This window comes from Dendropsophus ebraccatus, chromosome 5, assembly GCF_027789765.1.
Source record: "Dendropsophus ebraccatus isolate aDenEbr1 chromosome 5, aDenEbr1.pat, whole genome shotgun sequence".
NCBI classification, from domain to species: domain Eukaryota; kingdom Metazoa; phylum Chordata; class Amphibia; order Anura; family Hylidae; genus Dendropsophus; species Dendropsophus ebraccatus.
In genome coordinates this window covers 53,330,910-53,396,183 of record NC_091458.1, presented here as the reverse complement: position 1 = coordinate 53,396,183, position 65,274 = coordinate 53,330,910, and the positions used below count along the sequence as shown (strand labels likewise).

The 65,274-nt window shown below is 42.6% G+C and overlaps 3 protein-coding genes across 3 annotated transcripts; all 3 read right to left on the bottom strand.

Moving 5' to 3' along the window:
• Positions 1 to 1,778: 1,778 nt before the first annotated feature.
• On the bottom strand, positions 1,779 to 7,445 carry PFDN5 (prefoldin subunit 5). Its single transcript, XM_069972182.1, has 6 exons — positions 7,298 to 7,445; positions 4,673 to 4,775; positions 4,554 to 4,585; positions 4,097 to 4,171; positions 3,881 to 3,986; positions 1,779 to 2,118 (listed from the first exon to the last, which is right to left on the bottom strand). Exons 1-6 carry the CDS (start codon positions 7,367 to 7,369, stop codon positions 2,048 to 2,050), a joined length of 459 nt encoding a protein of 152 aa, XP_069828283.1. The 5' UTR covers positions 7,370 to 7,445; the 3' UTR covers positions 1,779 to 2,047.
• A 3,131-nt stretch (positions 7,446 to 10,576) lies between these two features.
• On the bottom strand, positions 10,577 to 37,215 carry ESPL1 (extra spindle pole bodies like 1, separase). Its single transcript, XM_069970203.1, has 31 exons — positions 36,928 to 37,215; positions 36,140 to 36,239; positions 32,807 to 33,886; positions 31,397 to 31,501; positions 30,200 to 30,320; positions 29,694 to 29,830; positions 27,448 to 27,641; positions 26,729 to 26,971; positions 26,381 to 26,525; positions 25,848 to 26,001; positions 25,611 to 25,750; positions 24,912 to 25,046; positions 23,755 to 23,874; positions 23,449 to 23,620; positions 23,164 to 23,292; positions 22,899 to 23,055; positions 22,115 to 22,224; positions 21,011 to 21,990; positions 20,514 to 20,892; positions 19,724 to 19,894; positions 19,206 to 19,419; positions 17,749 to 17,924; positions 17,545 to 17,672; positions 16,832 to 16,954; positions 15,822 to 15,977; positions 14,708 to 14,878; positions 13,754 to 13,858; positions 13,376 to 13,491; positions 12,495 to 12,578; positions 12,238 to 12,402; positions 10,577 to 11,188 (listed from the first exon to the last, which is right to left on the bottom strand). Exons 2-31 carry the CDS (start codon positions 36,218 to 36,220, stop codon positions 10,987 to 10,989), a joined length of 6,393 nt encoding a protein of 2,130 aa, XP_069826304.1. The 5' UTR covers positions 36,221 to 36,239; positions 36,928 to 37,215; the 3' UTR covers positions 10,577 to 10,986.
• Positions 37,216 to 55,098: 17,883 nt separating this feature from the next.
• Positions 55,099 to 62,761, bottom strand: MFSD5 (major facilitator superfamily domain containing 5). Its single transcript, XM_069970202.1, has 2 exons — positions 62,675 to 62,761; positions 55,099 to 60,267 (listed from the first exon to the last, which is right to left on the bottom strand). Exon 2 carries the CDS (start codon positions 60,230 to 60,232, stop codon positions 58,874 to 58,876), a length of 1,359 nt encoding a protein of 452 aa, XP_069826303.1. The 5' UTR covers positions 60,233 to 60,267; positions 62,675 to 62,761; the 3' UTR covers positions 55,099 to 58,873.
• Positions 62,762 to 65,274: the final 2,513 nt, after the last annotated feature.

The following is a 65,274-nucleotide window of genomic DNA, read 5'->3' as shown; positions in this document are numbered from 1 at the left end:
TTTGTGTGTGGTAGGTGTTCTAACAGTAACACCACATTGTTGGTATAAAGGAAAACTACATCCTGTCTGTGTTATCAGTAGGTAACAGGTGATTGCTGGAGAATCCTTGCTATCCCTCTTCCCTTGCACTGAGCCTATCAAAAACAGGGATGATTATGGACTTTTAGGCCATACTGCATAAATGGGGGAGTGTTTCAATTTTCACCACAGTATTGGAAATAGACCTCTGCCTTCTCTGATGTGGGACCTTTTCTTCATTGAATTGATGGACGTTGCTGTGTCAGGCAAGAAACATCATAAACGAACACCCTGCAAGTTCCTATTGCTGGAAGAACACAATCCGGTGGTGGCAGTGTTAGGGTATGTGCACACTACAGAATCCAGGCAGATAAACCGTCACTCGCCCGCATCTCCGCCCATGTTATAGACTCCAGTCTATGCACAGCCAGATTCCACCGTCCATCCAAAGAATGAACCTGTTCATTCTTTGGGCAGATGGTGGAATCTGCTTGACCATAGAATGGAGTCTATGGGACCGGTGGAGAAGCGAGTGGCAGGTTATCCACCCCAATTCCGTAGTATGCACGTACCCTTGTGGTGTGGGGAATGTTCACTGGGCCACTCAACCATGTGAAAGGTAACCTCAACCCACCTGTGTACGAGTCCATCCTTTCAGATCACATACACCCATACATGTGGATTGTCTTTTCTGGGGCAGATGGGATTTCTCAGCAAGACAATGTGACATGTCACATGGCTAGAAATGTAATTAAAAAAAGTAACGTCAGCTCACCGCCCTTGTTCCTCCTGGTCTGCATGGGTCCTCACTTGCAACGGAGCGTCTATTCAGCAGTAGGGATCATATTAACTGACCCAGCAAACTTCCTGAGTCTGTTGGGTCCATTTGTTTGATCCCTACATGGCTAGAAATGTATGATGTTGGTTGGAAGAGCATGATCAAGAATCCCAAGTACTGCCCTGGGCCTCCTAACATTGCAGATCTGCTGGGGATTTTCTGTAACTGAATGTATATTAATTTGTTTTGTTGCAGACACACCGCACATTATCTGCAGTGTATGAACACACCTCTAGGCCGGTGTCACACAAGTGTATAACATATGCATTTTAGTATCTGTATTATGGATGCAAGTCCCAGGCTATCTAGAAGTATGATGATCCAAACGAATAGCTGTGACTTCAGGATATCAAAGCAAACCAATGATACTAGGTGGGCATACCGTGGAGTGAAAAATCTTGTGTAGTATTTTATTAAAATGTTTGAAATATATGTTTTTAATGTGCAGCCAACTTATTTGCATGTACTTTTTGTTCCACTTCAGGCCATCAGACAGGCTGCGACTTGTATCTCTGATATGGATGCAAAAAATGTGCATGTGATGCACTCATATGAAACCAGCCTAAGGCTGTGCTCACATGTAATCTGCACATGACTGACAGCCCAGAGGCTGTCAATCGAATGTAGGACGAAGAGGAAACAGGTGGTAATAGCTAATAGAAATGCTGCGGCATCTGATCAGGCCTTACCCTTTAGGCACTTGCCACCCATTCATATATTGAAGAAACTGCAATTTTCTCAGCTCTCCACAAAGCTAAAAAGGGATGACTGTGAATGTGAATTCAACACCTACATACTGCTGCGATTGGTTACACTATTTGAACCCATCTAATAGATGTTAGATATGTTACATTTGTAGTTGTGCCAGCTGTATGACCAGGACATCAGGTATGTCTAAAGCCAGAAGAAAGACATGAATCGCTTTGCTCAGTTTAGATGCCTTTATATCTTTCAAATACAAAATAAAAAAAAACACAAAAAAAATCTGAATAAATTAACCCCTTGGCTGAAGAAGCAGTAGAACTGTCACACACAGTCTCTGAGGCGTCGCTCGGCTGGTGTCGGCTGTAGTGAAGGGGTTTACTGCATTGGCAGATATGGCCAGGGATACTAGTGATCACCCTTCACTGCAGGAAGATGTCGCAGGATCTGCTGTGAAGAGAATCTGTAAGGGCCGCTCTGTAGAGTGGGCTAGGCCTTGGATGTCCCTGCCTGACCCGCTGACAACTGCTGGAGTTTTATACTCATCATTTCTATCACCGCTGTGGAGAGAAACAAATGGGTGGTCAAAAACTGCACTGCAAATAATGAGCATAGTAACAGTACAGACTGTGGTAACTCCCCACACACCCTGCATTTACTATTAACTTTTTTTCAGCTCTGAATTATAAGCACTGGGCCTGCACCCCTGTGAAAGGAGTCAAATCTGTAGATATGCAGGTTCCTATTAAATAGCTATTATAGCTATGGCTATAGTGCTGAAGAATCCATTGGATGATGGATTCCAAAAGATAATCTGACTGACTGATATTCTGATACACTGCTCCAAATCCTCTGTTTCCTTTCGCGAATGAAAAGATGCAAGTAATAAATGGTTCAAGGGGTATTCCAACTTGTAATTTTATTTTTTTAAATTTTGCTTAAATTGGTGCGGAGCATAGAAAAAAACCCTATACTCGCCTTCTTAACTCCCCTTCACCAGTTGTCTTCTGGAGCAGGTCTCGCTGCTTGTCGCTTCTTGTTCCTGGTCAGTGTGCGATAACATGTACTAACCCTAAACACAACAGGTGTCGAGCAATGGGACAGGAGGAAAGTTGTGACGGAGTGAGGAAGGCAAGTATATATTTTTTTCTTTATGTTTCGCACTAATCGGAGCAAAGTTTTAAAAGTTATAAGTTGGAATACCCCTTTAAAAATCAGAGTCTCTGTCACTAGTTTATGCTGCCCTCAGGACTGCACAGACTTGGTAACAGATGCCCTTGAAAGGGGACCTTTAAAGTGACTCTGTACCCACAATCTGTCCCCCCCAAACCGCTTGTACCTTCGGATAGCTGCTTTTAATCCAAGATCTGTCCTGGGGTCCGTTCGGCAGGTGATGCAGTTATTGTCCTAAAAAAACAACTTTTAAACTGGCAGCCCCGTGCCCAACAGCCGGGACTTAGATTGTGTATGCATTAGGCTGGCACAACCTCTCTGTCCCTCCTCCCCTAATCATTAGGAATGTTCCAGGCAGATTGTCTCCTATTCCTCAGCCGTGTTAGCACGGTATATGGGCTGGATCGTTAAGGCACCTGTGCAATGTTCAGACAGGAGAAAATGTTCCAGTGGCATTCCTAATGATAAGGAGGGTGTGGAGGAGGGACAGAGGGGTGGTGCAAAGTTAGGGCACAGATAGTCCCGTTGGGCACAGGGCTGCAAGTTTAAGAGTTGTTTTTTAGGACAATAACTGCATCACCTGCCAAACGGACCCCAGGACAGATCTTGGATTAAAAGCAGCTATCTGAAGGTGCAAGGGGTCTGGGGGGGTCAGATTGTGGGTACAAAGTCGCTTTAATCATTTTCATGCTGCCTGAAGCATGAGTCATTGGGGTGGCCCCCAGCAGCTTCTCACCACCCACCAGCCTTGATTGATAGATCTTTAGGTATGGGAGAAATCTATCAATCAAGGCTGATGGGGCAGAGAGAAGCCACCTGGGACCGTCCTGATGAGTCATGGTTCAGACAGTATGAAAGCAATGACAGGTTCTCTTTAGGGGCCTCTTAGTGTTTAGGGGCTAGCTTTAGTGTATCATACAGACGCCCTAAGGCCGGGATGTCAAACTTGCAGCCCTCCAGCTGTGTAGGTAAGATGTGAATGGTAGTTTTGTAACAGCTGGAGGCTGTGAGTTTGACACCTGTACCCTACGGGATCAGACTTTTAATACACTGGCTTTATTGGCCAACACTTGTCTGTAGTTCACATTCTTAAACTACAATATACTTATAAACGTCGTTACCATACAGCAATGTAAAACATGGTGTTACCTTGTTTCATGGCATGTTTTTCCTGTAGGGCCGGTTGAATCTTCTCAATTTGCTTTGTTAGGAAATCAATCTTCCTCTTGAAGAAATCTTTGGCATCATCCGCAGTCTAGTCAGAGACACAAAACAGGTTAAGTTGCTGTATTCTGTTTACTGACACAGAACTAAAAATCTTCTGCTACCATAACCTGCAGTAGGTGGATAATGAAAAACACTTACCTTCTCCACATAGTACCCAGTCCCCACATCTATGAGCACATTGGATATGTCGCTGAGGGTACCAGGTACATACATCTGCAGGGAGGTGTAGTTAAGAAATGTAGATCAGAGTTCACATCATCTGTCAGGAGGAGTCAGGAGGTGCCCATACACATTAGAAAACTGTCTGGTCCTGCAGACTTTTCACCAAAGTGTATGGTAACCATTACATTGGTAGTTCAGCTGATGGATTTCAATGTTAATCTTAGGATTTTTTTTTTTAATGAAGGCTATTTAGAAAGTTGCTTCATTTTGCATTCAGGAAAGAAAAATAAAAAAGCAAAAAACAAAAAAAACGTATCCATAGCCTATAAGTGCATATACAAATGAGCTCATCTACACCCACGGTCTTTTTGAATACAGGAATGACAAAACCTCCCATTTTCCATGTGTTATAAACCACCGATCAAAAGGATACAGAACTTGTCAGAGGAACAAGCACTTGTTTCCCTGTCCAACAAGAAGATGTACAATGTTAGTGACTATAAAGGCACCCATGTAACCAATGAAAGGCTTGGCAGTGCGCCAGCATCTTACCTTCATTGCTCTTATGAAACACATTCAGACATTCCTTGGCCTCTACAAACTTGGTCTGCACCACTTTCAGCTGGGCAATGGACGAGGACAGGAACTCTACTTCCTACAATGGAAAGGATCAGTTAGAAGAAATTCTGAATTACTCACCACCCCTTTACTCCTTTTTTTCTTGATTAAAGACCGCAGTCAGATGTTATCCGACAGGCAATAGGAAAAAGGCTAGTTTTTAGAGATGAGCGAACCGGGTTCGGGTTCGAGTCCATCCGAAACAGATTGTTCGGCATTTGATTAGCTGTGGCTGCTGAACTTGGATGAAGCTCTAAGGTTGTCTGGAAAACATGGATACAGCCAATGACTATATCCATGTTTTCCACATAGCCTTAGGGCTTTATCCAACTTCAGCAGCCACCGCTAATCAAATGCCGAAAGTTCGAGTTCGGATGGACTCGAACCCGAACCCAGTTCGCTCATCTCTACTCGTTTTACAATGCTTTTTCTTCATTGTTTTTATTTCTCCTATGAGTGGCTTCTTTTGAGGTTCAGGGGCATTTATTGGCAAAAAAAGTGTTGCTGTTTTTTTTCACCCAGTTTGTGGCATTTTTCTCCCACAGAACTTTTTCTGTGCAAATGCGTATTGCTTTTTTTCACATTCTTGAAGGGGTAGTTTTCACAATAGTTTGAGTAGTTCAGCCAAAAAAATAAAAAAACAATTGTAATCAATAGGTGCCAGAGATTTGTAATTTATTCCTATTTTAAAAAAAATAAAATAAAGAATATATATCAAGCCTTCCAGTACTTTTCAGTTGCTGTATGTCCTGCAGGAAGGAGTGTATTTTTTTTCTAGTCTGACACAGTGCTTCCTGCTGCCACCTCTGACGACTTGAGAATTTTTTTTTTAAATAGAGGTTAGTTACAAATCTCTGGCACTTCCTGGCACCAGTTGATTTAAATTTTTTTTTTTTTTTTGCTCAACTACCCCTTTAAATCATAAGGAATCACATGACTTGTAATTAAAAAAGCACCACAAAAACATATGTACTATTTTCAAAAACTTCTACAAAAAGTTTATGTGATGGCGGCCTTAGGTTACATTCACATGTCTGCAAATTTGTGGACGTCACGGGCGAAGGAGGCAAGTAATGGTTTCGTTCCTCGTCCGGCCTGATGTGTCAATATCATCCCGGCAGTGAGAAAACTCCTTGAATCGCTGTGGCACTGTCACTACAGAGTTTTCTCGCTGCTGTCATGCTATTAACACATTAGGCCAGGCAGGGAACAAATCCATTACATTCCTTCCCTGTCTGTAAATTTGCGGATGTGTGAATGCCCCCTTACAGCGAGCCTTCAGTGGTAGAGTTTATGGGACACATGGGGAAGCTGTAGCCAATACCTCTGCTGGTGTCTATTATTAGAGTCCAGGCAGCACAGAATGGAATAAGGGGAAGATCCCTGTGACATATGCTATGCGCCTCTCTCGTATAAATCTCTTTCCTTATAAAGTTGGACTTCTAATGGGCTCCTATAGATCGCGACAGGACACGGTGCAGCACGATCCTCTCCCTGCTCTATCTTCTAATTGGTACGGGTGTGATCACTCAGATCCGGACCGATCCAAACTTTTGACATATCTCTATGACAACAGCGACACTTTAAAACATCAGACGCCACATGACAACCTGAAAGGTCCAGGGGTGAGTGAAGCCAGATGAGTGGTGATGAACTATTTCCTCCCCTCAGTGACATCCCCTGTATACCACCAAGGGGTTAGTGCGGTGATAGCAGACAGGCTGAGCACATGCCATCAGCAATAGGCGTCACCTGTAAATAAAATAACTAGGACCCTGGATATTTCACCACCATGGACACTTTAGACCTATCAGGAAAACAGAGGATAAGTGTCTGACTACCCGGTGATGTCTGGATGGCAGTGTGCAGGTGTGGCCGCCGCTCTGGTCACTGACTATGGGAAGGCTGGACATGGCCCTGCGCTGTACTTCTCCAACTTTGGCAGTCCCATAGACAAGTATAACCACTCAGCCCTGACCTGTGGCCGGATACGATCACCGGCTGCACATACTCCTGCGTACACAGGAGACGTAGGGGCGGTCATCATCATCAGTTTATTGGCCTCACAATCCAGTGATCACTCATCCTACTGGTGCGATTACACAGAGAGATTTATCTGACAGATCTTGGAAGCCAAAGCCAGGAATGGATTTGAAAAGAGGAACAATCTCAGTCTTTCCTTTATGACCTGATCCCTGTTTATGGTCTGTTCCTGGCTTTGGCTTCAAAAATCTGTCAGATAAATCTGCCTGTGTAAACACACCATAACACCTGCTCATTGAATAGGGCTGAACGATCTGTGAATGAGCCAGGATCACAGTGATCAGCATTACCTTACAGTGTGCAGCCTGTCTCCTCACAGCTGGACAGAACTACAACTCCCAGCATGCCAGGAGAGCCATCAGCTGCACATCACCGTTGTGGGGTATAGAGTGGGCAGGGGGCAGTCACATCTCTTACAATGAGCCGCTGTGGGGGAACTAGAAGTCTCAGCATGCAGTGCGCCATCACCCGGCCGGACTAGGACGCCATTGGCCACTGAACAGCAGCCTACTTCACCTGATCCAGCTGACTTTTCAGTCCCTCGAGCTGCTGCAGAGACAGATCCGTAATGTTCACAGTCTGCGCCATCTTGGAGGAGGAAGGGCTCCTCCTTGTGGTTCTCACGTTACGACAGTTAAGCGCGCCTCTCGCGAGATTTCCTGGCCTGGTTACCGCTCTGGTGTGCAGGCTGCTCTCTATGGTAACGCGTTCCCTTGGCGTTGTAATGCGCAGGCGCCGGGGAGTGGTCTTACTGCTCAGAGGGACGCGGGAAATGTGACCGATAACTGCTCTAGATGTCATTCTATCACAACTAGTCAGTGACGGGGAACCTCCGGCCCTCCAGCTGCTGCAAAACTACAATTCCCATCATGCATGGACAGCCAAAGCTGGAAGGCCGAAGGTCCCCCGTCCCTGGACTAGAAGCAGACCCTCCAGCCCACACAGGTCAGCCACGAGGGGACTGGATAGAAGGGTCTGCCACCTCCCTACACTGCAGCGCCACCTTGCTGCAGTGCCTGGTACTACCTATAACTGTAATCTCTTCCAAACCAATATCAGGAGTTCTCCAGCCCTATGAAATCATTGGCTTCTTCTCAATATGATATCCCAGCAGTTGTCTACAGAGCTGCAGCCTCTTGCCACAACCTCTAGGACAGGGGTGTCAAACTTCAGCCCTCCAGCTGTTGCAAAACTACAATTCCCATCATGCCTGGGCAGCTAAAGCTTTGGCATAGCTTTATGTCTCTGGTCAGATGACTTTTTGGTTGTACTTTGTGATCAGCTCACCATACTTATAAAGCACCGCTATTCCTATAAAAAAAAAAAAAAAAAAAAAAAAAAAAATTATATATATATATATATATATATATATATATATATGATATATGACACCATGCAGGTCAAACGCTTCTGTTTCATACATAGGAATGAGATCCAAAAGGTGCTTTCCCTGGAGGAATCCCCTACTCCGAGTAAGGGTGAATGCACACTAGACTGATTTACAGCAGCAAATCTGCTATAGATATCAATGTAAATTAGGTCACGTTTTGTTGCAGAAATGCTGAGAATTTGGGGCAAATTTTACCCTTTCCACAAATATACACATTTTCTGTTAGGAACATTTCCTGCGTGTGGATGCGGTTGAAAAAATAAAATGACATTTACCTTGTCGGTGCTGTAACCTGCTGTGGAGTTGTGTAAATCTGTGTGCAGAAAATCCACAGCAAATCAGACTAGTGCTTCCTCCAGGCACAGAACCTCTTGGATGTCAATATCTGCTTCCCTATATACTATATCTTCATACAGGTTTACAAGAGGAGGGTTAACTCCATGACTTAAAGTTTAAAGTAAGGCCTTATGCACACGTTCCGTAATTTTTTCGGGTCCGGAAAACAACCCGCTAAAAATTACGGGTTGGACATCCATATTGCTTCCGTATTGCATCCGGAAGCACGGAAGTCTGATGATGCCTGCAATCACCACCGAGCACGGAAGCGTCCCCAGTTGCCATGGTGATCGCAGGAGGACACTTCTGTGCTCGGTCTTTACAGGCATCATCAGACCCCTCCTGCGATCACCATGGCAACCGAGGACGCTTCCGTGCTCGTCCGGGATTGGCGGCATCAGACCCCCCCTGCGGTAAGGATGCGATCTCCTATGCGATCCCCCTGTGCCGTTCTGCCTTCAGTGCTCTTAATTGATTCATTGATACTTTCCTAACTACATTGTAAACACCCCAATTTATTGAGGTAATTGGTACTTGTACCTTTGTAGCCCAGCTGCCAATCATCATTACCAATTAGCACAATAAATTGGTGTTTACTATGTGGTTAGGAAAGTATCAATGAATCAATTAAGAGACTGTGAGCAGTGAATGAATGGCCTGTCAGCTAAATTCGGCACAATATAAAGTATGCAATGTTCCGAGCAGGCACCCTTCTGTATGGTCTTCACCTTGTGGAGTACTACAGATCCCAGCTCTCTGATATACTATCACCAACACTGCCTCCATAACATTCGTCTACTGATTCTGCTACAATCGGCATACGGTGTTCAGCAACAGAGATCCGGAGAACTATAGATCCCAGCACTTCTATATACTGCTGTGCAAATAGGAGCATGAGTTATCCATATTTTTCTACAGAAATACGGATGCCAAACATGTTGCAATCCGCAAACAATCCGTAGACAATTGATGTCAATGAGAGCATCCGTGAAAAAATCTGGGTCCGCACCAGGACATGTCCTTTTTTTTTTTACGGATTGATTTTCATCCATTTCTGCTACTGATCGTGTGAATAGCCCAATAGACTTCAATGTGCACTAACTCTGATACGGAAATACGGATCCATAAATTACGGAACGTGTGAATAAGGCCTAAGATTTTTCTTCACCCTGTGTGAACTACAAGTGGCACAAACACCTGGGATTCTTCAGCAGATCTCATATCATTGAATCATGGCCTTGGGTTAGGGAGTCTTTATTTTTGCATTTGTATCCTTGGAAAATTTATCTCTGACCGCTGATTTTGATGAATTGTGTATAAATTATGATTTAAAGTTGTCCTAATACTACTAGTTAGAGATAAGCAAATTTAAAGTAAAGTGAAGCGCTTTGTTATCTCTAAAATCTACATATCAGCCTGTTGGCATTTAACCCACTGCCGCAATGCGCTGCCCCTCCCTAGGTGCTGGGAAAAGCTAGATCCAGTCCTGGGAAACTGGGAGAAGTTTCCCAGGACTGGATCCAGCTTTTCCCAACAGTTAAATAGAAGCAGACAGAGGAGCAGATTTCACAGATAAAGCACTTCACTTTTACTGTAAATTCTCTCATCACTAATTTTGGTCAGAAGAATCTCTTTTAATTTTACACAAGGTAATGCAAACACTGATGACTTCTCTAATACTGTCTAGGTTCATTGTGCCAGGAACTAATTTAACCTGAAGCAGAATGAATAGAGAAAAACAGGGAAGACATAACTGTATAGGACTCCAGATAAGGGGCTAATAGGCATAGTTGAATAACCTTTTTGAACAACCAAGATTCAATTATATAAATTAAATATATCTATAAGGTTCGATGTTTTTAGATCTCGGAGACAACAGAGGTGCCATTTCTGGAAGAAAGCAGCCATGTTTTTCTAATCCTAGATAACTCATGTCAGACTAGTGTAGAGTGGCTTTCTACTGTATCTCACAGTTACTTTTCCACAGCAGGTTGATATGCCAAGATTGGGTTTCTTAAGAAATAAACAGAAGACATTGTCTTTATTATGCAAGTTTATATTTTTCCTTGAACATGCTCATGCATCAGAAATATCATCTTAAACTTTTATCTCTAAAATAAGCACATATAAATATGCTTGAATATATAAAACAGCCCCATTAAGACTGTGCAAAAATAGTGTACTACTTCAACTCCTGCAACGTAATAAATACCAAAACCTCAATATACACTTCATGGACCATAAGAGAACATTCACATGGCTTCTGTTAATAATATAACATTACATAAAAGCAGCAGACACAAGCCTTCAGGTTAAAGCCGAGTGTATGTCACTATGGATTTCCTAACAAATTAAATATGCAAAATGTAATTTATGTAGATATAAAAATAGCATTTACATTACATTTTTTTACACTTTGTCAACACTATAAACAGGTTTCTATACAATGTGCTGAATGCTACATAAGCCTGTGAGCATTTCATTGTAAGGCCACAGGTAAACCATAAGCCACAGGAGCTGCACCAATGATGTACTTTAGCTTGGGAGCCTGGCGAGACTCAGATAAGTATTTCAGAAGTGAAGAGGCAGGCCCTGCCCTCAACCATCCTTGCAGGAAAGCCACTGTGTAGCGGTCAATCTCTCGGTCTGTGACGTCCCACAAGTTCCCAACCACCAGGGGGCTGTGTTTAAAAAAAAAGTATGTTAAAACATACAACTGATTATGCAAGGATTATGTCTTTCACCAAAATATAACAATGGTCAAGATCTAAAACTTAATTTAAAAAGGGATTATAGTTTTATACTCCTTCTTCTGTTACCTAATGCAGTACAAAAATGTAAGTGGTTTATTCACCCAAAACCACAACATTTCAAACTCGCAATGAGTCCTTTTTCAAGCAGTGTCAAACACTGCTTGAAAAAAGGACTCATTGCGAGTTTGAAACGTTGCTGTTTTGGGCGAATAAACCACTTATTTTTTCACTACATTTTTGAGTGCCACAGTGATTCTTGTATATTATATATTTTAGCACCTATGGTCACAAGGGTGCACACTGATAGGCACCAGAACATTTTTTGATCATTAAGTGCTGCACTATCTATTATTTTTCTATATCTATATCTATATATATATATCTATATATATATATCTATATATATATATCTATATATATATATATCTATATATATATCTATATATATATATATCTATATATCTATATATATATATATATATCTATATATATATATATATATATATATATATATATATATATATATATATATATATATATATATATATATATATATATATATATTATATCTATCTATATCTATCTCTATTATATTATATATTTTATGATTGGTGGGTGTCTAACTTTGGAGAACCCTGTACTTAACTACACTCACCATCCAAGTAAGTGGAATGGTGCCCTTTGGAGCCAGGGCTTAGGTATTGTTGCAGCCCCTTTATTGTCAGGATCAGTAGAGATCCAATGCAGTCAGATCTCCAACAATTAAGACGTGATGGCAATAGTCCATTATGGTGGGGAAACCCCTTTAAGAACAGTAATAAAACTGTTTTAATCCTGATAAATTCCCTTATATATTCTATAATCACTGTTCAGATAAACAGCTGGTACACAAACTATAACATAAACCAGGACTGTGTACTACTAGGCTTATACAGCTACACCCATACCATTCAGAAATTGGTGGACAACAGACTTACCATCCAGCCATTAAGTATTTCAAGACTATGCCTGCTCCTTCCAGGTCACCTCGAACCGCCAAAGCAGCACTGCTACATCCAAACAGTAATGCTACGGCATTACAGTCTAATCGCTGTAGAGTCTGAGCATCCAAGAAGTGCGCACCGGCTCCATGCCCCACATATCTGTAGAGAACACACATGGAGTCAAGAGCTGGACTGGTCCTGTTACTATCACAAGTTATGCAGAACAAGCTAGGGCATATACTTATACTTACATATAGAGATCCTGTTTAGTCAGGGCAGACTGGAGCTCCTCAGACTTTGGAGCAGATCTGATCACTCCTTTCCATCCAGGTTCACTGCAAAACAAATCACAGCCCTAATGTACAGCAGCACTTTACATGGGGTTACGCACACAGTCCCATGGATAGTGCGCACACACTTTTTTGGCATCTAATAAATAGATCAAGCCATCAGACAAGGTCTCTATCAAATTTGACCAAAAGATTTTGCAACTTGATAAAGCCTTGTAAGAAACGTGATTTTAGCCATACCTGCATTTCACTAAATGAAAATCAAAAGATGTCAAAAGGGTTTTTTCAAGACAAAATTGATGTAGACTGATGGCGTACAACTGCTATTTATTGTGGTATCAGACATGAGTGAGTGACCCAAGTTGTATCTGATCCCCAACGGTGACTACACTGCTTTTTATATTGGTGATTTACATCAGAGTGTGGAAATAGCTTAAACTGTATCATCTCTCAAATTATATAAAGGGGTTATCCAGGCTTAGAAAAACATGGCCACTTTCTTCCATATACAGCATCTCTCCTGTCCTCAGTTTGGGTGTAGATTTTGCAGCTCAGTTCCATTTAAATGAATGGAGCTAAATTGTAATACCACATACAACCTGAGGACAGGGGTGGTGCTGTTTAACAAGTAGCTGTGCCTTTTCTAACCCAGTAAAACCCTTTTAAACCATTTCCTAATAAAAGGACTCTGTATGAGGACCCTTTGTAACAGCCTGAACTGTGTGCTGGAAATGAGGATTTGACAGGAGACGAAAAAGCCTTCTGGCTATAATAAGCAGTTTGGTAATAAACATGTTGCAGTAAATTGGTGACTGGGGATGGAACAGCAGCCAAAAACTTACTTTTTGAACCAATTCCTGAAACGCTCCTCTGTGCCAGGTAGGTTGGAATGAGGATTGAGGACATAAAAGGTTTTCTTAGGATCAACCCCATGAACAAGGGTGCTGTGAGGCTGGTGCTGCAGGAAGAACAAAGACATCTTAAACAAGAAGCAAAGGCACCCAACCAAAACCCACCATCCCTCATCAAAAGACCACAATGCCAACTTCTGTTTTATGGGAGCCACAAATATGTTCTAGCACTAAAATGAAGTGTGGCTGAAGACAGACATGACAGGCTGAAGACATTGTGTTCTGCCAACGTGTGTGACACCAGGACGCACTGCCAGTTTTCCATACTTTCACATTTAGTCAGTCTAAGAAATAAAGACGGCAATGTACCTTTTTTAGCAGACCATAGTGGAGCAGAAAATGCAGGGATGGAAGGCGAGTCACTGATCTGGTCAGCAGGCAAGGCATACTTTCCCAAGGCAACTTCTGAAGGTGCTGTTAGATGGTTATACAAATGTCAGCACAGCCACAGCAATGAAATATCACATTTAAAGCTTTGTAGGCATGAAACAGGTTTTCTTGAGTCAAAGGACACATATAATACAATAAATCCAAAGCTAGTGTGATTGCTGGCATGACACAGACCCCTATAAACCATGCATTATTCTCAGGAGATTATTTAGTTCAGTATATAAAGTATTACTGTCACTTTTAAATCTTTTGACATTTCATGCAGACATGCCAGACATTCTGATTGGTTGGGACACTAAAGACCATCAGTGATCTCTAGAAAAGCGCTACACTACACCTCCTCAGCAGTTGCTTTCACTGGCGGCAGAACATCTATGGATCTATGGAGCCTTTCTCCTGTAAAGAGGCTGACTGAGCACCAGATTAAAAGCATACCGCTGAACTAAGCTCCTGACCATTGAAAACTCTTGACATGTTTCCATTTAATAAATGAGAACACATCAAACAGTATGCAATCAACTCCTAGGCTTCCTCTAGTGGTGGCTACAGATATGCCGATACCTATTTAACTACATAGGAGCTATAAATCTGAAAATGTGAATATAGGAATTAATCAGAACATGATTTTGGACTTATACACATGATATTCAAAGGGAAACAAGCTTCGTAATCAAATTTAGAGGAAAAATAGCAACTGTAGTGTGGACTAGACAGAAACCTTGGCCCCCTTGGCACTTCTAGCAACTAAATAGCTAGAAAGGATAATAGGGGAAGTGTGTGTGTGTGTGTGTTACGACTACTTCCAAATTCACATTCAAAAGAGTTCATCTCAGTTAAAATGCATGACCTTAGCATTAAAATATCACTGCTCACCTTATCCAATATGAGAACTAGATGCCCTTCGGTGTGTTCTGTTTTCAACTTCAAGTTATCAATCGTTTTCTGAAGAAGCTCCTCAGCCTGTTCTGTCTTTGAGGTACAAAATCCCTGGACCAAAGAATGGATGTGCTGAGGGGTTAAATGGTGGCAGCCTCCTAAAATTGCCTGCACACAAAAAACATGACTGTCAATAGCTCGCAAATCATTTTAATTAAAACACCTTTTATGTAAGGCTTAAAGTGGACCTGTCAGGAGGGAATGGGTGGATGACTAGAAAGGGCATCTCATTAGGATTTCAGACATTCCTTTATTATCTCCATAGTCCTTTCCATTTCAAAGATAAGCTTTTATATTAATATGTAAATTATGCTTAAAGAAGTCCGGGATCAGACATTTTTGGTTCCCGGTCCTCCGGCTGCTTCCTGGTCTGAAAGGGGTCTCGCCTTGGCTGCTGACTAGCTGAGCAGGGCTGACATGTCACAACCCGGGTCCCCGCTCAGACCAGGAAGTGGCTGGGGGACCGGAAACCGGAGCAGGGGACAGCTGACCCGTAGGCTGGAGTCGGGGAGGTAGGTGACAAAAAAACAAACAAACATGGACTTCCCCTTTAAGTGTTTTCAACACGGCTATAATCCAGGCCATTTCCAGTTATTCACATTTTCTGTATGCATTTGCACCCCCTATCCCATTTGACTGAGATAGAGGAAACTGGCTGGACTTACCTGGGCTTATTTACATATTAACAAAAAAGCTTATATCTCAGGGAAAGAGATAAATCAGAAATCCTGATGAGAAGCCTTATCTAGCTGGGCCAATTCACACCCCTCTTCTGATGCAGACAAAGATTGAATAATGATTGTGCTACTTCATTTTAACAACCAATCTTTCTGCACATGAATCCCTCCCATTCAACAAAAACTTCTGACAGGTCACAAATACAATGACAGGTATCCTTTACCTTCTTCAATCTCCCTTACTTCAGAAACCTGAATATAACTTCCTACAGATACGTCATAAGTTTTGTCAAAGGTCCCCCAATGGTTAGACAGAGCAGCAGGATAGCCGCTAGGCTGAGCACTTCCCCTTCACCTCTGTAACTAGAAGTCACCTTTAGAAGTGCTGTTTCTGTTCTCCTCCAGCCACACAATGATAGCGCCTTAGAGAGTCCTATAGCTTCTTCCTCTAATGCAGACATGGAACAAGGTGGAGACAGGAGACTCTTCCAGCATCCTAGCACTTGTTCATCTAATGACTGTATTAACGCCTACATGTAAAAGACAGAGCGAATGTCAGAACATAGCTTCTACATACATGATGTATGCAAACTACAGCACATGGATTTCAGATCAAAACAGTCATATTACAAAGAGACAATGTATTAAAACCAACAAAGCACTTTTTACAAACTGTTGGTTTCATCAATTCTAAACAAATGCAGAGTTATGCTATATATATATACACATATACACACACACACCTTGGTTTAAAAGCATTGCTTTGGTGTAAGAGTTCCCTGTACTGGGTTGAAGGGGGAGTGGGGGAGGGGCATTGTCTGCATAGCAGGGTCTACAGCTCTGTACTCTGACCCAGGAAGTCTCCCTCAACTTCCAAACTATAGCAGATACACTTCAGGCTGGGGCTAACATCAGGGGACAGGACTGTGAGGTAAACTCTTCATAGCTGTAATCCCTCTCTCCCCGGACAGAGAGCTGCATGTATGTGCCCACATCTGTACTGCTCAATTCCTTCACGCTCCCTGCAATCTCTGTCCACCCTTGTGTTTCCTATCCTCTCCACTACTGTACAGTAACTTATATCATCACATATTCTGCTGTTTCAGAATGTTTCACATGTTATTCAGAATAATAAATCATTATTTTTGGGGTGTGGAACCAATTGTCTGCATTTCTATGAATTCTTATGGGAAAATTTGCTTTGGTTTAAGAGTGGATACACATATATACATACACACACACACACATACATACATACATACATACATACATACATACATACATACATACAAATATATTTATTATATATAGCAATAAAGTCGGAAGCGGATTTTTTTCATGTTGCAGAATTCAGGCTACAATATGCAGCTAAATGTGTACGTACCTTCATCCGGCTGTCCAGGGTGGTGCGTCCTTCCCACCATTTCTTTTTATCAGTCAGATTGTTGACAGTTTTCTGCTCTTTTTGAATGTCATCAAACTCTTGTAATGCGGAGCTTAGAGACATCTATTGACAGAATAGGAGTGGATTATTTATACATTGAGGTAGATACTTTTCTGACTTATGTCATTGAACTGACTTGTCTAAATCTCTAAAACACACTCTACAACCCTTATTGACCAAGTGGGGGCTACATGGTTCTAGCTGCAGCTCCTTTTTGCATACTAGTACTGTGGCCATAAGGTTCATAAGTCAGGCCAGAGGTATCGTAATTGGACTCTAGCGTCTGCTCTCTCACCAGCTGTAAGAATGATAGGGACACAGTGACTGTGTTACTGCAGAATCTACTACAACAAACTTTAGATTAAACAGAATGCACATCCAATAGACGAGTTTTAACATTAGAATCTCAGACAGCCTAAAGTTCCTCTTAGATGCATAGACAGTTGCTCAATAATAGTGTTGATGAACGACATACAACTTGGAGCTTGTTGAAGGGATAATTGGCACTAGGCAATTATTGGGGACTTGCTGTACATAGCTGGCTGATCACTGGTCCTTTCACAGGGGCAATAATTGGGAATGAATGCTGTAATAAACATTTGTCTTTGCAAAAAAAAGCCAAAGTATAGGGAAAAAAGTAGAGTGTGACTAACCTTTAGATTTGCTGTAGGTATCTGTACTGTAACAGGAACATTTCCCCGTTCCAGTCTACAAAGTAGTAGTGTATCTCCAGGGTTCCTGGTCTGGGAGTCGGCTAGAGTCAGTATGCACACTGCTGTGTCTGTAAAATACCAAAGCTTAGTCTATGGATATATCACAACTTTCAGAACACGAGTCAGGGTCACCAAGAAACATACTTGCTGGAATCTGCTGGATCCACTCCTTGAATGAATGTGCTTGTAGGGACTGTTTTGGAAATTGAAAGAGACTCTCAAGCTGGGAGAGATATTGAACCCTGGAGTCCTTGTGATCATCCAGAGAAAGACACTGTAACTTGTCAGTCAAGTCACCTACACCTTCCTTCTTCAGTTTCCTAAACGATAAAGAACATGTCTATGAATACCCTTGGTGGACACTTATCTTGCAATGTTCCACAAATTTAGAACAGCATTACTGCTTTGTTCTAGAAATAGCACCACTCTTGTCTATAGGCAGTGAGTGGTATTGCTTCTCAGTTCTATTACTGTGAATGAGACTGCGCCACACACACCCTGAACAAGAGGCAAAAAGTCATCAAACATAAAAAAGGCTTTCCCATCACAGCAAGCAATGCCATATTACTATAATATGCCACCACCTTCTGACTATTGGGGCCCAACTCCTGGGGCTGATGTAGTACTGGTTTAACATCGCAGTCACTTCAGCTTTTTTTTTTTGCTGAAGGGGCTGCTCTGTAGATATGTACCAAGCCACTGGCCAGAAGTGCCCCTTTGCAGGGAAAACCCCAGGATTGACAAGAGCGCCCACTAAGCACAATATGATGGCACATCCTAGCATTATGGCATAATTTTCTCTGATAGGAAATCCCTTTACATATGAATGAAACCACTGTATTTAAAGCGTAACTGTCATTTTTCTGAAATCAATATCTATAGTACAAGCAATTTTAAGAAACTCTGTAATAGGTTTTATTTACTGAAAGAGTTTCCTTCTGGACTAAAAAAGCGGTTTTCCTTGCTCCCCCGACTTCAGAAGAAGCAGGATTTCTGTGTCCGTTATGCTCTATGGAGAGGGGAGGGGCTGAGAGGAGTGAGTGAGCACGGAGCAGTCCTGCACAGCACAACACCCTGCAATCTTCCCTCAGCAAGTTCCTAGATAAGCACTGACCTTTCTGACCGCTGAATCCAGCGTTTTAGGTGCCAGTCTACAAACCGCTGAACTTCATGTCTCCTCTTCCTGCTTCCTCATCTCCCTTCGGCCCCTCCCCCCTCCATAAGGATATAATGGACACAGCAGAACAGTCTTTACTGGCTTCTCTGTAATGAAGACGGCTTTGCCTGATAATGCACAGATAAGAAGTGTGTGTGGGGGTTGGGAGGCTGGGAGATTGCTTTTTGAGTACAGAAAGAGGCTTATTTGCCTAAAAAAACTATTATAGAGTTTCCTAAAATTGCTTATACTACTGATTTCTGGGAAAGAAAAAAAAAAAAAATTATGACAGTTACGCTTTAAGGTCTAAAACATGGGCAAATAATCAGAGTGTAATGGTTTTTGTATGAAACAAAAAAAAATTTTTGCCCAAAGGAAGGGACTTTTGACAAGCCTTCCCTCTAACCAATGGTACATTTAATCCATGAACTAAAACATATCTTACCTTAGCTTACGATGGATGTCACTGAGTAACTGATGCCTCAAAGTGACAGAAACAGATTCACTAACTAGAAATGCAGTCATATATGGGTCTTGTCCTCCAGAGCATAAAGCAAGAAGCCGGCATAGTCTGGAATATAAGGCACTAGGAGGAAAATGGGCTACAGACTCCAATGCCTCATAGAGAAGAGAAGAGACTGAGTTCAGATCAGAGATACCTGAAGAAAGAAAGAAGAAAGCACTCAAGAAAAAGCTATTCACAAGCAAAAAAAAACACATGCACACCACACAGTAAACAATGCATTTGGCAGTGATAAAAGGATTATATTTAAAGGAGAAGTGCGGGCTCAGACTTTTTTTTTTCTTCTTCAAAAGGACGGGGAGAGCCGGCCACTGACTGGGCCTGACATGTCACATCCAGGGTCCCCAATCAGTTAGTAGTAAAGCATAGTAGTATTCAGTCTGGAATCAGCACGGGTCACATGCAATTCACTCCAAGATTCTCTTCTGAGGTTTACTTACTGAATGTATCTGGTAAAGAGGAAGAAAGTCCAGAGAAGCTAAAAATATTAGTATCAGCTTCACGCGGTCTTGATCCTGATGTCCAGCTCTGCAAATCTCCTCCAATATCTCTTCTGAGAATTTCACACTCTGCCACCTTCTCTTTTCTGGAGGATTTTTGGCCTTTGCGACCTAGATTAAATTGGGACGAGTTGTATATTTAATTATGTAATTTAATAATAATAATAAATAATAATTTTATTTGTATAGCGCACACAGATTCCACAGCACTATACATAGTATTGCCAATTATTGCTCCCTGTCCCCATTAGGGCTCACAATCTAAATTCACCTATCTGTATGTTTTGGGTGTGGGAGGAAACCGGAGTAACCGGAGGAAACCCACGCAAACACAGAGAGAACATACAAACTCTTTGCAGATGTTGTCCGTGGTGGGATTTGAACCCAGGACCCCAGCGCTGCAAGGCTACAGTGCTAACCACTGAGGATTGTATTAAAAGGCAAGCATGCATAAAGGAGGAGGCATTTATGAAGACAAGCCCTTATCTCTTATTCATGTATGGCTGCCATCTTTCAGTGTGAATAACCATATGTACAATGGCCAGGGCCTTGTTGCATACATTTCCTCCACTAATGTGAGATCTTGCTGCCAATACAGGAGTAGCTGAAGACCAATAACTGTCTAAACATATTGTTTGGGCTTTTCATGTCCAATATTTAAGCTTTTTTAACTTTAAATAAAAAGACTATGGGGCCTAACTGGACATTTAGTTACTAACCAATAAATTACCTCTTGATGGTTTGGGCTCCTCTGTATCAGAAGCCCGCAGTTCATCAATACTAAGATCTAACAGCTCAGGCTCTTCCTCTATAGATCGCAAAATTTCCACAGGCGCAATATCTATCTTCCCTTGTGGGCGCCGCCTTTGCATGTTAGGAGAGCTGCTCTCTTTTGGGGCCTTCTTTGTGTTTCCTCTTCCTTTTCTGGCTCGGCCCTTTGTGATCAAGTCATCTTCATCAGACTCTGAAGCAGCCGGCGCTGAACAGCTCTTACTGCCTGTTCTTCCTCGGGTTCCAGGCTTTGCACGCTCTGCTGGCTTTTTACTATTCCAAGTTGGGTCATTGTCAGTGTCATCTGGCATTTCCAGATCACTATCACTAAAATCAACCTAAAAATGATGTAAGAGAATTTCTTGAGAGGGGGTTAACATTAATCCTTAATACCTCATACACAGACAGTGTCATACTGCTTAGAACTAAAGCAGTCTGAGGGACATTTACACTCACCTTGATGACGGCTCTAGTCTTGCGTCTCCTTGGCGCCCTTGGTTCCAATTCTGGCTGGGGAAAGTCTTCATTATACACTGTGACAGAGCTCTTTTTGGTAACAGTTGATACCACTGGCTTGGTTTGATAGGTCAGACGATCCTTTCGCAGAGGTGTTTCTGTCTTTGTAAGCACAGATGAAAGGGCAGAATCAGATTCCTCCTCGCAAAGTATATCAAGATCTGCCGACATCCTATGAGATCCTTTCCTTTTATTCATAAGGTCATTGTTGATGTTGCTCTTGAGACTTGCAACTTTTTTCTCTTCTTGCTGTGGTTTCCAACCCCACACTTGCATAAAGAGATCTGCAATGCATCCGCCATGTTTTGTTGCCAGCTTGTAAATGGAGTCCAATGCTTTCACTAGTAAAAGACTCGCCATCCAGTGCTTGGGGAAAGTAGCAGAACGAGAAGAAATAAAGTGTAAACCATCTTCTAGCTTTCCCTCAGGGAAATTAGGAGGAGGACTCATAGACAATATATCCTGATACACCCGAGCAGTGAGCTCATCAGCAATTCCCAGACCTCCGCCCTTTGTACAGAGGAAATCATCCAAAATTTTAGAGAATCGGGCAGTTATGGACTGACAGCGCTTTAGAGCTGATCGTAATAAAGCTCGGCTTTGGGGGTCATTCTCTGCCTGAGCAATCTGCCACCTTGTACACAGCAGAGCGAGAACCAGATCAGAGCATAAGGGGCATGCGCACTCCATTGTATGTGACACAAACTGAGGAGGGCTCTTCACACAAGAGCGTGCATCTGTAGGCGATTCTGGAGGTTTTGTTAAGGCTCTGGTTTCCACAAACTGGAAATGAACGCCCTTCAGGAAGTCATCCGTTGGTGGGCTAGGTGTAAACTCAGGGGTCTTTGCTTTTTTTGTTGACTGCTTCCCTTTAGATGGTTTTATCTTTACTTCTTTGTGTTGAGATTTTGCAGAGAAATCTAACAAGAGAAAAACTGGATTTCAGATTAAGTTGCAAACACATAACCTGCCTAATACTGGGCAACCATGTTACAGAAGAGTGTATATAAAAACACCATTTTACACTGGTAAAAGCTAACTTACCTGTGCAAGACTCCATAAGGAAGACCACATATTGTAAATCATCCTCACATTGTTGAGCCTCAGCACGTAAAGTCTCTAATTCTGCTTTCCTCACCAGGAAGTCTGCACAGCTGACAAGAGAAACATTTAATGAATTAAAAGGTGAACTTATGAATACCAGAAGATTTAGAAGTGTGCCTGTCGCTTTAAAAGACTGTTAGATTATCTCTTTACATTGGTGACGGGAAGGGATAGTGCTCTTACTGTTGTTAAACTTGCTGTATCCATGTTTTGAGCCATAGGCTGCATCCATGTTTTCCAGGACTCACTAGGGCTGCATTCAACTTCTGCAGCCACGCTCTGGTTTGCATGAACCTGAGCATGCTCATCTCTAGTGTACAGCTATTTCTCATTCCCTCCATTTCAGGGAATGGGACCACATATGGGCTATTTGCCAGTAGTACTCAAACAGGGACTTCCTTTCCCTTACTTGTCCTCAATATTTACAAGGTATTAATAATTTGACCACTGATTGACTGCTGTCTTCCTATACAAAGTATAGACTAAAGCTGACAATCAGTGACAGGTGGGAGCAGAGCTGTGCTTGGAGTCCTAGATATTATAAGAACAGCTGCATTACATGATGTCAGTGACACATGGCAAGCTTCCACCTCACTAGTTTATGCTACCCTCAGAAACAGCAGCATAAACCTAGTGAAAAGGATTCTAACCATTAAATAGGTAAGTATGCACTGTTGACACATAGTTTGCGGTTGTACAACCGTATATGGGGGTGGCTACTTACTGACGCATGCTATGAAGACTTTTAGCTAATCTAAGTCCCTCCAAGCAAAAAGACTTTGCCTCTGAAACACTGCCAAGACGACTTAGTGTACTGATAAGATCCTGGGAGCAAGTCAGCAGATCAGCAAGTACCTGCCACTTCTGGAGGAGGTTCTCTCCTAACGAGAAAAGCAAAAAAAAAAGTTAGTTTAATTTCACTTATGAAAATGGGACTAATGTACTACATTGCTTACCCACCCCCATTACAAAAATAACATTCATCATACCATTGTCCACAAAGCGTGTATCAGATGTGGCCTTCGGAGTGGACAGAACATCGTTTCCGAGTAAAAGAAGAACAATGCTCCTAAGTAACTTGTGGGCTTCTGTAAGGGCAGTTTCTGGGTTATGCCATCCTGTAAATACAGGATCCAAAGATTAGGATTTTAAATAACCAAGTAATTTCCTACAAAGTCACACCACAATTTGTTATCACATAGTGAACTTTCCAAGTGATATAAACCAATACCTACAATATATTAAATACGCAATTCAGCTGTTAATGACATTACCATGGGAAAGGAGCTGCTTGTAGAGATTCGGAGGCAGGACTGTGGGCGGAAGCCTAAGAAACATTGAAAGCTCCTGCAAAATTTGAACTTTTAGTAGGTACCAAGCTTTGGAAGACTTTTGCAGCGATGGATGTTGGAGAAGATTCACAAGGATCTGTACTCCTTTCTCAACCTACAATGAAGCAAGGAACATCGTTGTTTCTTTGAGCATGGCTCAGTTTTAGGAAAATACATAAAGTCAATGAGATGAGACTATTACTGGATGTACCAGATTAGTATGGTGGCTGGTAATTACTGACATAGTACCTGGTTTGTAACTCGGCACAGATGACTCTGCAGCAGCTGACAGCAACAGTCAGTCAGCACGTAGAGCTCAGAAGAAGAGTCAGCATACAACAGAGCTGCTTTTGCCTCCTGAAGGGTGACCTGAGAAAATATAAAGATTGGGGTGCGATATCTGCCTGAGGCATTTATAACAGATAGAGCTGCATGTACAGCTCTGTGACCCTAAGGAGAGACAAGAAAGTACCCCCTCTAGCTATGGTAGTTCACTGCAGCAGACAGTGATTGGCTAAGCAGACACTTCCGGAAGAGAGCAATAAACATGGTTTCTAAACTTTTTTCAGTAAAGGGGTATATGTAGACAAGGCTCACTGTTGCTCAAACAGTGATGCTTAAAAGGAGAACTCTGGGCTGGGGGGGATCTTTGGCAGAGAGCTGGGGAGGTGGAGGATGAAAGTAGTAACATGCTCTCACCTCCCCTCCTCCAGCGCTGGTGCCGGTATCCTGCAGCTCTGGTCCCACCCGCTTCTGGGTCTGTGGGGACCTGGGATGAGACGTGGTTAGGCCCAGTCAGCGGCCACTGACTGGCTGAGCGTGCCCAACACGTCACGTCCCCATTCAAGCGCCTGGAACTGGGGGACCAGGGCTGAAGGATACCGGCACCAGTGCTGGAGCGGGGGAGGTGAGAGCATGTTTCTTCTTTCATCCTTCCCCCTCTCCAGCACTGTGCCAAAAATCACCCCAGCCCAGAGTTCTCCTTTAATTATAGGCAATCTATAAATAACATTAATGTAACATTTTGATCAGATAACAACAACCTTCCTCACACCACCGAAATGCAAGAAGAACACAGCAACACAGTAGCGAGCATATGGGCAACCAACAGTTGCTCTGACCGGCTGATGATGCTAACAGAGCGACTGTGTGCCAAGTTCTACATATTGAAGAGTCCTAGTTTGGCACCATTTTCCCTAGGAGTGCTATCAAATAAATTGTCAGTATAGGAGAATAAATTTCTTTACGGACACCATTACAGAATAGGTTCCCAGTAGAATATCACCATTTATTCAAGCCAAAAACTCACTTCTTAACCAGTACTACAAGATATTTTAAAAGGGTCAGGTGGGTCCTCCTACAGTCTTCTGTTACACTTTTACACCCAAGATGGAGGAAAGACTTACCTTCGCATACTCAGGACTTTCCAGATAAAACAAAAGTTTGGTTAAATGACACAGGGCACCAGCCACCCGGATGTTATCACCAAGAGAAGCGCATAGATGTCTCACAAGCTGAAAGCTCTGTATGGCCTGCAAAGGCTGAGGAGCAGAACAAATGGGGTTATCAGTCTACTAATATGCAGTGGCCAAGGAGATGGAGTGGTCAGGTATTTCACACCTGTCAATTTATATGATTAATAGAGATGAGCGAACCTGGAGCATGCTCGAGTCCATCCGAACCTGAACATTCGGCATTTGATTAGCGGTGGCTGCTGAACTTGAATAAAGTCCTAAGGCTATGTGGAAAACATGGATATAGTCATTGGCTGTATCCATGTTTTCCAGACAACCTTAGAGTTTTATCCAAGTTCAGCAGCCCCCGCTAATCAAATGCCAAACGTTCGGGTTTGGATCGACTCGAACCCGGTTCGCTCATCTCTAATGATTAACTTTCTACAACCAGTGTGTTGATTGTGGAGTGAGACCCTGCTCTATGGATAACATTACACAATATCAGAAATATTAATAGAAAATCATGATTTCCTGTGATATTACAGGACACAATCAGCTTTTTGTATCTTCAGAAGAGATGGCTATAAAGCTTACTTGGGGTAAATATAAGTAGCAGCTATAAAAAATAAAAAAAATAAAAAAAAGTTTCACCTTTCCCATAAGTCGAAAGAGAGATCCCAGTAGATGCAGTGAGAACACAGTCTGTTCACTACATTTAAGGGATGGAACTTCAGAGCCTGAAAAAAGATTTTTCCACAGTTCCAGTGCTTTATCCAGTCCTTTCATGGGTCCTAAAAAGAAGAAAAAAATAGTGATAGTATAACACTGTGTCTATCAAAGAAGTAAAGATATTTAAAGTCTGATGAAACCAGCCAAGTTATTTCTTACCTGCTTCCCCAGCCAGCGTGAAACAGATGCCATCCCTGGCAGACTGGTCATCGTGAAGTTTGTCTTCGTAGTTGAGGTCATTGGGTTCGTATTCTATACCAGCCCACTGGCGCTGAGTGTCCAACTTTTCTTTTCTTTGTTGCTCCTCCAAACCCTATACATTGATCACCATTAATAAAAGTTCATTGAAGAAACCAATGTAAAGTGGTGAAAGTAAAATCAATGGTGATTAATACTATCACACCTTGGCCTGCAAACGTGAAGTGCACAGCGATGTATATTGTACAGGAGCAGGAAGTCCAGCAATAGACAGGAGTCCTCTGATCCTGCACTTACACTCCATGGTGCACTACAGGGCTCATCAACATGCTGCAGAATTTTTGTACATGAAAATTTGTATCATGAAAACCACATGTATGTAAATTTTGTAGTGGAAAGAGAACAGATCTGCAAAATATACAATGGAAATAAATCTACCAAGAAATGTGCAAGTAATATAACACAAATGCTACGCTAGGACTTAAGTCACTTACTTCACGCATATTAGCTTCAAGGGTGCAGATATACTGCCACAGCAGTGCCTGGGCTTTTATATCCAGCAAACAGTCCTGGTTTTCTGAAGCTTCTGAAGCAGAATCAAGTAGTCTGAGGCAATCCTGCACGGCATCTAAAGCAGTACTGGGGAGAGGAAAACAAGATAGATAAAATATATTATCCATCATTATACCATTGTCTCATATAAAGCTGGCACAGAGTTGGCAAGATACATTCACACTGAGCGGGCAGAAAAGTTTTGGCTGTTGCCAGCAGCTCCGGCACCATAGAGTGAAAATTATGGCTTACAATGTCATATGTGATATTACTTAAACTAACCACAGTACCATTCAGTCTGTCCAGAGTAGTCATGGTAGCACAGAACCTGAGCTAGATCAAGGAGGAAGGCTGGACGGTGATGGGCGAGAGTGCTGTCTTCAGCACAAAGTTCAAGGAGGTCACAGATTGTATTGTAGCGCTCCTGTCCAGTGTCCCCATGGACAGATTTATATCCTTTTAACTCTTCTGATAGGAGAGAAACCATCAGTTCAGGATTCATAGGATTACTGGCAAATCCATCCTTCAGAGTACTGTGAATTAGAAAAAAATATAAGTGGTTTTATAAAACTGTGTGTGTGGACCACAGGTTAAAATTATACAGCGATTCATTATGACAAATGTGGACCAACCTGCTAAACACATTAGCTTGCTCTAAGTTATGGCTGCTGTAGTTTGCACAGGTTCTATTGCTGTTATTAACAAAACATTTTACAACTAATATTTTTCTTGACAATGTAAAACTGTTAAAGGGTACCCGTCACTATGGTGCTATACCCTGACCGACATGGTATGGGACATATTCACAGCAACACAATCTTCTGGCGTCAGCTGGAACTGCACGCTGATCGGGGTATAGCATCATAGTGACAGGGACCCTTTAAAGAAAGTGTAATGTGTCTAAACTTCATAATAGCTTGGTATATGCCATGTGTTCTACATTCTGGTCCAATGTGTGTCCGATTCCTCATATAGATTGCCTAATAAACTGTTGCATCATTGCACTCACTGCAGACGCAGATCTTCATCTCCATTCCTTGCTCCATCAATTTTAAGCCTGACCCACTGTGCAACCGGCTCAGTCATCTGCTGACAGATTTGAGAGCGCAAAGCCCGTAACCACAGAGTCACAGCTGCAAGACCAAGAGCAGTGTGCCCAGCCTTCTTGCAACTCTCCACATGCAGCTTAAAGCAACGGTGCACCTGTGGAGACAGAGAAATTAACATTTTAACAGGACATTCATTCAAGCTTAAAGCGTAACGGTCATTTTTTTTTTTATTGCACAAATCAGTAGTATAAGCGATTTTAAGAAACTCTGTAATAGCTTTCATCAGCCAAAAAAGCCTCTTTCTGTACTCAAGAAGCAATTTCCCAGCCTCCCCCCCTGACTTCTTATCTGTGCATTATCAGGCAAACACGTCTTCATTACAGAGAAGCCAGTGAAGACTGGCTCTGCTCTCTCCATTGTAAGCCTATGAAGGGGGGAGGGGCGGGGGGAGATGAGGGAGCAGGAAGAGGTGAAATGAAGGTCAGCTGTTTGTAGACTCTCTGGGCACCTAAACCGCTAAATTCAGGTGTCAGAAAGGTCAGTGCTTATCTATGAACTTACTGAGAGAAGATTGCAGGGTGTTGTGCTGTGCAGAAAACCTCCATGCTCAGTCACTCCTAACAGCCCCTCCCCTCTCCATAGCCACATAATGGAGACAGAAATCCTGCTACTTCTGCAGTGAGGGGGGAGGCTGGGAGATTGCTTTTTCAGTACAGAAGGAAACTCTTTTAGTACATAAAACCGATTACAGAGTTTCTTAAAGTCGCTTGAACTGTTGATATTTAATGTTTTTAAAAAAAATGGCCCTGAAATGACAGTTACGCTTTAAAGTGTCACTGTCGTTTCAGAAAACCATGTCATGTGATGAGTCAGGCTCCTAATCTAAGTCTATGGGGCCCAACTCTGTCACTGACAGAGCGTGGAGTAGACCATGCTACAGTACTGTCCTCTCTGCCCTTGATCTCACGATCGGTGCAAGTCTGAACACTCAGACCCGAACAAATCAAAACTTTTGACATGTCATAAGTTTTTTTTTAAATCGACAATGGCATTTAATTAAATTTAAAAAAAATGCATAATTAATTCCTGTGTTTAAAATGACTAGCTCAAAGTGATCTGATTACATACTGCCTAAACAAGTCATAAGGGCGGTTCTCAGCATCTTCAGCCTGCCCTGATGGCATTAAATGATAGATCTCTAACTATAACCTATTATTCAAGGCTGTTGGGACAGGAGAAGCTGCCAGGGACTTCTCTGATGACTTAGGGTTCAGGCAGCATGAAAATGATGACAACTTGCCTTTCAAACTAAATGTTTCAGTGTCCAGAATAGATACGGCCAATACACTTGTTATGGCGTCCCCTGGTGCTCTACAGATACCCTCTCACACCAGCTACGTAATGTATTCAGCGGCAGTGCTAAAAAGCTGCTCCTAGTGCAGATTCTTTCTGGTTGGCCTTTGCTATAGCAGCAATCACTGTGCCTCACATTTACAAAGGATAGATGAGACGGAGTATGAGTAACCATTGGCACCGAACACATAATAAGGATGTTCTGAGAGGGAACAGTAGGTTGGCTGTAACAAGTATGCGGGTAATGTCTAGGAACAAATAGAGTAAAAACAGTATTTAACCCCAGTAAACATCTACTGCTTAGTGCGGTTGCAGAGAAGACTGGGAGGATGGAGATAGAAAAGGAACCCAAACTTTCTGCAGTCATTTCAATATAAAAACAGTGCAAATAGGTTTATCATACTGTGTAATATACATGTATAGATGTGCTTGTGTTCTTCAGCCTTATTTTGTATTTGAGGTCTCTGCTTAAGGTAGCAGAAAGTGTTTATATAATGTTAAGAAAATTGATGTATACTTTTAACTGTACATCTCATGTGTATACCCTTTTCTTGTATACTGATTGTTTACTACTGTTTTCTTTATTCAAAAAAATAAAAAAAAAACATTGAATCAGTATTAGAGGTCTGGCCCTTTAAATCAGTGTTTCTCTATTCCAGTCCTCACAGGTCTCACCAACAGGTCATGTTTTGAGGATTTCCTTAGTATTTCACAGGTGATATAATTATATTTAGTGCATCAGGTATTCTCACAGGTGTTCTTTCTATGGGATAGCCTCAAAACATGACCTGTTGGTGAGGCCTAAGGAATGGAATTGAGAAGCACTGCTTTAAACTGTTGGATGAAAGTTTACCCTTTCCACAGCCAGCTCGGGTTCACCTCCGGGCCCTGCAGCCGCAAGTCTTTCACAAAGCGGAAACACCAGATCGGAGGCTTCCTTGTATTTCTTCTGGCTATAGAACCAATAAGCCATGTTATGTACACATGAAGCTGTGGAGGGAGAGGGATACAAACATTGATTTACCAATAAAAAATAATTAGTAGCAGGTCAAATAGTAAAATGTACAGTTTCTGATAAAGGGATCAGGTCACAAATAGCTTTCATTAAGGAAAAAAAATCATTGAATTATTTGGAGAGAAAAGTTACAGACCCCACCATCAACGGAGCGAGAACACAGAAGTGGACATGAACTCCATTTAAAGAGTCAATATTAAAGAAGTCAAATCAATAGAGAATTTCTTGGCTCTGAACCTTCACCTAAAAAGAGGCACTTAAAATGATAAAATGGCCTAATCTACACAGCCTCTATTTTGTATCAAGATAAAAGATATGGAAAAATGAGAAAGGTGGCAATATACCTGCTATATTCAAGAATTCAGTGGAATCCTGAGCAGAAAGGCCCTGTATGGAGATCAGCATTCTGGACACTGTGGCTTTGCAGGCTCCCAGCAGTAACTGCAATTCATCCACTCTTATATCCTACAAAGAAAGACAGACTGCATTTACAGAATATCTTATCTTGTGTATATGTGCAGCTTATAGGTGTTGTCCAAGGAAAATATTTTATATATGGCTTGGGGTGGTTTAAAAATAAAAAGCAGCTATACTCCTTTACCCCTATCTTCCACAGCTCCAGTCACTGCTTCTCTTATGTCATGCACACAAGAACTCCAATCACTTACAGAAGCAGGACAACAAAGTCACCAGCGATTGGCTGAGCAGGACAATTCATCACAAGAACCAGGAAGAAGCGGCAAAAAGCAGAGACTGCCTAGGATCAGGATAGGCAAAACTCCCCCCCCCCCCCCATTCCTCCCAACCATACATAACATTTTTAATACAGCATGTGCTCCTGCTTGTAACTTTATTAGCCAGAATAAAGTCCCCGTTCTGGTTGACTTAAGCCATCCTTGCGTTATACGGATGTCATTCAAAACTACATTTCCCCTGCAACCATTGCTAGAGAAATGTCTGGTCTGGTCACTCTTTCGCTCAGCAAAATCATCTGCTGATGGTGACCGAAAGTGCTCAGCTGGTCGCCACATTTTGAGATGTTGTCTCCAATCTGTCAACTCCTTTAGATGAATTAAAAAGGGCCTTAATATGGGTTACATTTTGCAACTGTATTACAGACACAAGAATTGGGCCTTGTAGTTTTCCCGAACCAAATTTATACCCCCATAGTATTCTATGATGACCTAAATTTGTTTCAGAAGATCTGTCAGGATCTTGGACATCTTTTTGGCCACATGCTAATAATCTTGTTGTGGATATCTGTTAGATATGCAGAATAGAGGAAGCCTACACGGATCACACAGCTGTCCTGCCACTACACCATAAACTTACACTCCAAACTGCGCCGCCCTGTCTGCTCCTATAACTGCAGTGATCCAGAGAAAGAACAACTTTTCAACGTTATGCATACAAATCCCATGCAGAACTTGCTGTTATTACAACAATAAATCCCTCTGTGTTACATGGCATGGCTCACAACAGCTTATACCATAGTAAAATCCTCTGCACAGAAGCCGCATCCAGTATTAATCTTCTAGTACCTTGTAGTTTTGGAGAAATGAGCAGACAACATTTGTGAACTGCTGGAGGCCAGAAAACTGCTGTTGTTTTAAGGATCGGAGTTGGCGAGACCCATCTTTTGGAACCTGAGGAACATATATAATACACAGTGTATAAAATACAGACAATATATAGTGCTACCAAGAAAGCAAATAAAGTCCATCAAGATGAATATTGCATTTTAATGGCAACCAGGAATCTATTAAGGCATTTTTATGCCATTTTATAGAATGGGCCCTCTTTTGGGATCTGTTTGGATCCCAGAGGTCTGATTTCACCATTTAACCGGCCATTCTCACCTGGAATAGTTGTGCCCTATCCACACTAACCATGAAATCCTCACTGTATGAAAAATTGCATGTGGCACATGTGCTACAGCTTCATTCATTCTCTATGGACCCTTCACAGAAATCTATATGCAGCTTCTGGCTCTCTTCTGCAGCACCAAAGCTCAGTTTAGGGGTGGGGGCATGCTGACCCTGCATTATACTTTCCTGCTGCTTGCAGGAGATGGGCTGTGTTGCCAGAGCTGGTAAAGGGAGTGAGGCTCAGTAATAACATATTGCATGCTGGGACATTATCATACACCTACCATAATTAGGGGTTATCTGATATTTTATTGACTATGTTGCAGTGATCAGTTATATAGCTCTGTATAAGCATTTTTATATAGGTTATCCTTTTCTCTGTATTGCTCTGTATTGTATTCATCTGTATTTCTCAGATGCTGTATTCTCATATGCCAGTCTTTTTATATACTTTGCTGGGGACACAAGTAAAATAAATGATATTCACCTACCCCAGTTCCATCGCTTTCCACTCCCAACTTTATTGCTGCTTCCAAAACTAGACTCCTTAGCAAGACCTTTCCATTTAGCCAATCACTGTGGTGTTCCTCCTCAGTCAGTGACTAGCTAAGAAGACTCGTCTTGGAGGCAGCAACAAGCTGTCACCAGCAGGGTACCAGAAGTCACTAGAACTAAAGCTTCAGGGAAGAACCAGGGAAGGTAAGCATTTATTTTTATTCACAAAAAAAAAAAAAATAAATAAATCAGGACACTAGAAGACCCCTTTGAGATTTCAAAAAGTAAGAAACAGATGTAGTAAAGTAAGGCTGGGTTCACACTACGTTTTTGCAATCCATTTTTCCAAAAAACGGATGCATTTGTCTGTATCTGTTTTTATCCACTGACTTTCATTATAGTAAAAAAAAAAAAAAAAAGGGTTGAAAACACTTTAACGTACACCGTTTTTTTTTAACCTGGGGAAGACTAAGGTCTGCATAGAGGTAGACTCAAAACAAAAGAAGATACTGTATAAATTTGTGAATAACATTGTGTATAGAATCAGCATAAGCATATTAATACACTCACCATAATAAAAGTACATACCATAAAAACTTGTTTCTCCAAAAGTTTGAAATGCGCTTCAAGAAACCTGGCCAGACTAAGAATGACATCTGCTCCCTTCTTAACAGAATCTAAAGCCTGCTTGAGTCGGCCATCCAAACATGACACTGTGAACTGACAGCAGTCACTTAGGGCCTGGCACTGACAACCATCGCCATGGGATAAGACCCCATCAATAGCGTCTGCCATTTCCACCAAACGCTTTCCAATCTCAAATGACTTCTTCCCCTCGTGAATTTCTATGGCAAAGTTTAAAAGAGCAAGTGCTGATTGGCAGCAAGCATCTGACTCATTCAGACTAGTAACTGCTTCCTGGAGGACTTCTTTGGCCTGATGGACACAACTACTTTTACAAAGCACACGAGTCCTCTCTAGTGTCAAATCCACCAGTGCGTGAGCCCAAAGATGGGTTAATTTCTCACGTTTCTGTAAAGGTTTCATCAACAGATCTTCAAGGCATTCACTGAGGAAACAGGCATCACTTTGGCTGCAGGCTTTTCCCTTGGCCTCAAAGGCTAACACTGTATATTTAGCATGCCGGGATACTGTAATGGGAGAGTCCCCATGTAAAGCAGACATTTCCACCAGCATGAGGAATCGCAGCGCATGTAATCTAAGCAAAAGCGTCTCCCTGTTAAAAGGGCTGGCACTCTGCTTCTGTTCGTGATCCCCTGCCACCTTCCACAGGCACTGAAAGCTGCTTTTACAAACCGCTGCAAAGTCACCACCATTTTGTTGCTCTGAAGGGCAATGGCTGAGGAAGGAATAGAGGAGGTCTGAGAGCTGACTGCAGATCTGATCTGAAGCTTCATGTGCACAGACATTTTTCAGAAGGTGAAATAATATCTTCTCCAAATAGAAAGGCGTTCTCAGGGGGCTTGACACACAAAAGCCTCGACTGGCCAGCTCTGCCAAGGGCACCAAGCTTTGTAGATGCTGTCCATTGCAGGTGGACTCAGCGGCCCAGTGGATACAGGCACGCAGCAGACGATCGTAGACAAAACGCTGGTCTGATAACTGGTCTGGACGTGATGGCTCGCAGGGAACATCTGTCATACATGACTGAAAGACAAGACATGCAGTATCAGTATTACCATCCATATACACAGAACAGGAGCCAATACAGAAGAGTACAAGTAAATAGGGTTTATAAAAGTAATGGGGGAGATTTATCAAACATGGTGTAAAGAGAAACTGGCTCAGTTGCCCCTAGCAACCAATCAGATTCCACCTTTCATTTTCCAAAGAGTCTGTGAGGAATGAAAGGTGGAATCTGATTGGTTGCTAGGGGCAACTGAGCCTGTTTCACTTTACACCATGTTTGATAAATCTCCCCCAATATGTGTAAAATTCATTTGTATTCTACTAAACTAGAAACATCTATTCTATATTCTATTCTACTAAACAGAACCATCAGAATAGCAATCACCACTGACTGTGTAGAGGCTGCCAAACACAGAGATCACGTCGGGCATCACTTAACATCCACCCTCCTGTGTACAGTATATAGGAATTTACAGTACACGGGGGAAGGGACCCTGCTTTGTATATCGCTGTCTGGCAGCACTTGATCAGAGCAGGGGAGCCAGAACTACAGGGCGTAGACAGCCCTGAAGTTCCCATCACAAACATTGGTGGCAGCAGAGGTGATCATGTTGCCTCTTAAGGTCCTATTCCAAGGAACGATTATTGTCCGCTACGGAAGATAATCGTCCCGTGGAATAGAGTGCAACGATCAGCCGACATCGTTCATGTCGGCTGATTGTTGCAGTCGCTTGTTTTTCAACATGTTGAAAAACAAGCAACTGATACAGCAACGATCTGCTGCAGTCGCTCCGTTAAATAGGAGCATTGGCAGCAGACGCTGCTGTATCCTATGGGCTGCCCGGACGATCAGCGATCATCCGGGCAGCCCCCCACAGCTACCCGCCGCCCCTCCCGTGGGAACGGGGAACGAGAAGCAAACGAGCGCTGAGAGCGCTCGTTTGGTCCTCTAGACTTACGAAAGTATTTAAAAAAAAAAAAAAAAAAAATATACAGAAAAAATGTCACTTTTCAAAAATCAATGTATAAAGTATAAATAGCTCAAGCAAAACTGTGCTAGGTTTTATTAAGCAAAAGTTTCCTTCTGTACTCAAAAAGCTGTTTTCCTACCTCCCCCCTCACTTCTGTGGATTTCTGTGTCCATTACGGTCCATGGAAGGGGGAGGGGCCACGGGGGGGGGGGGGGGTGAGTGAGCACGGACAGGAGAACTGTCGGCCCTGCACAAAACCTCATCCTACAATCTTCTCACCAAGATGCCAGATAAGCATTGACCTTTCTGACCTGTGAATCATAGCGTTTTATGTGCCCAGTCTACAAACAGCAGGACAGCTGCTTGTCTGCTCTTCCTGCTCACTCTTGGCCCCTCCCCCTCCATAGTTTATGATAGAACTCAGCAAAACAGTCTTCATTTTGCTCCTCTGTAATTTAGGCGGTTTTGTTTGATAATGAGCAGATAGAAGTGAGGGGGAGGCTGAAAAACACTTTAAAGTGTCACTGTCATTATAACTTTCAAACTCCAATCAGCAATTTACATTTTTTTTTTTTTTTTTTTTTATCATGACTGTATCATACTTGTATCCAGGTCCAGTCTCTTGAAAGAAGGTTTTTAGTCTAGCGCTGGTTGGAAGAGTTTTTTTTTTTTTTTTTTTAAAGCCAGCTGAGCGCAGGAAAACCTGGCCAGTACAGTGTCACAGCTCAATGTGTCAATCATCAATTGATGCCTTTTCTGTGAGCGCTCTGATGACCTGTGTTTATGTTTAGTCCTTTTTTTCCCCAACTAGCACAAGACTAAAAAGCTTTGTGATAAATAAAAAATAATAAGAATGGATGCAAACTTGCTTTTTATCACGTCTACTGTTGATTTCGATTTTGAAAGTTATAACAGTGACACTTTAAAGTGAATGTACCATCAGGCCCAGGCTGAAGCACTGGAGGCATGCCACCCGCAGTGGGAGGAATCCCCTGCCCCTCTATGATATGGCTTCATTGATTCTAATGGAGCCACATCATAGAGGGGAGGGGGGATCATCACACTGGGGGTGGGCCAGCCCGCCTCCAGTGCTTCAGCCCGGGCCTGATGGTACATTCACTTTAATGAAAGGGTGTACAAGCACATAAGCTACTGCTATACACACTTGGGGGGAAATTGACCTTCATTACCATGACTGTGGGGGTACTAGCAATCAGACTCCCACTGGGCAAGTAGTTATCCATGGTTAGGGGTTTAACACTTTCAGTACTAGTAACAGTCAGGACTTGTGAACCTTTACCTGCAGTTCTGTTTGCAGTCTCAGCACCCCCTCCAGTGAGGAGGTCAGCTTTATAAAGTCGGCTGCTTTAAAGGCCTTCATCTATCCCCTGAGTAGGTATCTGTAGAGGAAAGAAACAAAGCAGGTTTAAGAAAGTGCCAGGAAACACAGGAAGGGAATGGTGGGGATGTGACTACTGGGATCCCAGGAACGGAGGAAAACTGACCCCTAAATGAACATTGCAGCAATCTACAAGGCCGGCGCTCTATTCATCCTCTATGAGGTCTCCCAACATGTATGTGCGTCCTCATACATTGTGTAAAGGAGCAGGGTAGTTGCCCATAGCAACCAGTTGGTTTCATTTCTAAAAAGAAAAACAAAAGCTGGAATCTGAGAGGTTGCTATGGGCAACTGCCCCTTTGCAAAAAAAAAAAAAAAAAAAAAAAGGGGGGAGGGGGTTAGATACTTGAAGAGACTCCTGTTCTCATGGTTTTCTGTCGTTTACATGTCAGATACCAGAAAGGTATGATGGCCCATATGAGCAGAACACTACGCTGTGCCCTATAGTGACAGGCAGAGCTCCATGTCTGTGTATGACAAGCCATGTCTCCTGGCCCTAGCACAGCACACAACAGTGTGTGTATATATATATATATATATATATATATATATATATATACACACACACACACCGCTATGTGCCGGCTGCACTGACAGTTATACACACAGATCACACATTGCAGAGCTACCATAACCGCATCGCGACTACACTACATCCAGACACACGCAGCGGCAGACTACAGCCATACCGGTCTCCGGTCACCAAGTCCGCTCTCCCCGCGGGACTCTCTCCGGTATTGATTTCCGTCGCCGGATCCCGCCTGCAGTATTTTCAAATCTAGCTCCACAGCCAACCAGCGCGTCTCTTGGGCAGCGCGTCATCACGTGCGACCCGCCCGGTGCACCCCGGGAGTTGTAGTCTGAGCACCCAGCGCCCCGCTGTGAGTCGTTGTACTACGCTCTGCTGTGAGAGGGTGACATGGCCCTGACTCGTTCACTATACTGTGCGTTTGTGTTTCGGTAAATGTGCATTGACTTGATGGAATGAGCTCGGGCTTGCTGGTGCCCGGTTTAGTTTTTACAGTCGAAGGTGCTGATTATAAGTATGCTTTCACACAATGCTTTTTTTATTTTTTACGAAAGGGGGGGGGGGGGGGGGGGGGGGGGGGGGGTGACAAATGGCAACCAAGAAGAAAAAAAACACGAAGAGATTTATCAAACATGGTGTAAAGTGAAACTGGCCCAGTTGCCCCAAGCAACCAATCAGATCCCACCTTTCATTTTCCAAAGAGTCTGTGAGGAATGAAAGGTGGAATCTGATTGGTTGCTAGGGGCAACTGAGCTAGTTTCACTTTACACCATGCTTGATAAATCTCCCCCTACTAACTGTTTCCATTTATTTGCTGGAAGCCACCAGTAAAATAAAAATGGCAGTACCTACATTGTTTTTATTGTTCCTGATGTAGATTTCCAGAAAGCAGCATGCTATAGCTATGGAGTTTTTATCTAGTTGTGGTGTTTTCCTCCCAGAGTCTTGTATAGGTCGACAAAAAAACACATAGGAAGAAACATTTGTAAGGCTTCGCTCCTGAGGAATATATGTGGCTGAAACCCTAATGTGTTTACCTAATGTACCGCATGAGGGAACACGGCCTAAGGCCACGTTCACACAACATATTTTTTCAATAAATAATGGCCATTGTTGCAGTTTGCAACACCATATGCTATTTATTAAAAAAGGCCTAATGACATTGTGATCTATGGAATCTAGGGCCGGAGTGTATACACACTCTCCAGGATTCCTTGTGGCTGCACTAAAAACTGTCCTGTCAATTTTGTCCTGCCACAGGAAGTTGACAGTGCAGACAATGTAAAGGGCAACCACAGTCGCACTTTACATTGTCTGCAGTGGTTAATTGGAAAGTGGGCTACCTGAATGTGCCCGTATTCCAATTCAAAAGAAATTAAGTTCATCTGGCCAATACTGCAGTACTGGCCGGGGTGAACTTCACAGACAGCGGCCGTGTCACAGAGCGACCACTGTCTTACAGCATATGAACCTGGCCTAAATGTGTGTGTGCTTTCTTCATTATGCATTGCATTGAAGTCAATTAAATCGTGGCCTTTTATCTTTTTTTTTACGTGTGAACATAGCCTAAGCTGGGTTCATTCACACTACGTATATTTCAGTCAGTATTGTGGTTCTCATTTTGCAACCAAAACCAGGAGTGGATTGAAAACACAGAAAGGCTCTGTTCACACAATGTTGTAATTGAGTGGATGGCCGCCATATAACAGTAAATAAACGCCATTATTTCAATATAACAGCCGTTGTTCTAAAATAACAGCAAATATTTGCCATTATATGGCGGCCATCCACTCAATTTCATCATTGTGTGAACAGAGCCTTTCTGTGTTTTCAATCCACTCCTGGTTTTGGTTGCAATAAGAGGACCACAATACTGACTGAAATATACGTAGTGTGAACCCAGTTAGTAAAGGTGCAAATCTTCCTATTACACTTCTTCCTCTGTAGCTTCCACTCCCGGCTTTGGTTTACACATACTGATGCAACATATTGAGCCAAATCTTGCTGTGTAAAACCATATATATATATATATATATATATATATATATATATATATATATATATACATACAGTATACACACTGGGAGGGCTTAAAACAAATTTCTCTATAGAACCCCATTCCCAGGCAGAGGCCAAAAGGAGGTCTTCAAAGGATTTCAGCCTTTGGTCTAGAACAGACCGTGGCAAAATACGGCCCACTGTTTCTGCCCCGCTGCTGTTATTTTTAGCGCGCTTATTGCCAACTGTCAGTATCCTGCTGCTCTCTTCATTGTCATAGGCTGTGGGTACTTCGTGCCCGCAGCCTATTAGCAGCCAGGACGTGATCTCTCCAGCAGGCGCAATGATATGTCGTCATCATGCCTGCTGGAGGATCCATCTGGCTGAAGACACTGGAGCCAGAATATGGAGGGACCTGCTCCATTTCTGCAATAGGTGAGTATCACGTGTTTGTTTTTTTATGTTTGGGCACAACAGGGGGCATTATCACTGTGGCTGAGTGTCAGTGTACAGCAGGGAGCATTATTACTATGGGTGGGGGCTGTAAACAGTGGGCAATATTACTGTGGAGGGCTTTACAAAACGGGCATTATTACTGTGGGTGAGGGGCTGAACACAACAGGGGGCGTTATTACTATGGGGGGGGGGGGTGCATAGCAGGGGGATTATTACTATAGATGAGGAAGTGCATAGCAGGGCATTGTTACTGTGGGTGGGTAGGGGTACTGTACACAACAGGGGATCATTATTACTATGGCTGGGTGGGGACATAGCAAGGGCCATTATTACTATATGAGGGGTTATAGAAGGGGAAAAGGGAAAGTGACGTCTCAGATCAAAGAAGTCTGGCCCTCGAGAACCATTTCAATTTCTCCTGTGGCCCTGTGGGAAAATGAATAACCCAACCCTGGTATAGAACAATACAGTGCAGGAAATCCCTAAGGGCATAGCCAGCCAAAAATATATGTGGGGTGATAAGGTTACCTTTTGTTTTGTCAAACACTCCCCAGGATAGATTGGTTCCAGATTTGGAGTTAGCAGCTGCAGTTCTGCTTAAAGTGACTGTACCACCAGGCCCAGGCTGAAGCACTGGAGGCGGGCCAACCCACCCTTAGTGGGAGGAAACCCTATCCCCTCTATGATAGGGTTCCATTGATTCTAATGGAGTCACGTCATGGAGGGGCTGGGGTTTCTTCCCTCTAAGGGTGGGTCGGCCCGCCTCCAGTGGGCCTGGCGGTACAGTCACTTTAAGGGTACAAACACACACACCGCATACGCAGCGTATTTACTGCTGCGATACGCAGCAGATTACCTCTAAATAACTGAACACAGCATCAGATCTGCACCATCAAATCTGCTGCGTATACGGTGTGTGTGTTTGTACCCTAAAACTTAAAATCACAGACAACTGCTGTACATATCAGTAACATAATGCGCAGTGTTTTCACATGAAATACATAAACTTTCAATACAGGCGGGGTTTCAAGTCACAAAACACATACATGTCACACTCTAATAGGTCAATCCATAGATAGTCAGCAGTTTCCTGTCTTGCGCAGTAAAGCTGGCACAACCTGTTGTTTACCATATATTGTTTATATAATAGTGTCTCTTTCTTCCATCTGTATTGTGGCTGCGATGTAAGTTCAAGGAGCTGTGCTCATTGGCCTCCTGCCAGCATTACTTTCCTTCTTCCAGACCATCTTTCTGTCACACTCTGATCATCTTCTAATTCAGAGGCCTGTATATATAGGTGTAGACCCTCAGGTACGGTGTAAGCAGGTAAAATCACATCACCTAGCCTTATCAGGAGGTGCACTGCAGGGTTCATTATTACTAGGTGGTGCACAGCAGGGGACATTTCCTTATGTTGGGATGCACAGTAGGCAGCATTTTAGCACATGAGGGTGCACAGCAGGGACATTATTACTATGGTGGGCACAGCAGGGCAAATTTTACTATGTGGGGTGCACAAGAGGGTTCCTATTTTTCAGGGGTTGCACAGTAGAGAGCAGCATTACTATGGGGGCCACAGCAGGGGGCATTTTACTATGTGGCTGTGCACTTCAGGAGACTTTTTTTTTCTATGTGGAGGGGCAAAGTAGGGGACCTATTAGTATGTGGAAGTGCATCAGGGGCATTAATATTAGGGGGGAGGCACAGCAGTGAGCATTTTTATTATATAGGGGCTCTGCAGGAGATTCTGCATACAGGTGGCAACCCACATACCTACTCACTTTACTGCACACAACACCAAATAGCTGCTGTTTGTGGCGCTGTAGGAGGGAAAATAAGAGAAGGAAGTTGCTGGAAAAGTGCACAGCCTAAGACATTTGTCTGGCAGGTTCTGAGGAGATGAATTGTAGCTGGAAGAAATCATCATGGAGGCCTGGGACAGATGGAGGGGAAAAGGGAAAGTGACGCCTCAGATCAAAGACACTCCCAGACACACACACCCGCCTCACCACCATTTTAATTTCTCATGTGGCCCCAAATTACCCACTCCAGGTCAAGAACAATACAGTGCAGAAAATCCCTAAGGGCATAGTATACAATACTAGGGATGAGCGAACTTTTGAAAAGTTCGGTTCGATCCCCCGAAATTTCCTGAAGTTCGGGTTCTGACGAACCGAAAACGAACCTTGCAATAACGGCTGAATAATTGCAGCTACAATAGTGGGAGTGTGATAGGGTATAGTTTTGTGTAGTTGCAGTTGCTATTACAATGAAAAAAGTGGAAGTGCAAAAATAGTGGAAAAAAAAAATAGCCGGCAAATCGCCAATAATGCCGATCCGACTCCCCTAATGGTTAATATATTTAATTAATAGAACATATTTTCATTGTAATAAAGTCACTTTCGTTGTTCAATAATTTAATTAAAACGATTCCATCATTGTGCAAATAAATATATATAAATAAATGTATATTTATATATATATTTATTTTTTTACAGTATATTTAATTGCACAAGTATGGATTCGTTTAAATTAAATTATTGAACAAAATTAATTTTATTACAACGAAAATGTGTTTTATTAATTAAATATTAATTATTACAGGAAGCTCTTTTAAAGCCGTTAATTCATATACCCGGTAAAAAGAGCTCACTGTAATAATTAATACTTTAATTAAAACATCAAATGTTTCTTCTAATTATGTTATCACAATTGCATTATTAGAGGAAACATTTTGAATCATATGCGCGCTGAGCTGATCAGCTGATCGGCTCAGCGCACATATAATTAGCGGGTCCGCAGCACAGTGACTTCATTGTGCTGCAAACCAGCAAAGAGGACACATGGGGGTGAGTATACAGCTCTCCCCACCCCCTCCCCTGCACTGCACCCCTCCCAGCAAGGAAGGGGGGGTCACTCTTGCACCCCTCCCAGCAAGGAAGGGGGGCCAATGTTGACGCTCCGGGACCACTGGCACCCGGCTCTTCCCAGTACCCCTGGTGGCATTGGGTACTGGGGTAATAATGGGGGGGGGGTTAGTGTTAGCCATTTTATACCGGCTAACACTAGGCCCCGACTTAGTAATGGATTCCGTCTATTAGACGGCTTCCACTACTAAGTCTATAAAGTAAAGAAATAAAGACAAGACACAAGTAAAAAAATTTTTATTCAAATAAAAACACCCCCACACCCCTCATTGACCATTTTATTTTTAAAAATCCAAACAACCGCTAGTCATCCGACGTAATCCACAGGATACCGATATCTGAAAAACAAAAAGGGAGAAACACACAAAAAACACACAAACAGGAGCACAACACCCATCATTGTGAGCGATGTTGTGCACCTTACAGTATGCAGCATCTTTACAGATCGCTGCTTACAGTGTGGCACCCAAGGGGTTAATGGAGGATGCATTGCATCCCCCTTAACCCTTTGGGTGCCATACTAAACAATCTGGCCCCCAGGGGGTTAAGTAAGGGTCCCCACTTAACCCCTTGGGGGCCAGACTGTTGTCAGACTGCACCCATACCAGCAAGGAAGGGGTTAAGTGACCCCCCCTTCCTTGCTGGGAGGGGTGCAGTGCAGGGGAGGGGGGGGGCTTACTTACGCTCCCAGGTCTTCTTTCTTCTTTGCCTTTCTTCTATCTTCTTTCTTCTTTGCTGGAGCCGGCACACTGAGCTCAGTGTGTCAGCTCCGGATCGGGTAAATTTACACGGGCGGATCCGCAGCGGATACCGCCCCTGTGAATTCCAATGTAATTACATACTGGCAGTGGGATTGTCATCAAGCTGCCAGTATGTAATTCCCGGCCCCATTGACCCCCCCGGAATAATACATTACCGGCAGCGCAATCCGGCCGCATCTGAGGCTCCCGGCTCCAGCGCAGCCAATCAGTGACTGCAGCGGGGCCGTGCACTGATTGGCTGCGCTGGAGCCGGGAGCCTCAGATGCGGCCGGATCGCGCTGCCGGTAATGTATTTTGGGGGGGGGTTAATGGGGCCGGGAATTACATACTGGCAGCGGGATGACAATCCCGCTGCCAGTATGTAATTACATTGGAATTCACAGGGGCGGTATCCGCTGCGGATCCGCCCGTGTGAATTTACCCGATCCGGAGCTGACACACTGAGCTCAGTGTGCCGGCTCCAGCAAAGAAGAAAGAAGACCTGGGAGCGTGAGTAACACCCCCCCCCCCCCTCCCCTGCTCTGCACCCCTCCCAGCAAGGCAGGGGGGGTCACTTAACCCCTTCCTTGCTGGTATAGGTGCAGTGTGACAACAGTCTGGCCCCCAAGGGGTTAAGTGGGGACCCTTACTTAACCCCCTGGGGGCCAGATTGTTCAGTATGGCACCCAAAGGGTTAAGGGGGATGCAATGCATCCTCCCTTAACCCCTTGGGTGCCACACTGTAAGCAGCGATCTGTAAAGATGCTGCATACTGTAAGGTGCACAACACCGCTCACAATGATGGGTGTTGTGCTCCTGTTTGTTTGTTTTTTGTGTGTTTCTCCGTTTTTGTTTTTCAGATATCGGTATCCTGTGGATTACGTCGGATTCGGAGGACTACGTCGATGACCAGTGGTTGTTTGGATTTTTAAAAATAAAATGGTCAATGAGGGGTGTGGGGGTGTTTTTATTTGAATAAAAAAAATTTTCACTTGTGTCTTGTCTTTATTTCTTTACTTTATAGACTTAGTAGTGGAAGCCGTCTAATAGACGGAATCCATTACTAAGTTGGGGCCTAGTGTTAGCCGGTATAAAATGGCTAACACTAACTCCCTATTATTACCCCAGTACCCAATGCCACCAGGGGTACTGGGAAGAGTCGGGTGCCAGTGGTCCCGAAGCGTCAAAATTGGCGCTCCTGGACCGGGCGGCAGCAGACTGGTAAGATTTAGGCTGAGGAGGGCCTAAACCAATGGCTCTTCCCACCCTGGTGTTACCAGGCTGCTGTTGCTTGGTTTTTAACCCGGCTGGTTATGAAAATAGGGGGGACCCTATGCGTTTTTTTTTATTATTATTTATTTATTTAAAAAAAAAAAAAAAAAGTAGGGTTCCCCCTATTTTCATAACCAGCCGGGTTATGTAAGGGAGAAACACACAAAAAACACACAAACAGGAGCACAACACCCATCATTTACAGATCGCTGCTTAGTCTGGCCCCCAAGGGGTTAAGGGAGGATGCATTGCATCCCCCTTAACCCCTTGGGGGCCAGACTGATGTCAGACTGCACCCTTCCCAGCAAGGAAGGGGTTAAGTGACCCCCCCCTTCCTTGCTGGGAGGGGTGCAGTGCAGGGGAGGGGGTGGGGAGAGCTGTATACTCACCCCCATGTGTCCTCTTCGCTGGTCCGCAGCACAATGAAGTCACTGTGCTGCGGACCCGCTAATTATATGTGCGATCAGCCAATCAGCTGAGCGCACATATGATTCAAAATGTTTCTTCTAATAATGCAATTGTGATAGCATAATTAGAAGAAACATTTGATGTTTTAATTAAAGTAAAGTATTGATTATTACAGAGAGCTCTTTTTACCAGGTATATGAATTAACGGCTTTAAAAGAGCTTCCTGTAATAGTTAATATTGAATTAATAAAAGACATTTTCGTTGTAATAAAATTAATTTCGTTGTTCAATAATTTAATTTAAACAAATCCATACTTGTGCAATTAAATATACTGTAAAAAATAAATATATATATAAATATACATTTATTTATATATATATTTATTTTAACAGTATATTTAATTGCACAATGATGGAATCGTTTTAATTAAATTATTGAACAATGAAAGGGACTTTATTAAAACGAAAATATGTTCTATTAATTAAATATATTAACCATTAGAGGCATCGGCATTACTGCAGAGGATCGCTAACCCTGTAATGCCGATTCCTCTAATACTGTTTCCCTGCTTTCCCAGATGCATCCAGAGGTGTTTGCATCACTTTTTAAAGATGTCTTTGATTCTATTTGTTATTGTTATTTTAACCAGATTCGTTACGAACTTTCTCAAAGTTCGGAACGAATCTGGTTTGTTACGGTTCGGTTCGCTCATCCCTATACAATACCTCTAATAGTTTATTGTATTCATCCAATTCCACTTTTTGATGCTTTGTGCCATATTACAGTTTACTAAGAATGGTATTTTTACTAAAATATTAGGACCTGAAATTATATTTTTATAAATCATTTAAATAGGTTTATCCCTGAACATGCTAGACATTGGGTATGGAAAGAAAAAACTTCAAGGCAAATAAAGTTATTTTATTGCCTTTTCATGTAGTCACTGATATCATCCAAGAATATGAGTGGTCCCTTTCAGTATTCATTCAGTCTTTGTGGATTACGCTTCTAACCCATGTATCTCAAATTCCACATCCACAATTGCTTTCCCAAATCTGGACAAGGATGAAAGTCACTTTGTGGATAATCCAATTATTTGGAATAAATTATGACTGTTATTAAATGGTTTCCTAGTGGTTAGACTACTGGGATTGACAGGCTGCCAATAGAGCGCTATGTACATTCCATGGAGGATCTGGCCCCTATCTCATTACAAATCAAGACGGCTCTGACAAGGGTTCACTCCCGTCTTTTGTGAAACAAGAGAACAAAGTTGTTGCTGCTACTTGTGAAAAATCGACAGTTTTCAAAATATATTTATAGACGCAAGTCTGGATTTGGCATTATAGGTTTTGTTCAGTGGATGCTCTGAAGACGTACATTGTATCTATGTAACATTTGTGCAATTCCTATTACCAGTATTAAAGGGGTACTCTTGATGTTTTTTTCTTTACTTAAAATAAAGTATATATATATATATATATATATATATATATATATATATATATATATATACACACACACACACACAGTGGTACCTCGGTTCTCAAACTGCTTGGAACTCAAACTATATTTTCAAGGAAAGTTTGCTTTGGTTCTCAAACTCTTGCTCGGTTCTCAAACACTTTTCGGGCCCCCAGTCTTGAAGTACTCGGTATCTAAACGTTTTTGCGAGTGTGGATGGTGGGTTGTACCTGGTGAATTTAGCACTGGTGAGTCTTCACATACAGTACAGTATATGACTGCTGGAGTGCATATACAGTACAGTAGTAGTACAGGCAGTGCACCACCATCTCCCATCTGTTACAGTGCTGGGATTGGGGGGACTCTATACAGTAATGGATGAGTGAGGAGTTGGTGACTACTGTACTATAATTGCTGGTCTTGTTAAATGTTTCTTGTGTAAAATGTCCTGTACAGTATAGCGCTGCTCTGTTCTGTACTGTAGAGAATTAACTGGGCGCTTTTCAATGTAATTTATGGGTACTGTAGGTAATTATTGGCGAGTACTGGAACCAATTAAAAACATTTACATTATTCCCTATGGGAAGACACTGCTCGGTTCTCAAACTGCCTTCCGGAACCAATTTAGTTTGAAAACTGAGGTACCATTGTAGATTATATATTATATATACACACTCACCTCACTCCCTCAGAGGTCCCTCTCTAAATGCTCTGGTCGCTGTTTCTGAGATGGGACTAGTTTCAGCAGTGATAGCCAGCTCAGCCAGTTACTGGCTGTAGCATTGTGCTGTAATCATCTGCAGTCAAGGGAGAGGCAAAAGGCTCTTCCAACTGCAAGAGCTATCCACATCCCTTTGCTGTCTAAAATCACCCTGGCTCATGCTGAAACTGCGCAAGTGGATCCAACAGGAGACAGTAGTCCTTCCTTTGCTCTTAAATCCTCTCTTAGGGTATGTGCACACTACGGAATCTCGACGGAACGCCTGCTGCACGCGTCTCCGCTGCTCCCATAGGTTTTATTCTATGGTTTGGCAGATTCTGCCATCCACCCGAAGAATGACTGGGTTCATTCTTTGGGCAGATAGTGGAATCTGGCAAACCATAGAATCAAGCTTATGGTAGCAGCAGAGATGTGCACATCCGCAAGTGGGTGCAAGCTGTGGAATCCTCGTTATATTGGGGGCAATGCCCTTATGCCTATAGATATCCTGCGGACTAAAAATTAACTTTTAATCAATTATAATTAAAATATACGATGAAAAAAACAATTGTGTGCTCAATCTAAATAGTGAGGGAGTTTAAAATGGCTGTGGTGTATAAATCTTTTGGGTGACATATATTTCTTCCACATGTATATGACAAATCACTAGAGGCAAACCAACGGTTAACACAGGTAGCACCACGGCCGTTGGTGCTTAGACTGATGAACTTGCGTTCTATCGACTTTTACTTTGCCTTAGAGATGAGTGATAAGCAAGACACACTCATCCCTCTAACCTCTAACTATGGTTGCCTATAATTAGTGATACAGTCTAAGCTGGATACTGATTCCCTTAAATGGGGCTGAAGCCAGTACGCTCAGCAGTGCGATTTAGTATACGCACAGTGGACCCGATCTACACCATACAGCTCAATTAAAATCACTATCTGCCTGTAACCTTACATGTTTCGCTGATCTCATCAGCTTTCTCAAAGAATTGGCAATCTAACCCGTTGTCCGTAAACACTAGCTTTTTATAGGGGCAAGAGAGCAGAGAGAGGAGTGGCCAAACCACCCACTTCTCGCTCGTTAGCCAATCAATGGGTCACAGACCCAGGTGGCTCGGCAAACCCATCACACCATCACAAAGCATGTGATCCTCCATATAGAGCTAAATGAATGGAAAAACACTAGTCCTTTTCTGCGCATGTCCGGCCACTTTGATTTTTTAGTGGTGCGGAGCTGGAGGAACTGCGCATGTCATAAGTCTTAGACCAAAAGAGAACCACATGTACTTAGTGCGCATGTCATTGGACTTAGTTTTTCTCAAAATCTGCCACTGCGCATATCTTAATGCTTTAGCTCATCTTGGCAGAGTAAATGCGCATGTCATTGGACTTATTCTACAGGAGCCTGCATATACTGAGGTACGCATGTCACTGGACTTAGACTTTTCTTCCGATTTTATCGGTTGCGCGTGAGTATGGATGTTCTTGAATGCGCATGTCACTGGACTTAAGTTTTATTTCGATTCTGGTTATGTGTAAGTATAGGTATAGCGTCCAGAGAATTAATTGGGTTTTCACTGCGCATGACAAAGGACTTAGGGTTCATTTCACTGATAACATAGGGATGTAGGGCCAATGGATCTGGACCATTTTCATGCTTGTGATGACGGGTTTGAGATCTCCATTGACTCACTTGAAACAATAACTGGTACTCTAGATTATAGTTCTTAACACAGGTATCTTTTATTTTTATTTTTATATCTATATTAATGTTTGCCCTTATATGTATATGATTCATGAATTAATATTATTCTCCATCTATGTAACCTTAATTATATGTCCCTGAATAGATTAACTCGAAATCATATTTTCGGGTACAGGAGATATCATAGTTATACATATACATATATATATACATCCAAATTTATCATTTAATAGAGGAAGGAAGAATTTTTCGATGTTTGTGATGGGTCTCTCTGCCCCCGTGTCCCCAATGGCTTTTATATGATGTTCTTATTGTGAACTTATGTTTTTAACTATTGGGTTAGAATGATTGAGTTACAAATTTTTAATATTATTTTTATTGTTATTATTATACAAACGGAGCAAAAGCAAATCCCTCGTTAAGGCCATGGGGGGCCAGGGTTCCTAGTTTATGGATCCATTCTGCTTCTACCTGGAGAAGCTTCATATCCAGATTTCCCTTTCTCGGTCCGAGTTTCACTATCTGGATTCCATAAATTTTGATGCACTTGATATTACCTGCATGATGGCTATTTATATGTCTTGCCACACTTGTTTCAACATTGTGTCTCACATTACTAATGTGTGAACCTAACCTTTTTCTTATTTGTTGTGTTGTTTTTCCGATATATACTAGGTCGCAGGGGCATTTTATCGCATATATAACGTTGCAAGTCTGACAGTTGATAAAATCGCGTATCAAATAGCTTTTTTGGTCTTTGGGGTTTACAAATTCCTTGGTTTTTGGGAAATACTGACAAAAAGTACAAGTTCCACATGGGTAGGATCCCTTAATATTAGACCTCAACCAGGTTGACGGTGGGGTCTCTGATGGTGTGAAGTGACTGTGCACTATTAGGTCTCTAAGATTTTTTCCCCTCCTGTAGGTGATGCTAGGTGTCACTGTTATTACATCCTTCAGGTCGGGATCTGATGTTAGTAAGGGCCAATACTTGCCCAGAACTTGTTTAACTTTCCAATGAGCCGCATCATAAGTCCCTATGCAGCGTATAATTCTCTTGTCATTTTTTGTCATTGTTTGTGCGGATGATTTAAGAAGATCAGATCTCGGGGTATTTTTTGCTCTATTATATGCCTTGTGTAGGACTCTTTTTGGATAGCCCCTTTCAGTAAATCTCCTCAGGAGTTCCAGACTTTCTTTTTCAAAATCTTGATCATTTGAGCAATTGCGCTTTGCCCTTAAATATTGACCGACTGGGATACCTTTCCTTAGGGGGGCCGGATGGTGACTGTTCCAGAGTAGGAAGCTATTAGTTGATGTTTTTTTCCTAAAAATGTTTGTTGTAATGCTCCCTTCGTCGTTAATTTGAATAGTAAGATCCAGAAAATTAATTTGTGATTCATGTATTTCAGAGGTGAAAGATAGACCCAAGGTATTTTTGTTAAGGATCTTTACAAATTCATGGAAGGCTACTTCTGTGCCATCCCAAAGGATGAACACGTCATCTATATACCTATTCCAAGTCACCACGTGTTCGGTATGTATTTCTAATGCGTCGGTAAAAACGTGTTCAGACTCCCACCACCCAAGAAATAAATTTGCATAAGTAGGTGCGCAAACCGTGCCCATCGCTGTGCCAGTGATCTGTAAATAATATTTTCCATTAAATGTGAAATAATTATGTGTCAACAAAAAAGTGAGTAATTGTAGGACTAATTGGTTATGTTGTGCAAATGATGTTCCTTTGCTTTTTAGGTAGAACTCAACTGCTTTTAGCCCTAATTCATGTTTAATACTTGTATACAAGGCCTCCACGTCGAGGCTGGCCAATTTTGTGTTAGGTGTTACGCTGATGTCTTGTAATTTGCCTACAGTTTCCTTGGTGTCTTTAAGGAAAGATGGTAACGTACTCACAAATGGTGACAATATTTCTTCCACATATTTACTTATGCCTTCTGTAAGGCTTGAATTGCCAGATACAATTGGTCGGCCAGGTATTGGGGTGCGTTCCTTGTGCAGTTTCGGAAGTGCATAGAATGTGGGTATTGTGGGTGTATTGTTGTATAACACTTTAAATTCATTATCACTAATCAAGTTGTTCTGTTTTGCGGTCATAAGAATTATTTTAAGTTCTTTAAGATAATCTTTAGTTGGATCACTTTTCAACTGTTGATAGGTATTTTTATCTTCCAGTAATCTAAGGGCCATGTTCTTATAGTCTTCTGTGTCCTGGACGACCAGGTTTCCCCCTTTGTCTGACTGTTTGAATATTACATTTTCTTTTTTAATAAGTCGGTTTAATGATTGTCTTTCTTTGGAACTGAGATTTGAATTATGGTCATTTATGTTGCATTGTATTGTTTCTAATTCATTACATACTAAATGTACAAATCTATCTATGGCATGGCAAGTGGCTAAAGAGGGGGTGAATTGTGATCTTGGCTTCAGCGTGGTTGCTGGGGCCTCAAAAATCATAATTCCCGTCTCATTTTCTGTCTGGAGATCTACTAGTGATTCTAGTGCTTCTCGTTCTCTTAGAGAGAGACTGTATTCCTTTTGTTGTCTATTTTTATAAAATTTATAAAGCACGAGTTTTCTTGCGAACAAATGGATGTCCTTCACCCATGAAAATTTATCATATTTAGGGGTAGGTGTGAAGGACAAACCTTTGCGCAAAATCTCCAGTTCATCCTGATCAAACTTTGTTTTAGATAGATTGCAAATCTGTAGTTTATCACATTCATGTTGATTCATCAGGCTGCTCTGAAATTGTATCCCCATTTGTTGCGATCCCTGAGTTGTGCCCCTGTCATTCCTAAAAAAGGTACTTGTGGTTGTTGTACATTTGGCGGTACTTGTATTTGAGTATGCAGGGGTGCAGGAAAGCTCAATGGTTGTATATTGGTTAGATTGTCTGTAGCATTGTTCATTGGTAATGTATGTGTCGATGTTGAAGATGTAGAGGCAGACTGTAAAGAAGATGCATAGGATGGTGTGATACATTGTTGTATAGGGTTATAAAGCTGATGGTTATTTCCACTAACTTGTGAATTAGATGATTTCGGTGCGTATTGTCTGTATTTTTGTTGTTGGTAACGTTTTTTCCCTTTTGTTTTTTGTTTAGGATATGTGGGATTATATTGAGGTCTACGATCTTCCGAAGCCGAAAAATCAGATTCAGAATATGAGTTGTCTGACTGATATGTCCTCTGCGTTTGAGAAATGGGTAAGTATATCTCTCCACTTTCAAAATCTCTCTTATCTCTGATATATTTTCTATGTTTGCGTTCTTTCAATTCTGATTGGAATATCTCTAGATGTTTCTGTAATCTGTTTTCGAAATTACTGTATTCCGAATGATTCTGAAAATGTTTAATTTGTTCTAGTTCGATTTCCAACTGTTTATTGATTTTTTCAAAGACTAATTTTTCTTGTTTTAATAGATATTCAAGCATGTGAATTGAACTTTCAGTTAATAATTTCTGCCAGCCCTGCATAAACTCAGTATCGTCCTGGTGGGAGTTAGGCTTGATATTGATCCTCAAACCCCTATATACCAATTTTTGGGCGATATAGGTTTCCAAGCTGCTAATCTCCCACCAGGAACGAATGTAGTTTTTATATGTTTTTTGAATTTCCCGGAATGCGACACTTATGTCAACAGTGTTAAGAGGTAAATCAGCGGTGGAGAACACCTGGGTGGCCTCCGTAAGAAGATTCGCAAGATTCGGTTTTGTTGAAAGAAAATTTGTCATTTTAGATCATGCTTAGTTTAGCTATACAAATGAAAATTTATTCTTAAGCAATCCTCTAAGAGGAAAAGTGGGATCGGAACGAGAGGGTTAACTCTCAGTGACTTTAGACGGGGAGGGATGATCCCAGCCCAGTCAGGAGGCACTTCTTATATGTTATATTGGGGACAATGCCCTTATGCCTATAGATATCCTGCGGACTAAAAATTAACTTTTAATCAATTATAATTAAAATATACAATGAAAAAACAATTGTGTGCTCAAACCCGTCATCATAAGCAATGAAAATGGTCCAGATCCATTGGCCCTACATCCCTATGTTATCAGTAAAATGAACTCTAAGTCCTTTGTCATGCGCAGTGAGAACTCAATAAATTCTCTGGACGCTATACCTATACTTACACATAATCAGAATCGAAATAAAACTTAAGTCCAGTGACATGCGCATTCAAGAACATCTATACTCACGCGCAACCGATAAAATCGGAATAAAAGTCTAAGTCCAGTGACATGCGTACCTCAGTATATGCAGGCCCCTGTAGAATAAGTCCAATGACATGCGCATTTACTCTGCCAAGATGAGCTAAAGCATTAAGACATGCGCAGTGGCAGAGTTTGAGAAAAACTAAGTCCAATGACATGCGCATTAAGTACATGTGGTTTTCTTTTGGTCCAAGACTTATGACATGCGCAGTTCCTCCAGCTCCGCACCACTAAAAAATCAAAGTGGCCGGACATGCGCAGAAAAGGACTAGTGTTTTTCCATTCATTTAGCTCCATATGGAAGATCACATGTTTTGTGATGTTGTGATGGGCGTGCCGAGCCACCTGGGTCTGTGACCTATCGATTGGCTAATGAGCGAGAAGTGGGTGGTTTGGCCACTCCTCTCTCTGCTCTCTTGCCCCTATAAAAAGCCAGTGTTTACGGACAACGGGTTAGATTGCCAATTCTTTGAGAAAGCTGATGAGATCAGCGAAACATGTAAGGTTACAGGCAGATAGTGATTTTAATTGAGCTGTATGGTGTAGATCGGGTCCACTGTGCGTATACTAAATCGCACTGCTGAGCGTACTGGCTTCAGTCCCATTTAAGGGAATCAGTATCCAGCTTAGACTGTATCACTAATTATAGGCAACCATAGTTAGAGGTTAGAGGGATGAGTGTGTCTTGCTTATCACTCATTTCTAAGGCAAAGTAAAAGTCGATAGAACGCAAGTTCATCAGTCTAAGCACCAACGGCCGTGGTGCTACCTGTGTTAACCGTTGGTTTGCCTCTAGTGATCTGTCATATACATGTGGAAGAAATATACGTAACCCAAAAGATTTATACACCACAGCCATTTTAAACTCCTTCACTATTTAGATTGAGCACACAATTGTTTTTTCATCGTATATTTTAACTATAATTGATTAAAAGTTAATTTTTAGTCCGCAGGATATCTATAGGCATAAGGGCATTGTCCCCAATATAACATATAAGAAGTGCCTCCTGACTGGGCTGGGATCATCCCTCCCCAGCTGTGGAATCCTCGGCGGTTGTTCCGTTGGGATTACATAGTGTGCACATATCCTCAGGGGGCATTCACACTTTCCGTGAAAACTGATAAGCTACAGGACAAAATTCAGAGTTCCCGTCCTCATCTTCATGATGATGCCAGGAGCTACAGTTGCGCTACTGTACTGACACAGTGGGGGAACTAATAGCTTCATTTTATTCACAGCCAAGAATAGCCACATCACATATTTCTTACCTAAAGAGTAAATACATTCCATTGAAGTCTTGTGTATCCAGCATTCAAATGGCAAAACAGATGAGGGAGGAAATACTCTTTTAGTAGGCAAACACAGGCATATCCAGGATATGTAAGGCAAACGTCTCATATGTTATTTTACTTTACCTGCAGTTGTGTAACTCTTTATCTTGCAGTTAGTTATCCTTACATCTCTGTATAGCGAGAATCAATATTTTATTGTGTTGGACGTCGCAGTGTAAACAAACAATGAATGGCATTCTACTCTCACATAGTAGTCCGTGTGTTCTGCTAGATACACCCAGCTTATGTAGCCGACATCAGCGCCTGATCCTAGAATTCACCACGTTACCAGGCATTCTGAATCAGCCCATTTAACAAACAGATATTGAAATGCATACTTAGTAATGTTACTTACAACTGTGAATTAGTAGTGAATGTCAACCTCCCTGTAATATAGTACATAACTTTTTTTGGTATCTGAAAGAGGTTATCCACCATTAAAAAAAAAAATTATATATCACGTTTCTAGTCTCCAGTTCAGGTGCAGTTTGCAATTAAAGGGGAACTCCACATAAGGAAAACTTGTTTTCTATTAAAATTACATTAAAAGTTATATAGATGTATCTATACAGTTCTGCCACACTGGTAGCCTCTGGCCTCTGTGCCAATCCACATTGTCTCCTGCTCCCACTGCTCTCCAACCTTAAGAGACAAATATTCCATGCCTCTGTCTCACATTGTGTGTGTTTGCTGAGCACAGGCTGATGATGCAGACAGGGAGCAGGGTGTAAGGTCACAGGAGGCGCGGCTGGATCCCCCAATCCCCTGACTGATCCACCATCTCTGATGAGCCAGAAGCAGATGCTGAAACTTTGTTAATTGTGCAAAACTCTGCTGTGAAATTATAGTTGCAGTGAAGTGTCATTGCAGTACTGCAGCGTATTTACAAAAATGATGCAGTAACACAATTACATGAGGCTAAACGGCAGAGAGGAACAGAACCGGCACTGTAAATCCCACCCAGACAAAAAACAGGCATAAACAGTATATCCCATGTAAGATAATATGGGATAAAGTCCTTTTTGTGGGGCTCATCTTCAAGGATAGAAGATACTTGTTCATGATATGTGCAAAGAGATGAAAAAATGTTTTTTTAAAAAAGTTCTTTATTCCAATATCAGCGTTACAGGTAAAGAATACAGCGTGCTGTGTGGTGTTACAGGTAGTACCAGCGTGCTGTGTGGGTGGAAACACAATGAAATGATAAAGTACTGCAAATAATTCAGAAACAGAATGAAACTGCAATGTGTGAACACAGCCTAGATGTTCTGCAACAGATTGGGCAGGGTGAGGCTCTGTGATGAACAGCTGAGGGAAAGCATTGCATTCTAGAACCTGTAGTACTGTGTACAACTGCTCAACCAGGAAGTACAACCGCACAATACAGAACAAAGACCCCCCCCCCCCAAAAAAAATAAATAAATGGATTTTTGTTAGTTTCAAAACTGGGATAGACAGGTAAGTAATGCTATATGCTTCTGCAGAAGATTCATTTTTTTTTTTACCTCTATCTGGAGTTCCCCTTTGAGCTCCATTCATTTCAATGAAACAGAATTGCAAACCCCACCCAAACTGGAGACAGGAGAGGTGCTTTCTCTGAGAAAAAAAAATGCTATGTTTTTCTAACACTGGATCCCTTTAAGTGCCTGCTATATTTGGTCTTAAGATTCTCTGCAGTTCTGTGCTGGACTACTAATTCTCAATTACAGGAACAGACTATACTGACAGCTACAGCACTCTAAAGGTGTCTTCACATCTTAAAAAGAATGCATTGTTTTTTGTTTTTTTTTTACTGATTAGACAAGATACTAAAATGTTCCTTTTTCAAAGTCAGTTTTCAGTTTAGGAGTGTATTATTTTTTTTAATTTAGAGATAAGCCCCATAGATGCAGGCAACAAGACTAGTGCAGTCTAAAGGCAGTTATACGGAGCGATTATCGGCCGTTACAGCCAATAATCGTTTAGTGTAATAGAAGGCTACGATCAGCCAACATAAACAATGTCGGCTGATCGTTGCAGTAGTTTGTCTTTCAACATGTTGAAAGACAAATGACTGTGATAGCAGCGATATGCTGCCGTCACTCTGTAGAATAGGAGTGGCGTCAGCAGACCACTGCTATCTTCTATGGGCTGCCCGGACGATGTAGCGATCACCCAGGCAGCTCCCCCGCATTTACCCGCTCGCTGCTGCTGGTCGCAACAGAGATTGTTTATTGTTAACCTGAAATCATCCACCATAATATACAGAACGATAATCGTTAGTTACGATCGTTACTACGATCGTTTACTCCTTCTGATCCCAGCAAAACAATGAACAATGTGCAATTACACTGAGCGATTAGTGAGCAAATTCGGAACTTGAGCGAATGAATGTGGAATTACAGCGAACGATTAACAATGATTTTAGGTTCAGATCTAAATCAACAATCAATGACACACAAATGATTTTTCAATCGTTGCCTGTAATTACACAGAACAATTAGTTTGAATTCGAACGATATAACAATTTTTCGCGAGATAATAGTCTTGTGTAATAGGGCCCTTACTGACAAAAATAGAAAAGGTGTGCTCTCTGACCTTTGCAAAAGTCATTCCACAAGAGGGAAGAGGCTGAGTAGTGATCATAATCTATAGTCTTACCTTTACACTGGTGTCACCTTTCACTTAAATGCTATACAGATCTATATCTGGCAGTCTCATCCTTATTACAGACAGAACAGGGAAGTCTCAGCTTAGTTTTAGGTGAGAAGTAAAATCCACGGCACTCAGGATAATGCTGAGCATTATCCTGAGTGCCGTGGATTTTACTTCTCATGGATATACATGGTTGAAGAACCACAACCCACTGAGCACCAACCAACGAGAGGTGTGCAACACTGATTTACCCTACATCAGCTTAGTTTTAGGGCTTAGAATGAAAACTTCAAGATTTTAAAATATAGTTAGAATTTTAAAAAAGTTAAATAAAAAAAATAAAAATCACCAGACAAAAGATTTACTTTTTCAAGGTTCAGGCATTCAGACCCCCATTGATTATAAGAATGAGCTGGTAGAAGCACATAGCTGAGCGCTTCTCTCCTCTGGCTTACTGCTGGAGACAGGTTCAATAGACTTACTATACAATCCATCTTCTGCAGCAAGAATGGAGGGGGCAGCATACCAGGGAGAGAAGCACTCACCCATGTGTATATCCCAGCTCGTTCTAGCAATTAGTGAAAGTCTAAAAACCCAAATTCCAACCAATCAAAACTTTTGAAATGACTCTGTAACCTAAAAAGTTATTTCAAATAACAGGGATGCTTTACATATTTATGCCATATACACAGGATATGCCGAATGTCAGAGGTTTGGTTACACATTTGCTACCCCTCCAATGGTTACATCTCGTCCCAGGATACATGAAGATATGGCCATGCAGTTCTGCATCTTCCATAGACTGGAATAGAGAGAATTAGCCTGTAGAGATGGGATCACCATCTATAACTCACACTTGACAACTGACATGTCAAGTCCTTGTCAAACACTTGTATCCTCCATGAAGCAATTCTGAAGCATCTTTCCTGAAACCTTTGAATTACACAATTCTTCTTGTTTTCCTCCTAAAAATGATGAAGTATTAATAAATTGAAAAGTGTGTGTGTGTGGCGGTAACAGAGAAAATGGCAAAATGCAGTGTTCTAAGAGCTGCTATTTCAAAGTCCCTGCTGTGCTGCCACTTCCTGGTGTATGACATCACAGGACCACCCACCTCAGGGACTAAGGATGTTACCACCCCAAACCCAGAAGTGGCCACACAGCAGGACCAGAGCAGCATGATGTGATGCCAGAAGTGGCATAGTGGACAGAAAGGTAAGTGTAAGATGTTTTGTTCTTTTTTTTCAACCCCTCCCTGGCTGCGATGACCTAAAATAATGCATTTTATTATCATTCTAAAGTGTTAAAAGGCATTGCCAGCACAATGAATGGCACTGACATGTCCTGGCCACACCTTCATGACACTTTCATTTAGTTGACTGCAGCCTCAGACAACTACAATAAAGCTCACTGTTCATATAGCTATGTAAGCAGCTTTAGAGGTATTTTCCAGCAGACAGTCCAGACTTGAAACGCAATCCCCATAAAGCTGCATTGTTTATTATGCATTATATTGTGTAGGGATATTTACTATGTACATAGTATACAGAATTATAATGAAGCTTTGCCCCTCCCCTAATGAATCACTCATTATTGGCAAGGAAAAGGCATCTGTAGTAAAATAAGCACAATAAGAGCTCCATTGGAACATTTCTATCAATACTTTGATATGAAGGTCACCACTGAGACTTTGTTTCCATATGGAAAGCATGTAGATCACATGTAGAACGCACACAGAGCTGCTGACACATTATAAGTGGTGCTCTCAGCACAGGGTTTAATGTATTGTGTAACAAAAGTCTATGGTGCAGCATCACTGTCTGGAACCCATCCTATGTAACAAGACTTTTGCTTCTATGAGCTGAAAATGTCCATCATTATAGCTAGAGATTAGCGAATGGCTGATCTAAACAAAGCAAATCGCCTTGTTTCATCTGCGCTCCACTCATCAAGCCGCCGGCCTTTCAGCGCTGCTACAATACCTGCCGCTCCTCCCAGGATTCTGGGGTGGAGCGGCAGAGAGCAGAGCAGTGCTGAAAGGCCGGTGGCTTGATAAGCGGAGCGCAGATCACACGAAGCGATTCACTTTATTTGGATGAGCGATCACTGATCTCTATTTATCGCACTGTTTTCTTGTCCCCCTGTCTACAAAGAAATAGAAATTCAGGTTTTGCACCCTTTTCAGCTTTGGATGCTTTCTGGTACATGTCTAAATTCACAGCAAGTTTACAGCTCAGATCCACTGGGCTCAGTCTCAGAACTTGGCATCCGTAGGTCAGAGTCATTCCTCACCAATGAGAAAAGGCCAACCACACTAAGAAGTGCGAGCAGCATTGTGACGGCACACAAACTGAACATATTTCTCGTACCACTCTGATAGTCAATGTCATGAAGTACTAGAAGACCCAGTCCCGCAATCAGGTTAAGGGGAACTCTGAACCAGTTCATTACCCCTGTTTGCTCTTTTTCTGGGATCAGTCGGCGCCTTAGAAAACTCATAGCTGGGAAATAGAGTCCACAGGCCAGTTCAATGAGGAGGAACGCGAGGAAGGACTCTGTTGGCCGCTCCTGCCCTGGTGCTGTAGAGAAGGTTAGCATAAAGAGGGAAAAGAAAACCATGAGTACAGACAGGCAGAGAATGTGCATCGGTTGCAGGTGATATTTCTTTGAAGTTGCAAGTCTATATAGAGATGAACCTGTTGCACTTGCTGCCATAAAGCCAGAGAATGCAATTCCAAGTGGAGTATTATGAGGATCCAGTACAGGAGTCCAGAGGAATATGAAGATGTAAACCACACTCTCAAATAATGCCTGGATAGCACCTAAAAGCAGTACACGGCGGTCCCTCAAAAGACATCGAAGACCATCACCACAACTTCTGGTAATGCTGTTGCTCTGTCCATGGTTCTCATCCCACTCTCGGATCACTAGGGCTAAAGACAGAGCAAGCAATGGTACAGCTAGCACAGAGGGTGATGCTGGCCCTAGTCCCAGCCACTCTGCACAGGCATTTGCAGTTATTCCTGCAACAATGGCAATGGCCCCATTCCAGGTAGCAACTTGAGAGAAGGTGTGAGGGAGCCATTCTGCTGGGAAATCATGATGTGCAGAGTGTTCATGAGAATACCATGATTCAAAGGAGGAGAACAACAAGGAGCTTGAGAACCCACCCAGAACACGCCCAGTAAGGAGTACAAAGTAGTCCTGTGACAGTTTGCAGAGGTAACATCCTGCAAGGAGTAAGGAAAAAAGTATACATGATTTCCGTCGACCAAGACGTCCAGTTAGGGGAGCACTCACCAGACCTGATAGCACAGTTGCTCCAAAGCCACACACATATATGATGGCAATCTGTCCCTCCAGGAAGTGGTAGTGCTGGTATAATTTGTACAGATAGGGACCTTGCAACCAATCTGCTGCCAACACAGGGAAGTAAGCTCTAAAGAAGTCATGCTGAAAAGCTCGGAACGCTGGGTTGCCTAATGCATTGCTGGTTGGTGAATGTTTTGAATGACAAGCAGAGAACTCTAAAACGGCCCACAGAGCCAAAAGCCCAACGAGGACCAAGTATGCTGTGACCAACATGCTGTATCATCGAAATGGCATTCTGGATGAAGAAGCTGAAGAAAGAAAAAGAAGAGCAACTTATTAAACAGACGTACAAATTACAACTATGCATAAAAATAATGCAAGACACTAGCTGCCATTCACAGTCAACTAAACAGCAAAGGATTATGGCTAAAAATGGCTGGCAAAGGGAAACAGGGCCTAAAGATTCAGTTATTAGTTTCCAATTAATTTAAAAGGTTTTACAGTAGATATTTATCATGGTAAGTATCTGATCGCATGGGGTGTAACTGCTGAGACCCCTACAACCATGAGAATGGGCCTGCAAACAGAACAGCTGTACACAGACTTGACTGTCACTCCATTCGTTGTCTATAGGAGCAACAATGACAGTGCTCGACTAACTTCAGTGCTCCCATAGACAAAAAGTTGATTGGTGTCCAAGTCTGCACACTGCTGTTTCATTCAGAGGCCCTTTTTTGAGACTGTATGGGATCTCAGCAGTCAGAACCCCCACCCACACAATTAGGCCCTTTGAATAAGGGGATGTGTGTCTATGATGGTAGAACCACTTCAATTGCACTCCAGGAGCTTGGATCTTCTCACTAATAGCTTTAAAACAGCTTTAAAACATCCCATTGATGTCCACCGAATATGGCAGAAACGTCCGATAAAAGTAGGTGCTAGAGTTGGAATCAGCACCTATTTCAAGAACCAGGTCTCTCTCTCTGGGTGGTCAGGAAGCTGAATTGGCTGAGCCAGTAGTTTTACAAAGTTTATATAATATGTGCAAAGCAGACAGCTTGGTGGGGAGCCCTTGAACTGGAAATAGGGAACCACATTTCTGGCCTATCCTGTGGCTATGAGATAAATGTCCAGCCTGGCACACCCCTTTATAGTTCACCACTGTGACAGCCTGGCACACCCCTTTATAGTTCACCACTGTGACAGCCTGGGACACCCCTTTATAGTTCACCACTGTGACAGCCTGGGACACCCCTTTATAGTTCACCACTGTGACAGCCTGGGACACCCCTTTATAGTATCAATGAGACAGCCTGGGACACCCCTTTATAGTATCACTGAGACAGCCTGGGACACCCCTTTATAGTATCACTGTGACAGCCTGGGACACCCCTTTATAGTTCACCACTGTGACAGCCTGGGACACCCCTTTATAGTTCACCACTGTGACAGCCTGGGACACCCCTTTATAGTATCACTGTGACAGCCTGGGACACCCCTTTATAGTATCACTGTGACAGTCTGGGACACCCCTTTATAGTATCACTGTGACAGCCTGGGACACCCCTTTATAGTATCACTGAGACAGCCTGAGACACCCCTTTATAGTATCACTGAGACAGCCTGGGACACCCCTTTATAGTATCACTGAGACAGCCTGGGACACCCCTTTATAGTATCACTGAGACAGCCTGGGACACCCCTTTATAGTATCACTGAGACAGCCTGGGACACCCCTTTATAGTATCACTGAGACAGCCTGGGACACCCCTTTATAGTATCACTGTGACAGTCTGGGACACCCCTTTATAGTTCACCACTGTGACAGCCTGGGACACCCCTTTATAGTATCACTGTGACAGCCTGGGACACCCCTTTATAGTATCACTGTGACAGTCTGGGACACCCCTTTATAGTATCACTGTGACAGCCTGGGACACCCCTTTATAGTATCACTGTGACAGCCTGGGACACCCCTTTATAGTATCACTGAGACAGCCTGGGACACCCCTTTATAGTATCACTGAGACAGCCTGGGACACCCCTTTATAGTATCACTGAGACAGCCTGGGACACCCCTTTATAGTATCACTGTGACAGTCTGGGACACCCCTTTATAGTATCACTGTGACAGTCTGGGACACCCCTTTATAGTATCACTGTGACAGTCTGGGACACCCCTTTATAGTATCACTGTGACAGCCTGGGACACCCCTATATAGTATCACTGTGACAGTCTGGGACACCCCTTTATAGTATCACTGTGACAGTCTGGGACACCCCTTTATAGTATCACTGTGATCCCTACAACGTTCAGAAACAGAGCTACCACAATTGCAGCACAATACACAGACAGGGGGAGTAGTTTTCCTGGGTTCGGTCCCTGGTTCTGTCCTGTCAGCTGGAATGCCCCACACCAGGCCAGACACATGACACACCTCTTTGAAGTCAATGGGCTCGGCCAGGTAGTGTTGTGTCTGGCGTGCAGTGGGCTCACTGGCACCATTCGTCCATTGTTCTTTTCCAACAGCAACAGAATGAAGAACACAGGAGAAGCCAGACATAGGATAATGGAGGCTGGCATACACGGCTCCTCAGCTATGAACTGACCATGAGAGGGACAGAATAAAGCTCTCAGCCCCGCAGTGAGTACACAGGACAATACGTAAACGAATACATAAGTATGTGTAAGCAGTTTCATTCAGAGATACCGACCGTGCGCTACTGCTTCCTCCTCCAGAGAGCCCCCTTTCCGCCGCCCGTCACGCTCATCGCTGCCGGACTCCTCACTTCCGCTTCCGGATGAATACGCACTATGGAGGAACTGCGCCCAGCAGTCACGTGATACCTTCCGTCAGGGGAGTGACGCGGCAGGGACGCCGGTCACATGACCTCTAGCTATGCGTACGCTCTATAAGCGAGAGATCGTGCACATTGCGGTTACTACTCTTGTCACCCTACCCTACAAACAGACGAATGGCAGACGGGCTGGTGATTAGATTGTAATATCAGCCATAGTAGTTGTCAACTGCAGGTTAAAGATATTAGGAAGCACATGGAAACCTTTGGTTACTGCTTGTATATATATAAACTTAAAGGGATATTCTGGTAAAAAAAAAATCTTTTAAAAGTACTTGATACAGAGGTTTAAAAAAGATTCTCTATGTATAGTAATTAAATCTATCAGTAGTTTCCCACTTACTGGCCCAATATGTGACCTTTACAGCTTGTTGCCTAGGGTTACGACCTGTAGTTCAGCATGAAGGTTGCACGTGCTCAGTTGCAGTAGTAGAAGTTATAGGGGGAGGAGCTGCTTATTGTGGTGTCCCACCACGGGTGTTGCTAGTGGTCACACTCTTCATGAAATCCTGTACTTGTACACAAGTGGTGATGAGAAGTGATAAAGTTTCGCCACTAGATGTCGCTGTATTAGATATATGCACGGCTGAAGTATGTAACATCACTGGGCCCGCCTGTAGTTCGGCCAACCACCATAATACTGTCGTCACGCCTCCCCATCTAGTAAGTCACCGTCCGATCCTCCCAGTTGTGAGGGAGCACCATGTAAAGAGCACATTGACTTTTTTCTTAAAGCGAATGTACCACTGGAATTTTTTTTTATATGATCTGCTCGGCGTCTGTGTGTAGATCCTTGTGGTGCAGACCATTTTCAAACTTCTGCCCACTTCCCGCCATCCGCACCAGTTTCTCAGTTTGCAATTAGGGCTACTTGGTGTAATGGAGGGGGGTCCAGTGCCCCCAGTTCATCCATATCCCTTCCCCTTGGCGATGCGGCCAGACTTGATTCTGAAGGAGCCGCGTCATTGATAGGAGGGGGTATTGGTCAACTGGGGGAGCTGGGCCCGCCTCCATTACACCAAACAGCCCTAATTGCAAATTGAGAAACTGGCGCAGATAGCAGGAAGCGGACGGTGGTTTGAAAAATGGACCACGACATCTGCTCTAAGTGTTTAAAGGGGTATTCTCTTTTTTTCCCCAGCAAACTTGTTTTTATTATTTTCAGAAAGCAAAAGTCAAGTTACAATACAACATGTATCGGTAAGCAAACCAGCAAAAATTGTGTAAAAATACTAAGTGCTCCTAATGGTGAAGAGATAAGGATAACATGTAAGTATACAAACAAAACATTCCTTCCACTTGGTCTGGCTGGTGTATATAATATATAGCTATAATGTAGATGAGGAGTGGGGAACCTTCGGCCTTCGAGATTTTCTGGTGTGGCCTGCGGGCTTGTGTGCCATGCACAGCATCCTTCTGTCCGGTGGGCTGCAAACATTATATGCTTGATTGTGGCAGCTGGCAGACACGAGGGGGTGCTGTCTGTGCCAGCTCCTTTGAGCCAGGGAGGCTTTTCCTTTCTCCTGCAAAACATGTGATGATGTTTTTACATCACGCACCGCCTGTAGAAGAAAACCTGCACCGACTGCTTGAGAAGACTTAGGACCCGGCCTGTGCTGGAGCTGAGGAAAGGTAAGTGGGATGTTTATTTGTTTTATTTAGTAGAGACTTGGGGGCATCAATGGGTCATTGGGGGGATTAGGTATAAGTATAATATCAGGGGGCATCATTAAGTGAATACGTGGAATACCAGGGGGCATCATTTCAGGGTAATTAAGTGTAATACCAGGGGGCATCATGGGGGGGGACTAAGCTCAATACCAGGGGGCATCATTTGAGGATTAAGTGCAATTCCAGGGTGCATTATTTGGGGGATAAAATGAAATACCAGAGGGCCTCATTGGAGGGGTCGGTTTAAGTGCAATAAAAAGGGGACATCATTGGGGGGATTACGTGCAATGCCAGGAGCCATTATTTGGGGGATAAAGTGCAATACCAGGGGGCATCATTGGTGGGACAGTGTAATACCAGGGGGCATCATTGGGGGGGGGGTTAAGTGCAATTTCAGGAGACATCATTGAGGGGATTATGTGCAAAACCAGGGGTGCACTAATGGGGGATTAAGTGCAATACCAGGGTGTATCATTGGGGGGGGGGGATTAAGTTCAATACCAAGAGGCATAATTGAGGGGACCAAGAGCAACGACAGTGGCCATCACTGGGAGGGCTAGGTGCAATACCAGGGGGCATCATTGGGGGTATTTAGGTACAATACTAGGAGGCATTATAGGGAGGAGAGGTGTTAGTGCAATACCGGGGGATGGCATCACTGGGGTGGCTAATTGCAACACCAGGGGGCATCATTTCATTCAGTGTGCACAGTATAACATTATTAATATGTATACTATAGATATATATTAACCAGCCAGACCACTGCCAGACCACAGAATGGTGGT

Coding starts and splice junctions, on each gene's coding strand:
- ESPL1 (XM_069970203.1), bottom strand. CDS start 36,220: ATGAAGGCCTTTAAAGCAGCCGACTTTATAAAGCTGACCTCCTCACTG. Junction 30,321..31,396: donor CATTTCTCCAAAACTACAAG/GTACTAGAAGAT, acceptor CTTTCTTTGTAG/GATATAAGAGTGGATGAATT. Junction 22,225..22,898: donor AGTCTTCATAGCATGCGTCA/GTAAGTAGCCAC, acceptor TTCTCTTGTCAG/CTGTGCAGACTTCCTGGTGA.
- MFSD5 (XM_069970202.1), bottom strand. CDS start 60,232: ATGTTGGTCACAGCATACTTGGTCCTCGTTGGGCTTTTGGCTCTGTGG.
- PFDN5 (XM_069972182.1), bottom strand. CDS start 7,369: ATGGCGCAGACTGTGAACATTACGGATCTGTCTCTGCAGCAGCTCGAG. Junction 4,586..4,672: donor GTTTCATAAGAGCAATGAAG/GTAAGATGCTGG, acceptor CTTGTTGGACAG/GGAAACAAGTGCTTGTTCCT. Junction 3,987..4,096: donor CTGGGTACTATGTGGAGAAG/GTAAGTGTTTTT, acceptor GTCTCTGACTAG/ACTGCGGATGATGCCAAAGA.